Source organism: Nestor notabilis, unplaced genomic scaffold, assembly GCF_000696875.1.
Source record: "Nestor notabilis isolate BGI_N333 unplaced genomic scaffold, ASM69687v1 scaffold28816, whole genome shotgun sequence".
In the NCBI taxonomy this organism is placed as follows: Eukaryota; Metazoa; Chordata; class Aves; order Psittaciformes; family Psittacidae; genus Nestor; species Nestor notabilis.
The window spans coordinates 1-55,957 of record NW_009934674.1 but is presented as its reverse complement, the minus strand read 5'-3'; the positions used below and the strand labels follow the sequence as shown (position 1 = coordinate 55,957).

Sequence of the window (55,957 nt, the reverse complement as noted above, 5' to 3'; positions counted from 1 at the left end):
CCCTGAGATCTGGGTACATCTGTTTGCTGCGTTGTCCCTTAGGGGGCTACAGCCTGCAGGGATGCTCTGGGCCACTGAACAGAAAGAAACAAGCTTTTAGGCCCGATCTAGCTTTCAAAAAGAGAAGGGGAAAGAAGAAGAGAAATCTTTTGTTTGGTGTCTCTTGGCAATCGACTAGCCATGTTGGCCAAATTCTTTTAAGCTGTATCACTGCTCCCAGCTGTGGGACTGCATTCCTATTTTTAGTTTTTACCTAACCTCTTCTCTTCCACCACCCCTTCCCAACCCACCTCCTTTATTTTAAAAAAAAACCCCACAAAATAATAAAGAAAAAAAAAATCAGATTCCTCTGCGGAAGAAGGGGCAGGAGGTGAAGTTTAGTTATATAGCATGGAAAATTAACTCAAAAGTATAGAGAAGAGACTATATCCAGAGTACTAAAATCCTTACTTTTATATTTCTTTAAAAACCCCTGAGTGTTATGGAGTTGCGGTTACTTTGTTGTGTTAACTACAGAAGCTGAGACTGTGCGGATGAATTGCACAGAACAAGAGAGCATAATGGAGGCAATCAACCGTTAGGCTGGTTCACAATGCAATCCAGGCAATTAAAAGCTCACCAGAGTTTAAATGAAATGGTTCTACTTATTTCTGTGCACCACACTGCACAGGCTATTATTTATGTCTCTTTTTTTAATTATGATTTCCCTTAAACTGTCAAATAACACAGAATAGCAGGGTCTCGGAGGCAATAAGAATTTTCCACAGAACAATTTACATGCCAATCTAAAACTAGTTACGACTCCTGATGTGCTACATGCAAGTTCTGAAATGTTTCTTAGCTTCTGAAACCTTAACTTCTTTCTTTTTTTTTTTTTGTCTGTGTGTGTATTATCCTGAACTACTGGAGCTCTGAGTGTTTTTGGGTTGAAGCTACAAAGTGGGAAGGCATCGGGAAAGTATTCTTTATATCTTCTACTAGATCTCTAACTCTCTTGTTGACTGCATATTGTCAGTAAGCTGTCTTTTGAAATTCAGTGCACTGATACTTAATCTGCTCCAAACTGATTTCTTAAATTGTTTTTTGTTTTTGTTTTGTTTTTTAAGTAGAGTCAATACATACTACTGTATGTACTGTATGTATGCTGTACATACTACTGTCCTGGGTAGAACTGTGTGCGTGCCTCTGCAAAGGAGTGTGGGGACAGCGGTCTTTAAAAGTTTCTGAGTGATACAGCACATAATAATATCCACCTCTTTCTCTCTTAACATGCCTTTTGAAGACTGTCTGTTCCACAAACCAGAAACTGAGTTCCATGGGTTTTGTGTGTGCTGCACTCAGCATCGTCAGGGGCCAATTCTGCTTACAGATGCTTCTAAATCACTAACAAAATACAGTTCATTATGTCAAATATTCATTCCCTTTGATTTTTGAGAAGGGTGATGATTGGAGTGAGATGGATTTTTGTTTCTCTGCCTTCCTCCAGGAGCCTAATTTAGCTTTTTCCAGCAATCTTCCTCTTTATCCAGAAATCGTAGTTACAAATCAGTTGATAATGTTTCATCACACGATAATAACAATAACCAGGGATGGGAGTCAGTGGCATTGAACTTATCTGGGGAGACCGAGGGAAATTCAAAAACCTGCAAAGCAGGTTATTAAGTTCTCCTTCAAAAATCCTAAGGGTGGTGAATGGTGATGAAGAAGTCTGATTCCTGAATAGCTCTGCAGTTTATGTGTAGTGTCTTGGGGACTGGGGTGAAGGGAAGGAATGGAGGGAAGGATAGAGAAAGCCCTTGAAAGCATATTGGGGTGAAATAAAAAGAGTTTGTTTGACAGTGACAGACTAGGCACTGGAATCTCTCAGTTCTGAGAACAGATATGCTCTGTGATGCAGAGCATGGGTAGGACTCTGCATGACTGAAGGGAAAACTGGGTTTGATTTTATTTATTTATTTAACAGACTGAGTGTAGCACTTATTGTATGGGGTTTTCTTGGAAGTGCTCCATAAGCTCTGCTTTCCCGGGGGAGAGGAGGGCAGCCAGGCAGCTGAGTAGTGCTGTGCGCCGCTACCTGATATTTCAGCAGTGAGGAGTTTGAATGGTTTTGTGGATGCTGTCAGACTCTAAAATGGTCCTTCCTGAGTCCTAAGAAATAAATGGGTACCTCAACTGCAGCCTGCGAAAAACTGGCTGACAGCAAGATGCAGGTATTCTTACTGCCAAATTAAGAGAGAACTAAAAATACACAAGCAAGTATCTAAAAAGTGGAACTGTGTTGGAGATCTTACTGGAACATTAAAGGGGAGAGAGATGGTCGGTGAGGTGATCTGCGTTAAGGTGGCTCATACAATACAGAAAAAAGTAACAAAATGTTCTGTTTTCAAAATTAAGTTATTTAATCCAGGGCGTGTAAAGAAAAGTGCATGTACAAAGAATTTGGAGATATATAAAACACTTCTTAGAGCCCTGTTTTGTGCTTTGTTTTGTTTAGAACCTTACTACTCTTCAAAAAAAAAGTAACTTTTTCTTTATAAAGAAGCAGTAGTTTGGGGATTTTTTTTGATTTTTTTGGTTTTTGGTTTTTAACTTTCATTAAAATAGAAGCAGCTTCATTGCAAGTAAAGTGCAAAAGATCAGATCTATCAGAGGAAAAAAGCTTTCTTCCAAAAGCTTCTGCAGATTGAATCCATAATCTGAAGATGCTGCTGGTGGGATGTCAGCACTACCTTCTCTCTCAGCCTTAGGAAAATAGATGTGCGGGGTTGTTAACACTACCTTTATAGTGTGTCTGCCTCTTTTCACTTGTCTCTACAAGAAGGTTTGGGCTAACCAGCATGAATGACAGTGCTCTGTCTACTTTTGTCATCAGTAGAAGACGTCTCAAAAGCTGTGCAGCGGTATGTGCAAATTGTGCAAGCTGTGGTCTTATTTCTAATACAATAACCTTATGTTCGCAGCATATACCTCAGGAATTATCAGGCTTGATTATTGCAATTTGTTCAGATGCTCACTTGTTTAGCCATGTTTCTGCGGCATCTTGTTCCCTTCAGATGGCGCAGGACAGTAGATCAGCCTGGATCAGAGGCTGTCAGCCTCCATTCTCTAACCTGCTTCCTTATCAGGCGACAAAATTTTTACATTAAGATTTTTTTCTTTAAAGCCTTTAACTGTGTTAGCTCCTAGTTTATCCTGGTTTCCCTCGAGCTAAAGATTAAAGTCCTAGAACAGCCCTTCTTGCTTCTGAACTTTTTCACTGAGTTCCAAGAATTTGATACAAATTGTGGCCAATTTTATTCATTTGTCCTCTACATGGCCAAAGAGAGGGGCTGGGAATAAGCTTCTTCTTGTCACTTAGAAGATATTTATACTCTACGATGATATGCAGCTTTACAGATTACGGCTTTTTGACCTAGCAAAGCTATTAGAGTTCCAGCAGGACTTCCCTTTACAGTCTTGTGTAGGTCCTTTACCAAAAATCTCTCATATTTTCACTGAATTTAGTAATTTATTTGTAGCCATGTTATTTTGCTGCTTCATGTATGTACCCTGGATTTAAGGGTGATAGTTGGCAACTGAAAATACCGCAAAGGCTCAGCGTTTGTCTCATGGTGCTTGCTCAAGATGAGAAGTGCGTGTTCTTTCCCAGATCTGCCACACACTTACTGCAGAATCCTATGCAGGTTGCTGGACCTCATCCACCCCCCTGTGAACAAGCACATCTTGAGTCTGTACGTGGTGTAGTAGCTATGAGAGTAGCATTGACTGGGGAGGAACAGGAAGGCAGCAGTGTAATTTTTTATACTTACAGATAGAAAAACACAGACCTTACACTTTTGTTATGAGCTTTCGACACTGTGCAGCAGTACTGCTGTGGTACCTCGGCGTGCCCACTAGGAGAACTGTCAGCATGTAACTGTCGGCATATAACTGAACGGCTAATTTAACAGGTAAATATATCACTCCAAAATGCGCAATAGGGCATATTGCAAAACAGGGAGCAAGGCTGTTGTTCTCATATGTCACAATAAGAATTACTATTTCTAATTCAGCGATCAGCTTTGCAGGTGAAGTTTGGGAGTTCATCTTGGTAACCGTGGAAAGTCACTTCACTGGCGCTGTGGTTGCTGTGGTCCACATAAATTCCGTGTGTTCCATGAACGCATATGCACACAGAACCCTGGGATGCCTTAGCCAGTGTAGCATTTAGCTTCTTGTCTTTGTAGTGCCAATATCCGTAAAGACACACTGTTCTATTGCCTTAAAGATTACACTAATTTTTGTGTTTTCCTTATTTGTGTATTTCCTTGCTTTAAAAAACAAACCAACCAAACAAACAAACCCCCAAACTCCAACTTGTTCATATTCTAGTTCCTTGAGCCTGCCTGTCTGTAGTAGTGTGTTACAGCACCAACCGAGATCTGCTGATAGAAGCTGGGACTGTAAAGCGTTCTTACCAGTAGGTATTAGAGCATTCTTAATGAGGAGCTCTTGAATTTCTTTTTCTTTGTTACAAGACTCTGTTTGACCTTTCACAGTCTGAATAATAACAGGGTGCTGTACCCTGAATTTTGGGGTAGGATTTGCTTGTTGGCCACAGCATTCGTTCCCCAGTCTTGGCAAATGTCATCGTAATATCCAAATGCACTTTAATGAGTAACATTTTTTTTCAAGTTACATCTCTGATTGTCTTTCAAACAGCGAGCTAGCCTAACAGTGTGTCAGTTCTCTCTTCCTCTCTGGTGCCTGTTTGATGCCCAACAAAGCATCCACAGGGCTATGATTTTGTTTATTCTAAGGAATGGCTTTCAGAGAATTGGTCTGAGTGTAATGGGATGGCAGTTCATGGGATTAACCTAGAGAGACCAGTCTGTAAGCACTTTGAGGCAGTGACCTTCTCTCCCCATTTACTGTAAAACTGAGGGCAATTGATTTTTGTATGGATCTCTGGAAGCTGGCTGCAGTGCTCCACGTACCAATGCTCAATTGTGTTCCACTTTAACCAGTTCCCTCCCTTAAACTGTGGTTCAGGCATTTGAATTGTTATTTAAATGCTCTCTGCTATTATATCTAAAGGTGTATATATATGCACTTAATGGACACTACTGTACTCCTTGTCCTGAACTAGCTGTTGTCTAAAATAGGGATTGGAAAGTGGGGCAGGGGTTTTTGTATTTTGTCGATATGGAGGGAGTTGGGACTGTGGGGTGGTGGTTTTGGTTTTGTTTGTTGTTTCGTGTTTTTGTATTTGACAAACTGGCAACTCTCTGACCTTGTAGATCTTTCAGAAGGTCCTTGCACTGCAGTTTGTAACTGGAGATGCTGGTATTGAAGTCTCTGGAGTTCTGACTGCTTCATTCATGTGTTCTAACAAGGACTGAAATCTTAAAAAACTTAACATTCCCCCACCAGCACCAAAATGTCTGCATCAAACCTCCCTGAAAGTCTGGTCCTGTGCCTCTAACAGCTTCAGTTTTCTCTTCTTTAGAATCTGGAGTGCTTTCATACTTTATATAGTGCAAATAGGTCCAAATATGTAAATTTCGCTATGTTTGCCATCATATTTATTTAAAATTTTGGTTGCTAAATATTGCGTACTTTGGGTGAAAATGGATGACTTTTCAACTGAACTGTTTTAATTTCTCAATTTTAATTTTTAATCCTATTTCTTTTCAGCAAAGAGACCAGGTAAATGAAGTGTTAAAGAGAAGCTGTGGAACTTAGAGCAGTGGAAGTTTCTGCTCTCAAATGTATCCTAGCATTGTTTTCAGCTTGCTGTGGACTATCTAGGTTATTTCATCTGATCTACACCACTGCCTTTTTAACAAACTGGGTGCGGGGGCAGTGGCAAGGTGGAGGAAGAAAAGGGTGAGACTTGTACTTAAGAGAGTATCTATTTTCACTCTTCTCTTGTTGTATTTCAGGTATACAAATGCTCTCAGTCCAGCCAGACACCAAGCCGAAAGGTTGTGCTGGCTGCAACCGTAAGATTAAAGACCGGTATCTTCTAAAGGCCCTGGACAAATATTGGCATGAAGACTGCCTGAAATGTGCCTGCTGTGACTGTCGCCTGGGGGAGGTGGGCTCTACCTTGTACACCAAAGCCAACCTTATCCTTTGTCGCAGAGACTATCTGAGGTAGGCCATGTCCTTCTTACATTCACTGACAAACTTGGGAAATCTGCTCTGTCCTTTCTATGCAGTTGCTATTGCATAAGCAGTACTTGAGGGCTGTAATGCTGAGTGTATGTGGAGGATGAGAAAACAAATACTGAAATATGGAGACAAGTAATCATGCCATGCAGGTGGTTGCCAGTTTTCTGGTGCTAATACTGGGGTCCTGTGCTCAGCAGAGGAAGATACTAAACCCCATCTGTGCTTTCCACAGCACCACGCTCCTGCGGAGCTGGTGGTCTGCTCCTCCTCCTAACAGCACAGCAGTAGCCATGTACAGTAGCCTGAAACTGCTTGTGGTTTTCACCAGCTTCAGTGCAGGGTTTGGACTCTGTAAGTTAGGGGTGCTTCATTTGTCTTCACTTACCCACTTTCATCCTCTTAGTTTGCCAAGGGATTTAATGTGTGACACTGGAAGCTCTTATGAATGTTACCATTTAGCTGTTAGAAGCTGGACCAAGATGATCAACTCTCCCTGCTAAATAACCATGTAGCTAGTAGGATGAAATTCATTCTGGTCCTGATTTAACTCAGTGGCCTGGGTAGAATGCTGAATAACCTGTTGCCACTTCTCAGAGATAGCAAATAGTCATCTGATTTTCTACCTTCTTCATTGCTACATTCTCAGTTGTATTTGAGGTATAACTTGTAGCAATGTGGTGATGAGCAGCACAAGGCTAGTTTATCTGCAGATTGTATAAATAAATAGGGCTACTTTGCAGCAGCTAAGTTTAATCAGGAACTTTGGTCTCCTCAGCTCTCAACAGTAAATAGAGAGAAAAGCGTTCTCTGGGGTAATTCAGAACACCTATTTCCCATAGTAGCACCTTTCATCTGTTCCCTGTAGAGAGGGCCTAATGAGACTAGCTGCCCCAGGCTAATGTGAACTTCTAGGAATATTTCCTCTGCCCCTGTAATGAAGCCTTTTCCTTTTAAAGGGACATCGAAGGCAGTAATACATTGGGGAAAAATTAAAATTCTCTTTGAATGTGTTAACTTACAAGATCAGTTTAACCACAGGTACCAAATAAGAGATTCCCACACAGTGATCAGTTCCCATGTTGTACAGCACGGGTAGTTCAGAACAAGATTCAAAACTAAACCATTAACAACTAGTGTTACTCTGGCTTTCCATGTTACAGCCTGCTTTTTCTAGAGTGGAACAAAACCCTTCACAAGCGTTTTGTGCGTTTGTTGAGCTGGGGCTGCAAGGCAGATCGGGTTCTTCAGACGTGGGCTTGGACTACTCAGTGGTGAAGTGCTCTGCTACCCATTAAAACTCTGAAATGAATGCAAGGTAGAGTGCTGGGAATTTAGCATAGAGTCTGCATCTTAAAGCCATTGTGTTAAATCTGCCAAAGAAGTAGGTAACAAAACCTTACTTTTTAAAGATTGGCAGGGAACTGTTTGAATTGAAGGGAACTATTGTACGTGAACCTAGGTAACTTTTGATCTTAAAGTGTGTGTCTGTAGGGAGGGATGGGAACAGCTTCTGGGGGAAGGTAACATCCTAATTTTCAAAACCCATTTTAGGGATCTTTCTACAATAAGTGCCTGCAGGAGAGAGAAAACTCTGCTATGGCTGTTTGATCCAAGTTCCAAATTTACTGGGGACTTTGAACTTATCAAATGTCCTGAGTGCTAGTGCAGCAGATCCCATGTTTTAAAATCAAATGTTTAAAATCAAAACCAAAAGTGATCTAGTACTAGAGATATGAGCAAGGCATATTTCCCCGGCACTGATGCGTGTGTGCGTGCGCTCACACACACATGCTGTTCCTCTCTGGTCTTTGAAGGTGTAACAGGAGTAAATGTTTTGCTAACAGACTGTTAAAATTCATACTAAGTGATTCGGAGAAAGGAGAGTCTATTTTTTGTCTGCCGTGACCACATTCAAAACTGGTGTTTCAGATGTTTGTTCATACACAGTATTTATTTTTGCACCAGTGAAACCAGCATACACAAAAAAAATCATATAATCAGTTTTAAATCTCTTTTGTTTGTTTGTTTGTTGGGGTTGTTTTTTTTTTTTTGTCCCTGGGTTTGTCAAGTCTTAATGAAGCTATCTTTTCATGAACCTTTTTTTAGTGATACTTGTGAGCACATAGAGTTAAACTTGGTATTTACACTAAACTTCAAACTGATTCACTTAAGGTAATTGCAGATAGTCATTTGCCTCATTGCGTCTTATCTACTTAGTTATGCAGTGAACCTATAAAAGTGATCTTTTTAATGCTAATGTAAAAACTAGTTAAATGTTCTCTAGCTTTGTAGTCAAATAAGCTTTCATATTTAGCAACCCACTTGATATGAATTTAAAGAACAAATTACTTTGTACTAATGATCAGATTAGGGTTCGATTACAGTTTCAAACTATCCTCCTTTTTTTTTCTTTTTTTAATTTTAGCCATAAAGGGAGTCTTTGCTACATGTAAAACTGTTCTAGCTTCCTATTAATTTATGTGGTGCCCTCTAGAGGATATGTGACTTGAACGATACTATAAAGAGTAAAATTGCTTATTAACTTGTCTCTCTGTGTTCGTTATGTCTTTCAATAAGACAGCCGTTGTACAGATGCTATAAGCAATAATGTACCCAGTTTGGATGCTTTAACATTCATAGTTATATTCACAAACTGTGTGATTGTGTCTTTGGCTATTTGCAAAGATATGTCAAGTATCTTTCATTTAGAGGTGCCGGCTGAAAAACTAAACCCTCCCTGATGCACATTCTTCTGCATTTGAGCCCTGAGGTACACAGTTTATGATTTTTATAAATACTCTAAATCTTCAGAACTTCAAAACTTGCTTTGCTTTAGCTCTCTGCTTTGGCAAAATTAGTTAATTTTATTGTATTAAAACCTTTTTTTCTGGGTTGGGGGGAATTGAGGGGATAGAAGAAATCTTTAATGAGGTAAGGAGCTTGGAAGGTGCTTTGGGTGTGAGAGGCTTTACTCTGGAATCTGATTCATGTAAGTCGCTCCAGTGGTTTCAGAGGTGGCGTGTGACACCAAAGGTATCAGGGTGGCCACCGCAGGAATGAACTCTGTTTTGTTAACGAGTATGAGAACTGACTTGAGTAAAGAAAGGACTCAATGTTAGAAATAACACACTTGGTGAAAATGATATGCAGAGTATAATTCCCCTGCAGGCTTCTGTCTCCTGCTTATACACTCTTGGGTTAGAAAGTGAAGACTTAATTTAAGGAACCTAGGTTTACACCAATATTTCAAGTCCATTTACAGTAAGTGAAATATGCAAGAAGTTGGTTTTTTTTCCCCGTTTCTTTTTCCCTCCAGAGCTGTATGGTGACATCTTAATGTATCAGCCTATCCTGCTCTGTCCGCTCTTCTGACTGGCAGCATGTCCATTTACAAGCACAATACTCCCTTTGAAATCTGTCATTACTGCCATTAATGACCGGTCATTATGTTAACAGCCCTTGGGCTGTTAACATGTCAGACTGGTTGCTCACTGGAATGTTATTACTTATTTAAACTGCAGGTACGAGTTGTGTGAAATGTGCTTTGGATGTGTGTTCTGGGCTGCTTCTGCTCAAAACAATAAGGAAACAGCAGAGCGTTTGTCTTTGGGGTGCGAAGGGGTTTACTTTCTGTTCCATCTCCTCATTTGATTTCTGCATATTTGTGAGGCCCTCCTACCCCTGGGCAGCCTCCTGATTTCAGGTGCAACTATGCACATTCCCATCTCTTAGCCTTGCGTGCAAATGGGCAGCCATGGATATTTCCAGATGCACAGCAACGCCTGCCGCACCATTTGAGATTCATATCTGGCCCCTAAAAGTGTAAAATGAAAGACCGACAATTACATGTAACTCAGTTGTATTAAATAATGAGCTTCCTCGGATGCAGCAAAAATATGAAAGTACAGCTGTGCTAAGCTAGTAGCAATGTAGGTCAATCACCCTTTTCACTTAGGTTTTTAACTACGCAAACCCTGCTGAGCGACCAATGACTACAAAGTGCTGTTTCATTCCTATTTAATTTTGGCAGCATTTTACTGAAGAGCAGGCATTCATGCAGCTAAATTATCTTCACCGTTTCTGGTTTTAACTCCAGCTCCATGACACTAAATGTTGGAGTGCATATCTCTTAGTAAACACGAAGAATATGGTTTCTGATTTTTTATTTTTTTTTCAAACCCATCTCTTAACATGGAAATTGAATTAGAACTTTTATTACTTTTTGCATAATTCCCTAGCCAGGCAAACAGATCATACGAAAAGGATTAACCAAACTAATATATTGGGGTGGAATTTTTGCCCTTAAACACATCTGAAATGTTATCAGAGATGGAGAGGATGGTGGCAAAAAAAGACCACCCCTTCTGCCCAACCTGGTTATTGATTTCACTTGTAAATGTACTGCAGACGTTAAAAGTACCACTGAATAGCTATGAAAATGAGTAGATCACTATTCCTGAAGACAGGGGCTGATCGTGTTGGGATTTTTTCTTCCCGCTTGCTGGTTTGGAGACCTGAGACAAGCCACATATATTGGATGAGATCTTGTAAATAATGAGATGTGATTACAGAAAGTAAAGTGTTCAACCGTAAGCATCTTAAAGATGCTGTCTCTGAAATATTTATCTTGTGAAAGGGTGCAGAATGAAAAGAGTAGACTTTAGGAAGCTGCCTTTTCCTGTATAACTGCTCACACTCTAAAGGCAACGATTAGTTTAAAATTACCACATACGAGTACTTAGACTTAAAACATCTTGTGGCCTGGTACTGACTAGCAGATCCTATTTCTCATGTCATGGAAAAGTGCACATTAAGAATTGCAGACACCAAAGATACCAGCTCTCATCAATGCATTTATTGCATTGACACCTCAGAACCCACAAGTAGTGGGTTATAAGGTGATTTCAGAATGACACCTCAGAATGTTTCCTGCCCAGCTTGATTAAATAAGTGTGGATCTTTAAAGATTTATGCAGCCTGAGTTTGCAGGAATACTGAGGAATTTACAGTAGTGAGGTTAAAGAAAACTCTGCTTTCTTCACTAAAGCTTTGTAGAACTGAAATCCAATTTATACATTAATATCCTTGTTGCAGTGCATTGAAGTATTCAAGGGAGTACTAGTCTGTAGGACTAGGTCCTAAGAATACTTTTAAATGTATACAGAAAAAGTAGGTGTAGTGGTCAGCTTGTTCTGATTTTTTTTACATGAGATGAACATTCTTCTAAATTTATATTAATTGTATAATTTCAAATGTCTTTAAAAAAAAAAAAGGAGAGAAAGGCAGGAGTACTCTACTCTCTCTCTCACTAATTGTCAAATGTTTAGAAAGCCTCCAAACACTTTAACAGTTGTTGAAGGTATAAGGATGTATACAAGCAGTGTAATGCATGTATGCACAGTTAATCCACTGAACTTGCGAAGAATAATGCTTTTGATTTAGTTACACTCTGGCTAGTTTAGCATGTTCTTATTTTAGTTCATCTGTGATAGCATTTAATAAGAAACATTCAATTAAGCTGTTAAAATTGGTGTTTAAGTCATGTTGAAATGCTGTAAAATGTGTGTACTCAAGTTTGACACTCTTCAGTAGTTCCATGTGTTTCCCTGTATCTGCTGGTATTTTTCTTCAGAGCTGCCAAATTTTTAATAATTGTGTTATTTTTAGTGGCTTAAAATACACAGTTTAATTTCCAAGAATGTGAATGTTCCCTCTTATAAGGCTTCTTGAAAACCAGACGCTTCTCATGAGTTGTCAAAATACCTCATTAATCCCCTGGAAATGTTCAAAGAATTTCAGGAGACTTTTCAGATGAAAGTACAGTGCTTCTTAAAGCCTGTCCTACAACTCTTCATTACCTTACTACAGTACGGTGTATTTTGATGGAAAATTATTTTACTACAAAGATTTTGTCAATGCATAGCAGCTCAATAAAGCTTAATAAAAGCAGTGATTTGGGGGCAGCCTAGGTAAATCTGCAATGCCAGGAGATGGGATAACATTTTATTGAAAGAGCAATTCCGTAGGACTGATTTAGTATTTTCTATAACCTCTTTACAAGAAAGGCAACTTTCTTGATTTCTTCCTTGCTGAATTTTTCTTCAGAATTGACTTTGTGACTAGTGCTTTTTATGAAATGTGTTTAATATAATATCCATATTAAAACTTTAAGAGTAAACATTATCAGCTATATTATGACATGTGATTTGACATCCAAGTTTTAATTGGAAACTTTCTGCTTTTTTGACCAGAAGCATATGTGAAAAAATGCATCTATGTGTAATGCAGTAGAAGAATTTTTAGCTCTTACTACCTGGCACAGAGGTGCCTTTAAGAAGTTCTGATTTCTGCTACATATCTGTTCCTTGAAAATAAATAAAAATTATTTAAATTGTTTGAAACTTTAATTGGTTTTGTGGTTTTTTACCCAAAACTGAAAACCAAGTGTACTATGTAACTAAAAAAAAAAAATTCTTACTGAATTTATGTTGTATTTGCTACAGTTTTCAAATGTTCCAGATAATAGATGACATTTCCCTTGATGTGAATATTTGAATAATATGTAAAAATCAAAGGGACAGTATTGTTACAGCCCTCCTGAATTTAGGAATTGCTTTCTCTTAATTTCTCACTGAAGTGAAATATATTCATGGTGGACTTGGAAACCAAAATACACAGTATGTAACGCCCAAATGATTTCTAAATTAAATTGGTCTTAATTGTTGCTGTCCTTAAGCATCCTTATTTTGAGTATACCTTACAAAACGCATTGGTTTTATGATGGCTAAATTCCCAACAGATTCCTCAGTGCGGTAATGATGACCTTTTAAATAAATCTAAGTAATAGTTATAAGCTTGGTGGTTTTTTTCTGGTCAAAATGTTCTTGAATTTTTGTAGTTCTTCTGACACAAACATGTGAAGCAATGAGTTTACACTGTCGAAGAACTTTACAAGTTTTACACCTATTTGCTTGTAATGCAATTCTTGTAATGTTGTTTTACACCTTCCTGAGGTTGCTTCTTGCATATTCTGAATCAGTTAGCCTTTCAACACTTGAGTATTATCGTGCATGATGGGTACTTTTTAAAATGGCTATGGATATCAGTAGATTCATATTAAGAAAAAGTCTGTTTAAGTCATCTCTAGAATGTGCTGCTTTCTTAGATGTATGTCTGAATCTATCATATCACCATCTTCCTGAAAAAGGATGGATGGAAGAGCTAGCTGTACCTCATCAGGCCAAAAAAAAACAAAAGTCTGTAATGGGCTAGAAATAACTAACATCTTGATTAACAGAAACTGCTGGTTCTACTTCTTTCTCATATTTAAAATGGTATTAAAACAAAACCAAACAAAACCCCTGAAACATACCCTGGGCCAGAAAATCACATAACTAGTATCAGATCTAGACCACATATTAGGGAAAATATAAATTGCTTAAACAACAGGTTATGTAGTTCACCCAGACTTGATCTTAAGCAAGCCATGTATCAAAATGGACCAGTATACAGCTACGACACCTTGCAAGCTCTCCATGCTCATGTTCTCTCTGCACATGTGCTTGGTATGATACTTATACATATATTTATGCAGGAATCGTGGTGGAATTCAACACCCCATGTTGTACAGGTTCTTGCCACATGGTGATGGTCCTGTTTTCTCTAAAACCAATTAAGACAGACTTTAAGTGTATGCTAACAGTTAGGTGTCTTGAGAACAATCAGTATGGTTAGTTGCAGGTTTAGTTTAAGCATGTTCTGAAATGTCATGGTGGAGTGAATATAGCGGGTTCACAATTCAGTCTCTCTCCCAGCTTCACATCCAAACTGCAGCTACCAGCAACTAGAGATTATTTAGCACCTATTTTTCAAAGAGCGCAATAGCCCCAATTATTAACTGCAAAATATTTTCCTTTGGGATTAGAGCGAGCCTTGTTTGCTTATTTTACAACAAAGCACAACACAAGGGAACTTTTCACTAGCAGAAAATCTCTACTTTTATAAAACAGAAGAGCGTGTTCAGGAATGATTTTTCTCAGGAAATTCTCCTGCAGATCTTGAGTGAAGTGACGTTCTGCAGTACTGGAATTTAAGCTTTTTGTCTTTCTTTTGCAAAAATGGTAATGTCTTATGTTGGCACATAGTGGATGAAAGTGAGAATTGCACAACATGCAAAGATAAAGTTATTTGGGGTAGTGCAAGAGCAGAGAACATCAGGGGTTTTATTGTTTCTTTTCTACATTTGGAGGAGGTGAGAGTAAGTAAGTGAGAATAAGTCAGGTTATACATTTGGATAAGCTCTAAGTGATGATATATTGGCTTGATTAGGAGTACACTGTACTACACCAGGTTCCAAATGTCCCCTTGCTTTTCTATTGCTGCTTTCATATCTCATCTTTGTTTTGAACCAAGCCTGAACCTTTGGACTTTATGTACAGGAGTTACCACTTTTCTCTCCACATGAAAATGTGCAAAATGTGTGTGAATCAAACATAATTTTGTTCAAGATAAGCTTCCAAGCCATAAATATCAGCATATGCAGAGTCTAAGGTTCTAGCTTATTGAGCAGTATTTATTATATTGTAAACCTGCATTAAACAGTATTATTGTTCCACCACTGGACAAAATAAATTATATTTTGTTAAAATTTCATCATGTGTTTTCTTCACAGATACCTTAAAGAGAAATATTTATTAGAGGAAAGTTGATGAAAATGCAGACTTAATAATTAACTCTCACTTTAAATACGTCTGCTCTAAGAAAGAGAAGAATTTATTCTTGCTGATCAGCTTCTAAAAATGCTTCCAGTAACAATCACTGAACTTGGCCTTTGTCTTTCAGATAAATTTCTTGGAAGGATTTCTAGGTAGTGATAGCTTAAGTGAGTTACAGGCTATGGATTAGGGATAGTAATAACACTTGCAATCACTGTGAATTATTGTCTTAGTTCTCATCTTCTGTCACTATGGTTGTTCCTACAGAAGTCTTTTTCTGAAGTCAGGACTGTTACCCTCAGAGCTACTACTCTTTCTCAAAATTACCATAAGATTTTGTTTGCTTGTTTTTGATTGTAGAAAACTTAAAAATTAATCTTCCCTCAAATAAACCAATTGCATTTCTCCACTTTCTAATTTGTGTTGAATGAATTTTACACAGAATTCAGAAGTTTCTAGGATGTGAGATTTGGGCTTACAAAAAATTCCCCAAACTTTTCAAAGAAATCTTTATAAGCCTAATGTGCCTGCCTCACGCAAAATGTCAAGAAGGGGGAGTGCAGTCTCAATAAGGAGCTGTTCTGCACTAGTTTTTGCTGGCTTCCTTATTTAATCTGTAATCTGATACACTTAAGAACACTTTATACTAAAATAACATTAACCCTAATCCTAGAAATGTTTACTACATGCTTGTTTTGTACTTTGAATAATCCTGTTGATAGCTATAGGGCCTATTAATTTAGAAACCTTAGTAAAGCCAAATATTTAAAATTAGAATGCCTTTGCCTGCAAACCTATCCTGAATTGCTGTGTTCTTGTTTTTCATGTGCTGTGTACTGTACAGCAGTTACCCCTACCCACAGCATGACATCCCTCCCTGGGCCCCTGCTCAAACCCACAACTCTCTGCTCCTGGCCCAGCACCTTGCTGCCATGTCTAGGATGTCATTCAAAGTTTTGACACCTGTAACAACATTGCCCTGTTTCTCTCTGACAGAAAGGATAGTTATTTGTATGCTAATCCTACATACTACCACCCCAAATCAAAATGCTGGTGGATGATTTAAGGGTCTAACTCTACACTTGTCTCTATGACCCATGGACAGCTCATGGGCTCCGCTCACCACAGTTTTCCTGTGAGACAGCAGTAGGAGGTGGGACAAAACTTTATTATTAATGTTTATGAATCTTGAGTTCTCAATTCACTTTCTCTTCATGTTCCAGAATTGTGCTAATGAACGTTTCTCATGTACTTAGCTTCAGGCTTTTAGAAAGATGTTTTCATTTTTACTGAGATATTAAATTCATGCATTTTTATGCTCCATACAGTATTTAAACAAAAAAAAGGTCCAGCATGACATTGAACACTTATAACATGGAGTGCTAAAAAGTGAATTAAAATATATTCTTTCTCCTTAGAATTTCATTTATTAAAACAATCTTGAAGCCTACAGGAAATGCTGCAAACACTGCAGCAAGTGTGCTGGTTTTAATGAGCCTGGGTGTACTCTGAAGTTAGCCAAGAGCACTTCCTCCAGCACCTCCTTACCTAATTCAATCATAATGTGGAGTGAATTGTGAGTAAATAGAGTCAGCAAGCAAACCAAAAAGAAACAACTACTTCACAAGCACGCATCCAACAATGGGTGTCTTCTGTGCTCTTCATTATGATCCCTGATGTGTCCCTGTCAGGGTCCCAATTACTCCTGTCTCCAGGTGGAGCAAGCCTGAGCATTTTCTTGTAATAGCCTTAACAGCATTTTACTATTTCTCCTTATTCCTTATGTCTTTCAAGTAGGTTCTCCTCTGACAGTTATAGGTAAAATATATGTATATATGTTTTATAAGAGCACAGGCAAAATGTGTAGGGTGGGTGCTAGCGCCCATTACAATTTCTTCAACAATTCGTCCATGGAATATTTTGAAGGTGAGCACAAGCACAAACTCTTCCTGCTGTGGTAAGCAGATGATTGCTTTCATCCACTTCTTTTCCCTCCTTATACAAATACACTTCCTCTACTAAAAGATCCTTGATGTTTACTCTGAGTAAAAGCTAGTATGTATTTGCAAAATTTACTGTGATTTGTTAGATTGTCAGTCTTGATCGGAATGTACCGCATCTGGGCAAACAACTCTGGAACCAACTATCTGAAGTAATATTATTAATCACATAGTCTTGCCATGTTGGCAGATAAACAGTTTTCCTGTTGTGACCTGTTGAAAAAGTCATCTTTATCTATTTTATATATGCATGTGTTATTTTAGAAGACGTATAACTGCTCTATATTTTTTTTGTCTGATGCTTTCATTTAACTGCCACAAATCCTTTTCTTCTGAAGTCCAGCTCTTCCTCCTCATAAGCTGATCCCTCTAGTTTTAAGGTGTTTTTTGGAAAAGTTAGTTCTTGCCACCAACTCCTACATGCCTCCTGTTTGGCTTAGTTGTGCAACACTGTCAATATTATGTAAGTAGTACAGTGTTGCTTTTACTAGAGTATAAAAATGTTGCTACAGGGACAAATATTCCTTTCCACTCCAGAAAACAGAAGGGAAAAAAAATTGAATGGGAAGGAAAAAAATTTAGAAAATGGTTTCAAACATATTTGCTTTCGCAGAAAATCTTGCGTAAGTGGAAAGATGTGATTTTTGTCAGTGTAAGCCTGGAAACCACTATCCCTGGAAATCACTTGAGAACCAACTCTCATACCTTCTAATCTTTGAATTACTCTTTTATGCATGCTTTTAAGCACTGCTTCTTTGAATCCTTAAAGTCTTGCTGACCTCTTGTGGAACCAAATCTAACCTAGCCCCAGTGTGCTTCTCTGTTGAGAAAAGACATGGAAAAGCGCAGTTCCATAGCTCATGTGCTATAGGAGCTTCCAGCAATGCCTTGTTTTCCAGATTGGGTGGTGACATCCAAAGACAGCACCATCCTGATAGGAAGAATAGACCACATATTATCACTGTATTTACTGTCTTCCTCTTGGTTTGTTACAGGAAAAAAAAACCAATGACCCAATATACAAGGGCTACTGCTAGTTCAGCCTCACTGCGGTGTTGCTTGTTGAAGGCACTGCTGCTGATGGGTGGAATATGCCCTGCAAAGTTCTTGTGTCTGCCCCTGCTTCAGTGGCATGTGTCTGGTGACCACTGTAATCCCTTCTCCCTTCTGCTGTGTATGAGGGCAGAAGTAGGTATGGCTCTAGTTTTTACATGAAGAAGCTAGAGAAGCAAAAGAGTTAATAGTGGCTCCTTTTTCTCTGCTTCCCCTGAAATTTCAGATGACAGATACATGATGCTGGTGCAGGTGACTGTCCTTCTTCATAAGTAATATATGGGGAAGAAAAATTATTAAATTGTAAATTTAAGAAAACTTGTCAAGAGAAGATAACATCAGCTGTCTTTAGATGGGACCCCTGTTTTCTGTTCCTAAAACTAAATGCAGTTACCAAGACAGCTGCATCTGGGTAGACCACTCTTCCGTAGATTTGCAATCTTGCTGTCAGTTTTCCATCCTCCCTGTGCTCAAAGGGAACACCAGAAAACTGGACAACTCCCTACTTTTTAGTGATTGGGAAAGACTGACAGTCTGTGTACTCCAAACTGAATGGTTTTGCTGCAAGATTAATTCTGGAGATCTGTCATTCTGGATGGGGGTGGTGGTGTGTGAACACAGGCTTTCCATTGCATACAGAAGTTTTGGTAAGGAAGAAATCCCTATTGAGAGTAACCCAACGTTTCTCTATATTCTTCATCCCTGTTGCTGTTGCAACCATTACCATCTCACCTCCTGTCCGCAAAACAAAACAAAATAAACACAAGAAAAAAAGCCCTGTTGCATTCTACTAGTTTCTTCATGATAAGGATATGAAAAATATAACAGGTGCTCCCTAGAAAACAGATGAAAGCAGCACTTGCAACGAGTCAGAAAATGGCTAAATTATGGCAGCAGACATTTGGCTCTGCCAGAGTTAAAAGGTCAACACCAAAATGTAGGCTGGGAAAAAAGTTCCAGTAAAGAGGCAAGAAAGAACAAAGGCTTGAAGTCAAAACATGTTGCTGTATTTGTCCCAACATAAATGATGTCTGGTTGCACACATGATATTTATATCAAATGTTTCTTCTCATGGTCCTAACTACATTGAGTGTGCTGTTGTTTCTTCCTTAATGCAATCTCCAAAGGTCAATCAAGTTAAAGAGTCAGGCTGATGAGATTAGATATTACTTTAAAAAATGACCAAAAAAATTGTGTTTGGAGAGAGGCTTGAACATGTCTCCAATATAATTCTGTCTGGTTTGCTCCAGGTTCTTGTATCTTTTCCTGGAAACACTGTGTGAACTGAACCCATCTACTTCACCTCTGAGTGTACTTTCTTGTTCTCTGGTAATAGCAGAGGTATCTGCATGTTCTTGGAGAAAGCTAAGGGATTCTTATGGGCACAGGACAAAAATAAAATGACACGTTTAAATGCTTCTTTTAATGTTCTGGGGAGATTTTACTATCTGAATTGTGTGCAGTGAGTAGGGATTTTTCATTTCATACATCATTCACAACTTGCTGCAGTGATTCCAAAAATTCACGCAAGCTGAGTTGCTGCTTGCACTAAAGCACAGAATATTTAGTTCGTGAGTTTTAACAGTGGATGTTACAGCTTTATTAAGGTTTCACCCAAAATTTGCAGTGGGGAGGTTTGATGTCAGGTGTTAGAGAAAAGGAATAACGTGTCTGAGGGCACTGGAGGATACACTGTAATGATTATGTTTTTTCCTTCCCCTCCTTGTTTGCTATTAGATTGGTGCACAAGGAAGGTGAGCAGGCACACAGCTTTGTCTTGTATTTAAGTTAGTGGTAGCACAAGCTGAGGACTCTGCTTTACATTAGGCTATTGCACTGATACAGTGCTGTGAGCACCATGTGAAGTTTGTCTCTGTTTTCACCCTTGCATTTATTTAGGATTAGTCAACACCTTTTCCAGCAGTTGTGCAGTGTCTGGGGTGATATAGTAAAGGCCAGGTGATTTAAATCTAGTTTTATGAGTATTTTTCATCTACTTTAGAGCCCTTGTAGCAAATGATGAATCTTTTAATCGCTATAGTAAAGCCCAGTGTGTGTGGGGAAATCATCTTCTACCAATGTCACCTATGAATGCTGAAGTTAGCCTGCCCTTCTGTGTCTGTCAACAGAGTTGAAGTGAATGGGTTCACAAGACTGGATAGATGGGTGAGCATCTTCTTTTACGTAGCTACAAAGCAGTTACTGTCCTTTTGCCCACTGTGGGCTTACTAGCTTTTTCTGTAGTCTTAAGAGATCAAGCAACCTAATTACCTGGCCACCCTTAGGGATTAGCTGTGCTAAAGACAGAGTTGTAACTGATGCCCCAACATTGCATTCTTAGAAATGAAGGGATGCAAATAGGTCAGATTATTACCTTTGTCTTTTTTAATGACGGAGGAGGCTGCATTCCAGTTTTCATAGAATCAGTGGGGTTGGAACAGGCCTTTAAGATCATCAAGTTCAACCATCACCCAGGGCTGCCAAGACCACCACCAAACCATGTCACTGAGGGCCTCATCTACATGGTTTTTGAACACTTCCAGGGACGATGATTCCACCACTGCCCTGGGCAGCCTGTTCCAGTGCCTGATCACCCTCTCTGTGAAGAAATTTTTCCTAATATCCAATCTAAACCTCCCCTGGCACAGCTTGAGGCCGTTTCCTCTTGTCCTATCACTTGTTACTCTGGAGAAGAGACCGACCCCCTCCTCACTACAACCTCTTTTCAGGTAGTTGTAGACTGCAATAGGGTCCCCCCTGAGCCTTCTCTTCTCTGAACACCCGCAGTTCCCTCAGCTGTACTGCATAAGACTTATTCTGCAGACCCTTCATCAGCTCCGTTGCCCTTTTCTGGATCTGCTCTAGCACCTCAATATCCCTCTTGTAGTGAGGGGCCCAGAGCTGAACACAGGATTCCAGGTGTGGTCTCACGAGTGCCAAGTACAGGGGGATGATCAGTGCCCTGGCCCTGTTGGCTATGCTATTGCTGATACAAGCCAGGATGTCGTTGGCCTTCTTGGCTGCCTGGGCACAAGCTGCCTCATGTTCAGCGGCCATCAATCAACATCCCCAGGTCCTTTTCCACCAAGCAGCTTTCCAGCCACTCTTCCCCAAGCCTGTAGCATTGCATGGGGGTGTTGTGGTCCAGGTGCAGGACCCAGCGCTTTCCCTTGTTGAACCTCATACCATTGGCTGCAGCCTCTGATCTTCACCCACAAACATTCAGGTTTCTCACTCACAACGTTGAGTTCAAGGCAGTCGATGCACTCCCTGACATACAACATAACCCCAACACTTCTTTTTCCTTGCCTACCCCTTCTGAAGAGCCTGTGGCCACCCATTGCAGCGCTCCAATCATGAGAATCATTCCACCACATTTCTGTGATGGCAATTATGCCATTTCACTGCTGCACAATGGCTTCCAGCTCCTCCTTTGCAGTGCTTTTTTTCTGATGTCCTTTTGTAGCCCGGTATTGTTCTGCTCTGTGTCCTTTCTGTTCTTTCATAGCTGAGGTTTTCCACTTATATGACTTCTTTCTGTCAGGGTGAGGGAAGCCCTGGTGGGAACCTCCCCGGAGAGGTCCTACTGGAGGCTAGGCAGACTATTCAGGAAACAGTTAAACGGCCAGCAATTGTGATCCCATCCAGTGCCAAAATTTCAACCTAAGGTTCTTGAAGTTATTTTTGTATGCCTACTGCCCTGCACTGCTTCAGCTGCCAAAGGAGCTCAGCATAATGTTGACAGGTCTATCCAGAACATCTGCTGTGAACCCTCCTTTGGTCCTGCCAAAGCAGAGCTTGTAGGATGGGCCCTTGGAAGGGAGTTTATGGTCGTGTTCCCCCATTCTCATGGCAATTCCCACTCAGTTGGATTCAGGGCCTGCAGAGCCCATTTATCTTGTTCCAGCCCCTTCATCTGGCACTCAGCACCTACAGGAGGGCAGGAATCTGAAAACAGGCTTTGTTATGACAGAGATCTCCAGATCTTGTAGCAGATGTTGCTGGTGAGAAGCTATTTTGTTCCAGCCAAACCTTCCTCAGCTCTGCTGAGGAGATGCATAGAGAATCTCATAAGGCTACAGGCTTTGGCAAGGAAACTCGACATTTACCAATGCCAGCTACTCTCTATATTTCTTTTTGAAGGCTAGGTAGAGCAAATGATCTCTTCTCTGTCTCTGTGAAACAGCTGTAAATTTCTCTTCCCCCACCCATTAAACAATCCTGGCAACAGCCAACAGTTATCAGATGCAAAAGGAACTATGTGCCTAGGATAAAGAGCTGTGTATCTGCCTCTCCTGATCGATCCACTGGATGTTTTGTATGCCAGCACTCTAATTTAAAATATTCCTGGGAAGTAGAAATCCCTGGTAATTTCCATAATGGCCTTTTCAGAAGTCTTGTCACCTTTTAAAAAGATATTTGTGTCCCCTTTTCTCTCTTTCCCAGCTCCATCCGTTGTTTTCTATAGTCTTATCCTCTGTATACAGAACAGGCTGCAGCCTTTTCTGCTCTGGGACCAGAAAATCTAACCAAGATATTTTTAGCCTACTTTAAATCAGTGTTTGTGATAATCCCTTTCCAATAATTCCCAGGAGCTAAAAAGCCTTTCCTCATTTTGAGGAAGTTTTGCCTTACATTTGGACCTGGGACTGCATTATTTCTATCTTGCTGCCCAAGGTGTCTGTTCTCTTGAGGCTGAGAAAATGTCCTGTTGTGGGTTTTACAGTAGAGACAACTAAGATCTTGGGAATGATTTGCATGCCACAGAAGGTGTTTTTTGTGAAGCAGTGAATTTACCCAAACCCTCTAAAAAATTAAGTCGGTTCTGCTTGTTTTCTTTTCTGACTGTGATGATTCTATCCCTAAGGGGAAAAAAGAGTCCTATTTCTGTAAAGGAGCAATTAACAAGTAAATAATACATCACTTTTTCATCTGACTAATTTTGCATACTTTCAGTGATTCTATTCTTGTGTAATTCTCTTCATATTACCTACTTATGGTGCTTGTAGTTTAGGGTGCTGGATGAAAGTCATATTTGTGTTTGGCAAAGCTGACCAGTTTTCTGAAAATGCTCCACACTCCTGCAGATTTTTGAAATTGGAGGAGAATTATGACAGTGTTGAACTGTTTATAAATCCCCTCCCAACTTACTAATTCACAAAAAGAGATGCTGACCCCGGGTACAGATGATTCACATGAGGTAGTATACACCCATATAATGTATGGCAAAGATGTCACAGAAAGAGGGGGATTCTAAAGGGTGGTCCCTCACAGCTAAAGAGCACTTTATGTGCATCAGCACCGAACAATTTGTTTTCCAAGTAACTGTAAGCGTAATAGTCGGATTGACTATTGAACTGCAGCCCCTATGTAAATTCACTATGAATTTTGGTACTGCTGCCATTGCGGTGCTTGTACTGTAAAATTGCAGGGTTGAGTGCATTACACACAGAAAAAAATGCCATTTTTCTTTTCTTCTTGCCAGAACCCTAATATTTTAAGTGCAAAGCATCTTTATTTTATCAGTTTCTTGTTCCTGCTTGTTTTGGGGAGAGGGAGCTAGTTTTAAGGGGGAAAAAAAAAGTTTACAAGATGATTGTGAGTAAAGCATCTCAGTGAAAGTCTTGTTATTTTGTTCTTACTATTAAAATATCCCCTAATCCACCTTGCTGGTTTTTTACCATTCTTGTAATATTCAATCGAGCCCTTGTTTTGTGAGAAATGTGACAATGCATTGTTGGCACTTTACAAACCTACAGCCCTCGGCAATAGATAATGAGAGGCAGGGTTTTTTCCCCGTGCAGGACACAATGAAATTTTAGACAGATGAATGCTAAGAGAACCCTATGTACCAAAGGCAATGTTTACTGCATGTAATACATATCATTGTTTGTCTCCTGTAGTGAAAAATACTTGTGTCATGCTGTTAAAATGTACTCCTGACAGAACAGAGGTTGCTATTATAGGGTCCATTGCTTAAAAAAATGATATACTGACAGAAATACAATTTAAGAAAATTTAACACCAAGGGTAGTCGACCATGTAGGCTACTATTAAGGGGCCAAAACTCAAGGCCATGGTTTTATTAAAAAAGAGAGATAGTTTATTTGCTAGTTGTAGGTAAAGTTTAAAAAAAAAATAGGAGAGAAGAGAAAATCAAAAAACCCAGACTTGCATCCCTTGGCTTCCAGTGTGTAAAAAAATTAATAAAAGCAACAGTTCAGTAAGATTTTATTGCAGAAATGTTTAAGTGAAACATTTTAGGAATGCTTCAGATTTTTAAACAGTTACTTAGGCTGTGTAGCGCTGCAGCACTACAGTGCATAACAAATTGTTGCTTTTGGATGCAAGGCACGCCCAGCGCTTTTCATAAAATGAATAGTGAGACCTGGTTAATTTGAATCACTTTGTGCATTCCTCCATATTTTTCTTTGGTTTTAGAAGCTTATTGATATTAACAGTTTACTGATGTGAGCAAATACTGTGTTGTATTTGGCTGGCTAACCTTCTACTGTAAAATCATCAGATGTTTTCTTTAAGTTAATAGTGGTCAAATTATCAGTCACTAATTGTGATCTAGAATTTATTTGTTCCCTCCCATTTCTTCAGTGCAAATTTCCAACTGCAAATTGCTAATTTAAGATGTGCATCAGTCTGTGGGGCACCAACAAACCTTTTTTTTGGTATCTACTGAATGCAATTAATTACGAAACTCACAACTTCTGTTCCTTGGTGAAGGAGCTTAAACTTCTCAGACACTAAAAGGTAAATGGAAAATACTTGGCATGTACAGAAGATAAACAGTATGATAGATTCAGTAAAGCGTACAAATGTGTATGTCTGAGCCCTTGGAGCTTGAAAGAGAGCTCCCCAGCAGGGTTTGGGTTCTGCGTGGTAATGCTGGAGTATACGAATGGTCTAGTAAAGGCAGCACCAGGGTGGGTATCCTGGCCATATAAATGTGGGTTTCGGACTATGTAAACACTACTGATGCACACAGACCTTTCAGATTTAACAGGCAAGGTGATCTAGGGCCAGCTCCTTATTTGGAGACTTTTGGAAAATCTGGCCAGCTCTCTTGAAGATACGGCTGCTTGTTTTTACACTTCAGATAGGAAATACAGACTTTTTCAGGGCTGCTCCTTATTCCTACAGAATGTCATGCTATTTCTATGTTCATCAAATCTTCCCCAGGAATGAGAGGAATTGAAGAGTTTAAATGAAAGAGTGATTGAACATGTATGTTGCCAGTTTTAAAAGTGAACACTTATCCAGATACTTCTTATTTTAAATGAAAAAACGTGAGGAAAATTCTCTGATCTCACCTAGGAAAATACTGTACTTTTTATTAGCTGTGCCTGATCATCAGTTAAAGGTAAATTGCAAACAATAAATAGTCAGTGCAGGAAGAAAGTCACTTTTTTCCCATCAATGAGAGTGTTTTATTTTGTTCTTGTCTCTCGCTTGTCCCCTTCCCCTTGCAACAGCCTCATTTAATCTACTAAAAGAGTATTTTACCATGCTGATGGTAAGACCAATATATTCACTACAATGCAAATAATAACTGAAGTAATTATCCAGTAACACAGTCATATTCCTATAGATTGTGAATAATGTAACACATAGTGTTGGTAGGTATTAATTGTTTCTCTCCTCCAACTCCCAGCATGAAAATGTCTCGAGCCCATATGTACCCTTTCAGGCACACATAGAAGTTGTTCTTCGAAGATTTCTGAATTCTGGACTCTGAACCTGCAGATAGTTCTACATATCTAATTGTACTACATAGGCAGACATCACTCATTTTTGCAGTATAAAGGCCTAAATACTTGTTAAGCCTTCAAGTTAATAAATTATTGTTAAAGTTAAATACTCATTTTACATGAGGTTTCAATGGGGTTTGAAAGAGGTGGTGCTAAATTTAAGATGTACTGTACATTGTAAAGAAATATTTCTGTTGCAAGTGATTTGTTTATTACAAACACAAGTCTCAAATCCTGTTTTCTTTTGGTATTAATAATTTTCCTCTTTGCTTTTTTACATTTCTCACCAACTAGGGTGATACAAATCAACAAAGCCAATTCTGCTTTTGTAGTAAGTTTTACTTGCAGGTTCTGAATTCTGCAATGTGTGGGTGTTCCACTCTGCATTATAATTACTCAATATTTCAATATAATTTTTAACTGTAGGTTGGGGTTTTTTTTATTCTTTGCCTCACATGCACTGTGCAAACAGTGAATTTTTAGGTTTTTACAAAACCTTTTATTTAAAATATATATATGTATACACATTTTTTGATGAATAGTCCCTTTACGAAGAGCTTCCTTTTATAGTAGTAATCACTGGAGGTGAAATACTGGTTCAAGTATAATTGCAAAATACCAGTGTTTTTGAACAAAACTTCAAACAAATTAAAATTAGATAAACTATTGGTTTGAACATGCATAATGTTCTTTTAAAGTGTAAAAGGGACAGGTTTTTAGCTCAGCTGAGAATAATATATCACACTTTTGTGATACAGGTAAAATACCTAAATTACATAAAACCCATTGTATTGTTCCATTAGGTTGGCCTCCTTTCTTCCCCCAGTGACCAGTTTCAGAATGAACTTGCTCTAAGCTGAAACCATCTTTAAAACAACAGATGACAGACTGACTGCCACCTCCTCTTTCTTGAGCTGGGAAGGCCACTTGTCTGACTTAAAATAGTTTCCCCTTCCCTAAAAGTATCAATTAAACTTTTTATCAGTCTCACATCTGGCCAGCTGTTGAAACGCTCTACCATGGGGAAAAGTTGCCAATGAACACTGGAAAATGGCCCAGCCAGGTACAGAGGGGAAAAAAGATAGCAAATGCATTCACTGTGAAACTGGACATGCACTTGAAACCAGCAGCTGAGGAGAACATGTGAACGTACATTCCTTGCATACTTCAACTTCTTTAATTTCCAGAGACTGAGATTCTGTTGAGGGCAAAAATGCAGAGGATGGTTAAGAACCACCATGGAAGATAGCTGTAGAACCCCCTTTTCACCTTACACATGATTAAACTGCTAGTGTGTTGTGCACAGTGCTTACCACACCAAATACAAGAATTCTTTATTTTTAATCACTTTCTTGTGCTTTTTCCATTTTTGTTGATTTCACCTGTGATTGTCCTGTCCCTTGATTTCAAATTCTCAGCAATGGTGCTATGCCTGAATAGTGCCAGGCGTGTTACTGAGACCTGTGTGGGTCCCTCACCATGTCTCCACAGGAGATTGTAGGAAGTGATGGTAGTGTCTGAAGTAGTGCAGGAATTGCAGAAAGCTACACAACTGGTTCTGTCAGAAGGTACAGTAATGCCAGACAAGTTACTAGAGAAGACCCACGGTTACAATAATAAGAACAGAACTTGTGTAAAATTATGATCTGTTGTGCAGTCACAAAAAAACCTTTAGATGATTTTATTTTTTGTCTTTCGTATAATGCAGATATACTCCTCTTCTACACACATGTGCAAATGATAAAGAGAGAAAGAGGATTATGACTATTGTTCATTTGGTTCCAGTCCTGCAAATCTGCCTAGTACAAGTGAACCTACTGGGCTCAATAAGAGTATTTGCTTGATTAAAAATTTATACAACTTACTGGAGAAATGCTTATGATGTAGTGATGAGATATAGCAATATGAGCTTTTTCCCCTGTAAAACAGGGAGCTCTTACTGTGAATATATTTGATATACCAGATAGTACTTGTGTGGAGGTGATATTGCTGAGGCTGGTGTGTTTCCATCAGTGCTATAATTGTGGCTCCCTGGGAAACTCTTCCACCAACACGTTTTAGTGCACGAGGCCTGTGTAACACTTCTGCATGGTCACTCCTTTACAGCTTCATAAAAGAAAGGACTCACAGAATGACTTGTGTCTGCTTAGTATTGCAAGTGATCTCTTAGAGGGTTATTGCCACACCTTGTTCTCTACTGGAGGAACGCTTTCTTCCTCTTCCTAAACCTGTCTAAAAGAATTAGTTCGGGGATAGAGGCTGGGCAGAGAGAACCAGACCCAGCCTAACTTTAAATGCTATACTCTCTCACTGAAACTTTGTGATGTTGCAGATGCTGTGCTGGGAAAAAAAATTCTCGTAGGAAGAAAATTGTTTTTTTCCTAATGCCATCGGTGGGTTTTAGATCACCTTCTGTAAAAGCAATACATACACTAATCATAAACTTGATCTGCGATTCTTCATCTTCCCTTTCTTTTTACAGTGTTCTTTGTAGATTACAAATTTGACAGAAAACTCAGATATGTTCCAGTTCCTGTTCTATATACCATGAGTTGATTAAATGTGAGAAATCACAAAATTTTAAATTGAATTCTTTTGCCCAACATAAAATGATACTTTGTAATTTTTTTTTCTTTTTTAATCAAGACAATCTGATAGTGGTGCCTACAGTTTTCCATGCATAAGCTTATGCATGGCAAATGCATAATGTTATGTTATCATTCTAACAATAGTGTATAATATTTAATTTTGACTAATATCTGTGCCAGGAAGCATTTCAGTTGGGCTTTCTGGAAATATGCAGTGATTATGAAACAGCCATTTACACCATTGAAACAGATTCAGCTGCAAATGTGAATTTCTATCCTGCACCTTCTGAAGCATTCACTGATTCTTGAATTTTAGGTCTGCTTGTAGATGCCATGTAAATAAATGAAAACATTACTCGGTGTCATATGACATCTTTGTTTATTGGACAACCATTTGGAATCAAAACAAGCTGAAGAGCAGCATCTGGTTTGGAAATAAATAGAAAATATGGAAGATTATGGAACTGTAGAGCAATGATCTACAGGAAGTATCTGTAACTGCAATATACTGCATATTCTTATTCCAGACTATGGGTTGGGGTTTTTTTTCCCCCTACTTTTTATAATCTATGTATTGAGATATCTTAGATAATTAAAATAACCTTTAATTATTTTTTAGAGTAGAGGAATTTAATAGGCCTGTGGAAACACTCTAAATAAAAATAAAAAATGCCAAGTAAAGCCTAGTTAAGAAGCAGGCTTTTTCATTAGGAAAAAACACTTCTCCTTGGTATCAGACATTTGCTACATTTTTGCATAGTTTGTTTTTTTTCTAGACAGTCTCTTACAGTGTTGTAACACATGGTCCCATCCAGGAAATCAATGTGGATATGATTCATCCCTCTGAAATCTGCAATCTTTTCTTCATAAAAATAAGGAATATTCAACACTATGAAAACTTGAATGTCTAGGAATATTGACATACAATATTGGCAAAATACTCCTAATAGGAATATGCCACAACAGTATAATGAAAGTCTCCCATGAGCAGAAGACCCATATTTGTACAAACATGGATTGTAGAAGTATTACTCTCTTTATCCTAGCAGCTTGTTTGGTCAATTCAGTCAGAAATAACACTTCTTACCCTTACGGGTTTGCTAGCAGATACGTGCGGTATACACTGCAGAATTTGTGGCTGTTATCTGTACAAGTATTCCCTCAATAATTTCAGGTCAGTTTAATACTTGTAGGTATCTATCTGTACTCTGCTAGTAGACTGCTAGGTCTAGCAGAGTAGACCAGGCCAGTGTGTGCTAGTGCTGTGGCATTCACTTGCACAGCTTGCTGGCTGTCCTGCCGTGCAGAGCTGGCCTTGGGTGTACTTCACATCTGGTGCTGTAACTGATTGTTCTGAAACATCTCCCTGCTCTCTGATTAATACTTCTCCAGCTTCAATTAAAATGTAGCATGAAGGGCTTTGGCCTTATTATTTTCTCCTTTATGTGCATGTCTGTAAGGAGGATAAATTTTTTTTAATCAAAATCAACTCAAGTTACCCTCATGTACTAAAATGGACCACATCAAACTGAAGAGCTCGGGGCTAGATTTCCAGAGAATTTGGACATAGGAAACTTCCAAGAATTTTGGCTTCTTGTTTGTCAAAATCCTGATAATACCTCAAAAGTCCTAAGGTCAACTTATATGACATTTTTTTATTCAAAAGTAGAGGAATAACAAGTGCTGTGTGGGAGTAAACACTACTGCAGCTCATGCCTTCTCTAGCTGGTTGTGTACTGTCTCAGTCTAGGAAAGGGTAGCCAGCTACAACAGTAAATATAAACAGTAGTATTCATAGTAATCATTCTTAACTGCATTCATAAGTAAGCTTTTGGTGGGTAGCTTTCTAAGGGTTCCTGTCCTCATCCCCTCCATTACAGTCCTTGCAACAAGAAGACAGCTATAAAGAAAGGGGAAGACTCCTCCATTGCTTTGTATACCATTGCATCATCCTTACTAGGGTCTTTAAACTCACCTCTTAAGGTACCAAGAAGCTACTATGATGGCAGCATAATTTCCTGTTGTCTTGCTGTAGGTAACAGATGGAGGGAGAAAGCTTGGTTGTCAACTTAGTTTCTAATGAGAGGTTGCACATTCTTCCCTGCTAGCCCTGCCCAGAGGCGTGTGTGTGACTCTCTCTGTAATGGCATGATAATCACACCAGCAGTCTGGCTGTCTTGTCCAGAGCATGGGGACATTTAGTCTTGACTGAAGTGCAATTTACATTTGTGCGGAAAATCTTCCCATCTAAATTAATGAGTGATGGGAAAGATAGGGCAGATTGTGTATCAGTGGAAGATGCCCTAAATTCACCATGGTGCACATGCTAGACATTTCATTAAATGCTTAGTAATGGTGATAACTAGATGACTGGAAGCATTGGAAACCCCTCACTCCAGTTTACAAAAAGTTTCATTTCTGGAATGTAGCTAGAGTTAAAAGAAAAATGAACTCCAGTGGAAGATAAAACTTGAAACCTGGGTGGAATGGTGAATCAGGTCAGGGTTTACACAAAAATATATCGAGGGAGAGTGAGTAAGGATGTACAGTAAGGAACAGGATTTCCTGGAATAAATGGAAAAGCCTGAGGTAGTAGTGAAAGGTAACAATAAAAGAAATAGCAATAAGAATGAGGGGAAAATTAATAGAATGAGGTAGAAACAGTGGAAGACAAAGGGATGAACAGTTGTAAGGAGCAAGAAACAAAAGATCTGTAATCCAGGAGTGGCCTATAGTTTGCTGATAAAAACAAAATGGAAAAGGCTGAGGTGGGCAACTCTTATTTTTACTACTTCCTCTTTTTCTAGTTGCTTTATTTTGGAACTCATAGTTTACAGTATTAGAGCAGGGATACAGAAGATGTGACCTTCTGCTTAACTGTGCTTTGGTCAAGTTCCAGCACTTACACGGAGCAGTAGCAGTTCCTTTGTGGTTTGGCAAAAAAATCATCTCTGCACCAACAGAAAGGCCTCCAAAAGGTGCAGGAAACAGGATGGCAACACTGCGGGAGTATTCTCTTGCTTTAAGGTTATGGGTGGGTGGGGAAGTGTGGAAGTGCATGTCAAATATTTTCAGATACCTTTTGGAGCAGGAGCAGCTGGTACAGGTGCTGACGCAGCTCTGACAGGCCTCTGCTGATCCTGAAGCAGAGGATGTTTCTCCAGGGAGGGGGAGATGCACTCACAAATTCAGAATGACCTCAGTTTTGGAGGAAGGGCATGAAAATGCCCACAGGCAGGAGTGTGTCTCCTCCCAAGAATGCCTTCTCCCACATTGCTCCCTTGTTGATTTATATTCCAGCAGCACTTTTAGTTTTGTAAAAAAAATCGGAGGTGTATGCTCTAGCCGTGAGTATGCAGTGCAACAGGGTGCTTTGCTGGGCAGTGTACGCTGAATACTGTGACCGATTCAGAACTGCGTCTTCCCCCTCCCTCAAACTGCTGCAGTAACACACGTCCTTAACTTCATCAGCCCCTTGTTACCTTGCATCACCCTTAAAGCAAGGCAGCCCCGGAGTATCACAGAAAAAGTCCAGAGCAGGATAAATTTACCTGCTCCCAAGCCTAGGTGGAACAGGATCACTTCATTCACACTTTTCCTCTCTCTTATCAGTCCCCATCACTTAAGCTTGTCTGTGCTTGCAGCAGTGCCTGCCGTGCTGTCTGCTGCTGACCGCCGTCGCAACAGACAGGCAAGGGATAAGCTGTAGTATCAGCTCATCTTCAGTGGCTCAGAGTTGTAACGGCAGTAGAAACCAAACAAAAATTCCCATTTCCTCTTCTCCAGAGTGATGCCTGGGAACGCTGGATTTGCCATACTGTTTTAATCTGACATATCTGGTATCTGGCAACAGGTATGGGGGAAGCAGTTTCAGAGGGAGGATGGCAAAACAGAGCAAACCAACTTTTGCCGAGCTCTTCAAGATTTGCTGGCATTAGGGATGTTACAGATAGAGGAGGATTCATCCTGATCTCTGTGGTTATCTGTTGTCATGCCAAAAATGTAACTTGATGGCCCTCATTTAAAAATATGTGATAGTCAGTGCGTAATACAATATATATGTGACCTACAGCTATGTGTCATTTCTCGTGTAATAATTTTTACTGATGCTTTTGAGATATTTTTTGCTACTATTCTCTCTTCATATGTTTTTCAAAAAAGCCATAGGCAGATTTTTTCACAGATGGTTCCTTAAGTTTCAGGGGAAAAAAGGCGCTTATGCAAGAAGTGGCAAATGTGGGGTTTGGTGTGTTTTGGTTTTATTTTCTTTCTGAAAAACAAAAGCTATCTCAGGTTTTCAGAGAAATTTCAAAGTAAACATGGATTCTACATATAATGCCTTGAAGTTTCTCTCCAATGTTTTCTTCCTGTTATCATGCTACACCCTGACTTTATGCAGTCCATTTTTAGATCTAAATAAGTAGTATGCAAAGAGAAAGAAAGTCTGGACTTGACAGTCTTGCTATGGAGCATGTTTTTGTATCATAATATAACAACGTATGCTGTTTACTAAAAATTTTCTCAAGCTTTTAAAATGTCCCCCTAAGTATTTGACTGAGACAATCTCCACTGAATTTTAGAGGCTGACTGTTTCCATCCTGCTGTATTTTCTGCCTAGTTTAAATTTTACCTCGATACAGTTCAAGAGGCCCCCTGGTCTACATAAATAACAGATAAATTGACAGGACAACCTTGACCACATTGTGGCCGCATCTCCTGACAGTACAGGAAAATAAAAACTTCCCTCTTTTAAAGCAGATGCGGGCTGAGGACCATGGGGCAGGAACTGTTGAATTTTAATCCTAGATGGGATTAAATTCTGCACTCTCTGTGTCACCTTGATCAAACTGCTGATGAGAGGGGGATTTTCATGGGTGCAAAAGACAGGCACCCCTTTGTGACTGAAAAGACTGGGAGTTTACCATTTTATGGCCCCGTGCTCTGAGTCCCCCTGCCTCGGTGTGTCTCAGTCTCTAGCAAAGGCTCCCGCAGGATGGTTGGCAGTGCTGCAGAGCTAATGGCTGGAGACTGAGACACCACTAAAGCTCCCTCTGTTAGGACTGCTTTCAACAATGGCACATAGCCCCCACAAATGCCCTCCTTTTCAGAGCAGTTTTGTGCATGCCCGTTCACCACGGAACAAAGAATTAATTCTTCTAATTGCTTCCCTTGAACTGAGAGAGCCCACCTGATTTTTTGGAGGGGAGAACAAGGTGGGCTGTGCAACGGGAGCTGGCACTGCATTCCTCCAACACCCAGGCGCATTTGCTACTTTTAGGAAAGCTGGGGAGCTGCAATTAACTGGCACAGGCAGCGCTCTTAAGGGGCGCAGCCTCCACTCCTGTAATACATCCCTTTCTTAATGTGACTTGATGTAGATAGAGCGGGGGCCTATCAGGTGTGAAAAGCCCTGCTGCTCCCGGCTTGGAGTGGCCTCCAGACAGCGATTTGGCAGCGTCAATCTAGTCATGCTTGATTTGGACACTTAACGCGGTAAAGCAGGATCCCTCTCCCCCCGATCAACTTCTCAATTAGCAAGCTGCCTCCTGTAACGGCCTTGTTTCACAATCCCTCCGGGCCGCTTCAGGGGTCATTAGGGTGAGAAAACTCTACTACGAGCTCCGGCTCTGGCGAAGGCGAGGGGAGCCAAGAGATTTCCTAAATACATATAACCCTTTTTCAAGTTGTTTGCTTTCATGGGATTGATTCGTGGCACATTAAGAAGCTTAAGGCTTCGGTATCGTCTTTAAACTGCCCACCTTATCGCCTTTACAGCTGACAGTTTCCTGACAGCCGGAGTGTAAGCAGAGATAACTAGTAGGTTAGTACACACACATATATATATATTATATACGAATATTACATACACGGCTTGGTATTTTCTGCTTAAAAAGGGGACGGGGGGAGCTTTTCATTTGTAGTCTCTGTGGTTTTGGTTAAAGAGCAGCCACTGTGAGCAGTCACTGGTTTTAACGGCAGATCTGGAGGGGTGTACAAGGGGTGCCGATACCCAGCTGCAGTCAGCGTAAAATAATAAATTGGCAAATTTATGTCCTCGTCTCCCAAATTTCTTTCCTTTCTTTATTAGGGAGCAAACTATTGTTACATTAAATATTCAAACTACACAAAATCTCAAGGGCTTTCCTTTCCCACAATGTGTTATCAGTATTCATGCATATGAAGAACAGTAACCCATATACAAACGGCACCTTTTTTAATGAGCAATATATGTCAACATGACACCTTCTTATGAAATGCAGCTTTTTAGGTTCTGCCTTTGTGGATGTAATAATTGAGATGTTTCTAATATATGCAGTTACATTACCTGCTCATTGTTTGTGATTTTGTTCCTCTCCTAACTTTATACTGTTTATAATGCTTCTAGCATTTGCCTCAATTCATGCTCAGTTTTATTTAATTAGAAATATAATTTTCTGCTACATTAATTATAAATTTGAGTGAGACGTTCGCACAGAATTTCCTCAAGCATTCTTTTAAAAAGAGGAACAAAAATCATAGGGAACGGGGAAGAAGCTATAAAACCTTGTGCAGGTGTAAAAATATCAATACCTTAGAACATAAACAATTTAATAAATACATAAGAAAAAAAATCAATTATTTGTAATTAATGCGTCTTCCTATTTTACTGTAATATTTATCGGAACAACTGGTTTAATGCCAGAAAGATATCATTACAATTTGTCTCAGAATCTGACATATTTTGAAAGCATACTTCAAGAACCAGCCCTAAATATGCTGAAATCTGAGTTTTAAAAACTATATTATTTTTAAATCATCATTTTAATGTTTATATTTTGCTTGAAATATTTTTACCAAAGCTGTAATGTTTTTGTGAATGTGTTCATGATATATTGATATCAGCAATGCATATGCATGCAGAATGTGATGTATATAGTGTATATGCTTCTTCAAAGTACCCTGATGCTTTGATTTGTAACTGTTTAAGGTTTTACTTAAGATTCTGAACACTGCACAGAGCATAGCCATTTCAATGGAATACTTCAAATAGTAAGTCCTAAAGGTGGCACAACAAAGAAAATACCTTAGATACTGCAGCTTTTATTTATAAAGGAAATGCTCACATAGTCCAATGAAGGAAAACTTTACCTGTTTCCATTTCTATAGGAAGAGCAGTTCTATTAAACTGTCGCTTTGTTGCATGAATTCGCAAGCGCATCGTATGATTTGTATGAGCAGAATGAAATATTTGCATGCCACCTAATGGATTGACGCACATCTTTTTTCCTAATTTCGAAGCATTTTGCTTATTGCAAACATTCTAAGAAAAATCTTCTTACCCTGCAGCACTCATCTTAACAGAGTCTTTTCTGAAGGAGAAATTCCAAATACAGGACAAGACATTACTGTGTATAGTGGGGAAAATGTGGGGAAAACATGACGTTTTTCCTTAGTGTTCTCTCCTATGGATTATTTTGCTATTTTCATTTTACATACATGCTTACACACACACACACATATGTAGTTTAGTTCTGTGAGCAGTTTTCCAGCAAATGGGTTTCTGGTAGTCTGAGCACCACATACCTGAATGTCATTCTTGGGCAAATGCTTATGTCAGTGAGGAGTACTATAAATACATTTATATTTTTCATAGTAGCTATCATTCAGGGCTCTTAAAGGACTTCTGCACACCAAGCTTCCTGTTGTCCTTTGATGCAAAGTAAAAACGGGAAAATTGAGGTGAAAAGGGGGGATATTTGCACAAGGCCACTTGTGCAAGGTAGCATAAGGAACAGGGATGGAGACCTCTCAATGCGAAAAAAAAATGACCACAACTTGGTATTCCTAGTAGCCCTTTTGATAACCACTGGCCACAGCACACCTCCTCAGCTTCTCAGAAGCAGACTGGCACAATGGACCAAGGCTCTGCAGAGGAACAGTGGTACACCTGCTCAGGAAACATTGCCAATTTGAGGCTCACAGTGCCATGTATCATCTTCTGTCTGTTATATATATGCTTTCTTACAGCTCACACCATAGTTCTCATTCTCTGCCAAAATCTCCAGGGTGATTCCCACAAGCAAGTGGTGTGGTTTCTGGGCTGGGGATCACCACCTCAGAAAAAGCAATTCTTCCCGCATGTTTTCTGTGTTCCTGGATACATATCTCCCAGCAAAACAAGACATGGAAGCATGATGAGAACCTTGTAGCTGTACTTCCTACCTAAGCACGTCTTTGCCTACAGCATCATGGCATGAAAGAGCCTGCTAATGATTCTTAAATGTTCATTACTGTAGATCTTCTCCCAGAATATACTTCTCACCTTGAATGACCCATGTGTTGAATTTTAACTAAGGGAACCCATGATAGTAAGTCTGTCATGATGCTGGCTTTCTTTTTTCCACTCCAACTCTTAAAAGCTTTTTATTATAGGACTGCTTAAGGCAATCTTCAATTAGCATGTGCTGTATTGTGGCTGGAACAGCTGTTTACCATTTAATAAAGCACAGCATAATTTATTTTCAGAGTCTAGCAACCGTCTTTGCTATTACACCAGGGGAGAAACACAGTAACTGCATTGTTCGCAGCACTGATGAAAGAACTATAGACTTTATTATATGACCTCATAGAACTATTAACTTACCCCCCACTTCTATTTCAATATGTATTTACCTGACAGTCTGTGCATTGATTTCTTACCCAGAGGTTCTACATTCTCAGTCACCTCTGGGGCAAAATGAAAAATGCCTATGTTTTATGTCCCTCACATTAGGCAGCTAATTATATATTTGTACCTTAATTTCCTTCCCTTCCCCCATCTCCAGGGGCAAACTCCATATGCACTACTTAGACCTTTCCTCCTTAGTCAATGGAGAAACAATAGAGTTGTTGCGAAATGGTAGGAGCTTGGCCACTGCTAATCAGGTGGCTTTCTGTTCATTTGGTTCCTCTTCTTCCTAGGATCCTTCCTTCCCTGTTTAGTTCTTTGTGCGGAAGATGGATCTGAAATGTGTATTAGAAGCATCTCTCTTGGATTCTACTTCCTCTGCAGGAATGTGGAGCTATATGTAGTTGTAGTGAAAGTGACAAACTCCCCAAATCCATGTTGCAGGTGGCACTGGTTCCCTCCTAGTTGGGACTGTGGGTCATCTGCACCAGCTGATGATGCAGTTGCATGGTGTTACCACAAGGACAGATGGATGCTGCATGGAGAAGCATCCATGTGGCAGGCAAGCATGACTCTTCCATAAGCACCACAGTGAAGGTCATCCCTGACTGTCTCTCGCCTACAGCCCGTTCCCAGCAATCTTGTCAAGTTATCACTGAACTATCTTTGAGATCATTCATTTAGGTAGAAGAAAGGAGGACAAGTGACAAACAGCTCAGCAATGCATTTTCACAGCGAAAAAGTACAGGTAGAGCCTTGAGTGATCCCCATATCGTGCAGTACATGGCACAAAGCCCTAAACTAGCTTCCACATTTGGAAACAGTGTAGATGCATCTAACTGGCAATGAAATCAGCTAGGTAACCAGGACATGAACCTAATTAGTGCCGGTGGAGTGCTGCACAGCCACAGCACTTTGCCAACCCTGAGCTGTACCACTATGCTGTGCCAGTTAGACCTGCCCCCAGGCTGGGAACCAGGTTAGGATATCGCATTCTTATTCCTGTTTGAGTTGGGGCATTAAATTTGTTTTTAAGTTACTTGAATTTTACAATAAAAATGCATCAGCTGAATATCTGCAAATTTTTAGATTCAGCCTGTGCATGTAGATGGATTTATATGCACGATTTAAAGTAAAGCGTGTGTAGAAAGATGAAGTTTATATGGTTGCTTTGTAGAAATGGATGTAATATTGATGTTGACTTTACTGGTAGAACTTTAAGGATGTTACGATGCATGAGTGGTGGTGCAAAGCAGAGCCCTGAATGCACTGGGAGGTCGTTTTTAACTTGAATTTATTTCCACAATATCCTGCATAGATCATTGTGCAATGTGCACAATCACCCTTGCTTTTCATCTGCGTCAGAGTGGTTAAAGAAAATTTAAAATGAAACAAAATTGTAAAACTTGATTAAAAGCAGATAGTAAATAAGGCCAGAATACTCCTTAAAATGACATTTTAGCTTTAAACTGAAAGTTTGATGATCTGACTGCATGACTGAAGGGACAGGGTAGCAGACTGTGACATAAACGATGTAGCTATATTTGCTCCTAAGATGAAGGAGGGTTTTTTAAAGTTGTGTGATTTAGGCTTCAGAGTTAACACTCCATTGACCAAACAACAAAACTCCCACTTCCCAGAGCTTTTTCAAACCATAGATTTAGAAAAGTGGTATTACATCAATAATGTCTGATCATACTTAAAATTTTTCGAGCCAAAATTAAGGCTGGTAATACTTACTTGAGATGAAAGCTTAGATTGTTTCACAGAACACAAATAACCCAATTAGGGAAGGATATAGAAGTAAATCTATATTTTGTTTTGAATGTCTGGTTTGGAGGTGTTTGAAAATGGAATTCATCCATGTTAACTTTACATAAAGAATTCTTTCATGCAGTCTGCAGAGGAAAAAAAAGGCTCAGTTTCATGAACTTCAGCAGACATGGGACAGAGTTTGGCAAATAGTTTGCTGCACACAGATGGAACAAACTGGAAGTCTTTGCTGAGGAGAACAGCTCTGCTACATTAAATTACAGTCCACAGTGATGAGGGCAGAAAAAGACCAAAAAAATACCCTTGCGTTAACTACTGGACTTCAGCTTACATACAATTATTTTCTTCTCTGATAGTGTATACAGTAGAACAGTGTAAGCAATAGCTTCGCCTGAGAGACGTTTGCACCTCCTGTCTTCGTTGTGCAGATCATGCTGCAGATACACAAGTGCTAAATGTCATGCACAGCCCTGCCAGAGCCAGATGGGGTTACTCACATACCCAGGTTAGCTAAACATGAAAGGAAAACCCACTCAGACAAATAGTGTGTAACTGCACTGTGAGGGTACAGCCAATCTCTACCGTCACATTTCCATCTGCTCTCGATCCAGCTACCAACTTAAAGTTTTAGTAGAAAAGACCCAAGAGGTGTACCACAGCTCGCCCCCAGCAGAGCAGAGCTGTTTCCAGGTGGCACATGCTTGGTGTCCTTGCAAAAATTAAGAATATCAGCACGCTTCCAATGTCAAGTTAATTCTTCTGTGTCTTGGTTTGTTTTTAAAATAAAATGAAGGGTCCTGAGGTGAAAAGGTTTCTCTGCTCTAGTTTGGCAAAACTGACCTTCTTTTCACAGCATTACCGGAGAAGGCAAACACTGAATCAGCCTTTCATTTTAGCAGACATTTGAGCACACTTCAGCAATTGTGTTTGAATGCCTTCCTTAAAATGCTTAAACTAACTGAGAAGTTTTGTTTGACTTTTCTTTTTCTTCATCATCTTTGCAGTATCTAATATTTGGGACAAGGTTTTAAGCTAATTTGGATAGGCATCTAAACCGTGTTATCTAACTGCTCCCATGCTATGACACTTGAGATTTTACATTTTCTAGAATAATTCAGTGCTCAAAGAGCTGAAATTTTCTGTAAATCTGGCCTCCTCACCTGCAGCTGGGGAGTGCTGGAAATCTAGCTAAAGGCTCTGCTCTTTGATCTGTTTTGCATCCTGGTCTTCATAGCATTGTCCACTTTTGACACCCCGGTTTCATCAAGAAAAAGATTTTAAGAGAGGGACTTGGAGACAGACACATAAGCAGCAATGAGGATAGAATCCAAAACTGGTTCAAAGTGTCCATTTTCTCCTGTGTTCAGTTTTCCTCCCATCTTTCTCCTTTCTTTCTAAGGTGTTGCTGGTTTACTGGTCCCTGCTTATTAGTGAACCAGAGTTAATTCAAGAAGAGTAATCAAAAGTCTTTTACCGGATAGCAGTGTGTGCAGTCAGGAGGTCTGTGGATGACTAGGGTAAACAGGAACTCTCTGCTCTCATTTCCCTTGCACTTGGGCATGTTTTAATTTTGGTAGGCAAAGTGGGGCAACTTCTCCTCTTTCCTTCACTGAAAGTATGTTTTGTTTTCAATGGGTGTTTAGAAAGCTGTTCCAGGGAATGGAGGATGGGTGGGAGTGAAACAAGTTTTCCAGGCATTCATAAAAATGTATGTGGGACAAATACCTGCTTCTTTTTCTCTACAATTTGACAGGGAGAATTTTCAAAAATATCTTGTGGGAAGTAAGAGAACACAGACTATTTAAAGCCAGTAGTACTTGTGCCCCTAAGTCACGTAGAAACATCTAAGAAATCTCCATCTAATAATCTAAATAATACCCAGCATGTAAAAATTACATGTTCTCTAAACCTATGTTTTTCAATGTGCTTTGTAATCTAGATCCTTAGATAATTTTTTCTCTCTCTCATTGACTTTTAGATTCTTTTATGTGGTTTATACTTCTCCAAATAGCATCTTATGCTGTCTGAAATATTTGCTAAGGGCCAAATTCTGCTTTTCAGTATATACAGCTTCAACCAAAATCCTGAATAATATACAATCCTACTAGGGAAGAAAAAAAAGCTTATTGTCTATTTCAGTAAATGTCTGATTACATTTAAAACTCTCTCTGTGTGTGCAATTTTGATCCCTCATGCACTGTGAAGAACAGAGTTTTGAAAGTAGCACTTCAATTTTTCATAGAAACAGTATCTAGCAGGGATATTACAGTGTGAAGATTAGGTCTCACCTCCTTGTAACGAATAAATTGAGACCCAAATTAAGTGAGTTGCCAGGGTCACCCACTCAGTTAGTGGCAAATGCAGGTTTAGAACTCAGCTCCCATATATATTTTTTCCCTAACGAACCTAGTTAACCCAGTAGTGAGAATGAGGACAAAAAATAATTTGAAACCATGTGAAACTATCAGTAATTACTTCGCCACAGGAGAAATTCCATTTAATTCTGTTCTGTCATTCCTGAATCTCAAGATGTTTTTTCTCCTTCGTTTTCTGTTGTGCAAACAGACATTTTGTACTCCTACTGGAAACCCAGACATCTTATCCAAATCACACAGCATTTTAATGTAAAATTAAAGTAGGCAAAAGAGTGCTGTTGGTAGCAAATCAATGGATCTTACACAGGACAGTTGTCAAACGAGAACAGCGAAAAGGAGGAAGGTTGTGGGAGCAGCTGCAACCAACAACAGTAGATACTAAATCTTGTGAAAGTCCCACATAATTTGACAGGGAATTATGGCCCAAATCAGTTTCACCTCAGCATGTATTCAGTTCTGCCTAACGGTGCAGTTGTGTGATGGGGCATTTCTAAGGTAATGATAAGACCCATGTCCCCCCTCCTTATTTGGGGCCTCACCCAAAGTCTGTAGGTGTGGATGTAAATTGGTTTCAGTGTAGTTAAATTGTGTCCCACTAGAAAGCATCTGCCTCACAAGTATAGTGTAGTTTAGTCAAATTCTCAGCTCTTCTGTATATCTGTCCACTTTTCTTTTCCTCTCTTTTTCTTGTCTTTCCCCTCCCAACTTTTTCCCTTTTCTCATCTCTCAGTACCTAACCTTCACGTTTCTGTTTAGTAAACCTACCAAAGCAGAATCAATAGCCCTGTGCTTAATCACACTTTTTGCTGCTCAAAATGTCAAGTTTGGGTTTGTTTGTGGAAAGGCTTCTGCATGTCTTTCATTTTTTAGCTCTGTGCAGGATGTTCCATACCCGTCAAATCCATTAAGAATGAAAGCTCTTGCCATAGCTGATTGTTCTAATCTCTGCTGTGGTATATATGATAAATATAAAATTTCAGGTGTCAGTTCAGAATATCAGGAGAAGAGATCTGTTGTGGTACTTTTAAATTTTCTCATCGTTTCTTCCTAGTGGAGTCAGTTAAGTATCAGTTTTCTGATCTGCTGAGATAGCTAGGGCACAGTCTAGCTATATGTAAGTAGATGTAAATGAGTTTAAGCATTCTCTTACTACAGAGAAAATGGTAAATAAAACACAAAATGGTATGAGGCAGCTGTGACTATTAGTAGAAATTAAACCCTTGATGCCTTGATGCTTTTTTGGTAAAATAGACAAAGCAAGAGACTGTAGCTCAGTGCATCGGCTTCAACTAAGAGCCTGTCAAGAAACTATTTCTTCTCTCCAGTAGTAAAATTTGTATGTTTTAGAAACTTGTTTGTGTAACAGGTTTGAAGAGGAGAGGAAAACAAAACGGCATATGGAGGCTCAAGTGCACATTATCCTGTGCAAAGTACATACTCCTGTGCAAAGTACGTGACTGATCTCTTGATCCTTGGACAAAACTGAGGAGAAAGTCTAACAAATGCATCGTTTTGCAGTAAATTAGATCAGATTTCCGCATCTCCGCACTCAGTCTGTGAGCTGACAGTTCAGTAAAATGTTCCCTTGTAAGGTTCACCCTCTTAGGAAAAGGGGCAATAATTCATCATTAGAATTTCAGAGTCCAGGTGTAGATGAAAACTGATGGAGCCTCCAGCGAGGCAGGGAAAGTGCACAGAAGAAGAAAATTTTATCTGAAGCCTAATTCCCTGGTTACAGCAGAGAATAATTAAGATAATATTGCTTCAAGAGTTCTTTAATGATTAAAAATCACATATGCAGAATCCATAAATTGGAGGGCAACAAATTGGAAGGATACAACGTCGGAGATCTGTTTTGTGCACGTTGTAGCAGGAAGCACACTGGTGGCACAACAGCAGCCCGGGCAGCCACAGGAGACCAGGCCCATTCCAAGGACTTTGTTTAGATGCAACAAATCATTTGTCTGTTATTAACCCAGAGCTTGTAATTATGCAGATTGCCATAGATTTTCCTGGGCCTGGAAGTGAGATTGAGGGTTGTTCACACTATAGCAGGCAGCTCAGGGCTGGCCATGCATTACTGAACTTGCCACATTTATCATGTTGACTGATGGCAGCAGAAGCAGGTCTCAGGTCCCAGTGGTTAATGTAGTGGGTAATTAACTGTCATTTGCCTAGTAATAGGCTGATGATCAATGGTTTGTGTGGAAACAAATTCTAATCAGGTAGCTGATAAATGCTCAGGGAGCGAGAGCAATTGAAATTGGGGGAAACTATGTCCAGAATTTCAAAATGGCATTGTGGGGTTTTTATTATTATTATTAATGGGAGAAAACTATGTTCTTCATATAAACAGCTTTATCCAAAATTAACAATAGCTAATATAAATCTCATATGTTTGTTTTGCATGTGGTGGGGAAGAAGTAACAGCCAGGAGAGCCTCCTTCCCTTTACGTAATCGAAAAATTTTAATGTGTCTCGTGCCCAGCTGAAGCAGCTTCTGTGGGGGTCTCTTATTTCAGGACTGTAGGAATCTGCACATAGTGGACTCTGGTGCAGTAAATCTCCATCCTCCGCAGTGCTGAGTGACAATCCCAAATTGTTTCACTGCTCTGTAACACGCAAACTGCAGTGCTAGCTGTAATGGATTTCCACTTTCTCACGCACACAGACACACCCCTGCAAAGAGGATGCTGCTGTGGAAGGTGACAGAGCCTGCACCTAACACCTTCTCCAGCAAGGGCCTTGAGCTGTGTCTCATTTTGCACCTAAACTGCCTGATTTTTGGTATGAAACAACCCCCATTGGGGTGCTGCCTGATTCCTCCACACTGAGCACAGAGGCACTGGGACCATTCTCACATTTGCTTTTAAATGTTGCTGTTGTAGAGCTTTAAAGTCTAACTTTCCTTTTACTGTAACCATATAGACTAACAGTACTATGTACTTACAGTCCTTACTCAGTACCTTTTGCAGCCTGATCTGCTTTCCTAGTACAACTAAACTACCATCAAATTCCACTTAGATGTGAAGAGAAAAAGAGTTGGGGCTTTGGTCCCAGGGTATCATTTCTAATCCAAAGCCAGTGGAAGACAACTAAGTCTTGTGTCCTTCTTGCATATAAGGAATGAAAGTCTGAGTGGGATTTAGATAATCTTGGTGAAATTAAGTTCTATCTCCATGATGGAGATAGAACTGGAACAGAATATTTCATAAAGGAAATATTTATAATCTGTTGAAATAATCTATAATTTTAGTTATGAGACTTAACAGAACTAGAAGTTGACTTGAGTCATTCAAACAAGAGTTGATGAAGATGGCCTTGTCCCAGGACTTCTTCCAGTGAGCATGGCAACCAGCCTTTCAAGACAGGAGAAAAATGGTCACAAATTTAGAAAGAAACAAGCAGGTTTTTTCTAGGTAGCACACCTTCAGTAGAAGCAGAAGGTAAAAGGAATTAGAATTAAGTAGGCTTGTTGGTAACCCATAGAATTCAGTAAAATGGAGGGATGTGATTAAAAAACTGTGTTCATTTTTATGTTACCAAACTGAATTTTCTACAGAGCACCTTTGAATTCATTAGTTTAGAACTGCTTTTAATTTGGAGTTTCCCTTGAGAGCCATTATATTTTTCTGCTGTCAGCCTGATGTTGAGGAAAAAAAGAAAACTGGCAGATGTGGCGTTTTTATCTAGTGTGCTTCATAGTTAAAAACAGCATTAAGTGCTATGCGCAAGCAGAGCATTACTTTTAATAATCCATCACAACTATTAAGTAGTTTAAATAAACTTCATTTCAAAGATTGCTGCCATGTAGAGCTAACGTGTTTTTTCTTGTTCGTTATAATCTTCCTATGTCACAAAAGGATGCATATGTATGTTGGGGTTATTTTATTTATTTAATTTTTTTTTGTAATACACCCACTTGAAAAGTATTGAAAAATCTTTAACAAAGAGAATTAAAGAAAAAAAAATATAGATGTTTGGCAAAAAAAGCATTTCGTATTGTTCTTACAGTATTTTATACTTCTACTGCTGATGTGACTATATATAGTTTACAGCCTCATTTACTTTAATGTGCTACCTGAATAACATAATCATAGCAATAACTATGGTATAGGGTTGTAAGGTGCATGAACCGCTAATGCTTTCTGACGATTTAAATGACTTGTTCATAAAATGTTCTTTTAATAATAGTGGTAAAGCTTTTAGCACTAGATGTCAAAAATGCGAAGAATATTGGCTTTTTCAAGTGTTATTTCTTTGCTAGCTAAAGTGTGTTTTAATAATAAATAGCACCAAAAGCCAAGGTTATGTGGCTCTCGTCTGTATGGGAGGATCCAAGCACAGCTTGACCTCTGTCTGCACAGTTATGTAACATCCCTAATGCATATACTATTTCTTTGCTTAGTTTAATAAGATGTTTCTTTTATCAAGAAAGGTCTGTATGACCTGCAGAAAAAAACAACATCACAATAGGTGCAATATTAGGCTGTTGCTGCTCCATAAAGCCCTTTCTGGCAAAAAGGACTATGCCTTTGTGCTGTAAATTGCGTAGACTTGTCCCACCAAAGACCAGCCTTTCCAAAGGGAAGTGTGCTGCGAAGTCAAAGACCAGGCGACTACAAGGGGAGGGGGAAAGGTGTATGCGTATAAAAAAAGAAAGTGTGGTTTTCTTTTCAGTTAACCATCTTCAGAAATATATTTCTTTCTGTATCTCCAGGTTATTTGGCGTAACAGGAAACTGTGCTGCCTGCAGCAAGCTCATACCTGCTTTTGAAATGGTGATGAGAGCAAAGGACAATGTTTATCACCTGGACTGTTTTGCATGTCAACTTTGTAATCAGAGGTAAGAGAATTTCTTGGGTCTGTTCCATAAGCTAAGTGCTAATTCGGCACTGATGCAGGCACACATTCAAGTGAGGAGGAAACATCTATCAGTAATGGAAACCCAAGATTGAGAGTAAGACCTGAATACTTTTCCTGGGACTGACACAGAACATCTTTCGTGACCTTGGCCAGAAAACTTTTTGTGCCTAAATCCCGCATCAGTAAAAAAGAATGATGTTAATTCCTTTCCTTCAAAAGGCTGTCTGTCAAGTTTAATTAATTAATATTTATAAAGGATATTGAGATCCTTTTATGCAGAAAAGCATAGCAGAACCGTTTGTCATTAATTTCACTTTAATTCCTCATTTTTATCACATGTATTTCTTCTAAAGAACATGTTGTTTCTTCCTGTTGCCAGAGTTGTAATCATTTACGTTTTAAAGATGTTGTTCCTACCATTTTCTCTGTAGCAGCATTGGATTTCTTATGCCATATTTTTATTTCCATATCCTAACAGCAAGTTAGAACAATCCCAAGTACCTAAATTCGACTCTTTATTCAGAAGAATCACCCATATGCTACAGCTGCAGAATGAACACAAAAAATGGTAAAATTGTAACAATTTAGTTTTTCAGAGCTGAATATAGCTGAACTTGAAAGAACTACATTCAGCGTGGTGGCCAAACCCTGCCAGAGATTTAACCGAGAGCTCCATTTCTGCCTCCACAAGAGCTGCTAGCAGTTTTACCAGTGACTTGTATAAGGTCTAGGAAGTGAGAGAACCAATTATGTCTGCTCCTTAATGTGCCTATTATTTTCAGTTATTTTTCAGTTATTACATGATCCTATTTAGATCATGTAATGTTGTATAGCATTCATATTTTTTCATTTTCAAGTGGGAAGAATCACAAGATTTACATTAACAAAAAATTAGGAAGATAATAGTCTTAACATGACAAAGTTAGACACAGCTCTAAATAAGCTTTGCTAACTCACCTTGTCCTACAGTGTATTATTTTGTAACACTGCAGTCATTTAAAAATCAAACATCCCTAAAGGACCATAAAATGTACAGCTGCTAATAAGTGTAGCACAGTACAATTATGCTCTTTAAAAAAAGCCAAATTGACCTTTTTCATCATGTTGCATGGGAAATTAAAATACGAGGCAAGTAATAACCAGTGCTTAAACTATATAATAATGCAAAGTAATTATAGGTTCTAATGCTATTTAAAGTCTTATATCAATTTTGTCTTGCCACAGAACTAAGAGACTGTATTCTGAGCAGGGCAGGCAAAGCCTCCTGTAGTACCCACTGAAGTAAAACATACGCACACTCCCAGGTCTCGTTCCTTAAACCTTTCACATCCCTTTATTTTTTCAAACCACGGTTCTAGTATCATTATTAAAGTGCCTAATATATTTCTGTTGTTCGCTTCATTTATTACATGCCATAATGAGGCTGCATATCTTTAGTGCTGGTTATGCACAATTAGCACTTAGTTATTGTCTTGTCACTTCAACCCATACAAGACAAACTTCTTTAATGTAAGAAGTCAGCTAATCTTCATCAGTCAAGCAAAGCAGACAGTGTTTGTTACCCAGAGTGCAAAAGATTTTCATCATAGTCAGCACTCTTGGATCTGCGGAAGTGGACTTTCTTTTTCTCCTCCCACACCACCAGAAAGCGAAGCTGTTGTGATTATTTTTTATATTCCTCTTTTACCATTACAAGTGTGAACTAATGTACAATTTCACTTTGCAGCTAATATACAGTCACCCTAAGGACACTGATCCCCCTGGAAAAGTGCTGTTAGATGCTTCTGAAACAGAGCTTTCCTGGGATATTTAATAATTCTTACGCTTGTCATTCCTGATCCTCCAATCTAGTCTTTTATTTGATTTTTACTTTGCATGTAGTTTGGGCAAAGGGTTGCTGAAATAGTCTTACAGGAGTCTTATGCTGGGAACAAAAGAATTGATTTACCTGAAATACAATCTAGTTCATCTGGTCAAAATAGGGAACATTTCCAGAAGTTTCAAAGAATTTCGGAGATTCTCAAAAGTGGCGCTAATCCTGATTATATTGCAGTAGCTCTCGTGGACCCTAATAAAACAGTCTGCCAGTAGGGTATCTTTCTTCCTCACAATCTGCAGATAGTGGCACTCTGAAGAATTAATTCTGTTGTTTTTTATAATAAACCCTATTTCATGGATGCTCCAACATAGCTCTTCTGTGGTTCCTATGGCAAAGCATCCCACTGACTACATTCTTTCATTAATAAGTAGCTTTAAATGTTTGGGTTTTCATTACTTGTGTAAAAATAAAACCCAGAAATGCTAGACACCTGACCCACCACCAGTTTTGGAGTTTTCTAATATCTGCTATGCAACCTCTTTCTCTTTTCTTTTAAACCGAATGCTGTTGTCAGTCACCATGCCATTAATAATTTCTCTTGCCCTTCTCAGGATCCTTTTTTTTTCCTCTAGTTAAGCTAATCAAAACCAAACGGCAGATTCTGAGTAAGGGTGAGTTTATAAGATAGCAGTTTACCTTTACTTATTTATTACATTCTTCTGCTTTGTACGCAAAATAATGTTATTGAGGGGGTTTAGGTCTGCTCTTTCACTCCAGCCACTGTTCCTAATGCAGAACGTACTGAAGAGAATAGTTTTATTTACAAACACATCAGCGATACCCAAAAATCACCAGTGGAGGTAGCAAGGCTCATTAGCTAGTGCAAGACCTGTATGTTTAACCTTATTCCCCACATTCACATTCTCTTTCCCCATTAAATTTTAAATGCTTTGGGTCATTCTGTATACCAATAAAAGTAGAACATATCTGGAGTATTGCCACAAAGTACATAATGCTTTCTTTTTGGTTCCATATTTCAGATTTTCAGTTATCATCTACCTATCATTTAGGTTTTTTCCTGGCAGAATATATGCAGTATTCATGAGTAGACTAAATCTTTTCTTTATTTTGCATTACTTTGTCTTTTCCAACACTGAATTTCTTCTGACATTCTGTGCCTGCTTGCTTCTTCCAGTCCCTTCTGCCTTCCAGGCCAGCTAATAAGTATATTAACTCACATCTCACCAAACCTTGAGGGGGGCCGTTCTTCAGGCTTGCTATGGTATGATTCACATATTCCTTACCCTTTAAATAGCTGGTCCTGGCCCAGTGAGAGAGAGGCCTGCCTAGTTTTGCCTAGTGCTTTTTGTGAAAGATTTGGTGATTTTTCTGCTTTTATGTACACCTTTACTGTTCGCTTTATTATTTTTGAGTATTTGCAACTCGCCGTGCAGCTCAAGTCTCAGTGTGGATGGTAGTTAGACCCTGTTGATTTCAGTGATCTTCTGTTCAGGCCATGAACAACCTCTGAACTACCTCATAATGTGCCTGTCCCCTTTTATGGTCCTCCTGAAGGCTGTATTTTCAAAGTGAGATGAAAAATGCATTGTCTCACATATGATATCCTAGGAAGACGGGCTGTAGACGGGACTGTAGACATAAACAGGACTGAAGGAGATCTCCTGAGCCACCAAGCCTGGTCCCCTGATATCAAATAGGCACTGTCTCATTTTCACTTTGTTAAAACTATTCAGCTCTAGGATCCAGTTGTTCCTCCAGCCAGTTTTGACATACTTTCCCCATTTTTTATTGATACTGATATTTAAAGCTGTAGGGATTTTGTGAACATTAAGCTCTGCTCCTAGCCTAAAGGTTTTAGAATCCCCTTATCTTTCATGTTTCTGTCCAGCTTACTCCTAATTTGAAGTTCTTCCATCTCCTAAATACCCACAGAGCTCAGTGACAGTCATCTCAATGGCATGAGTGCTCCTTTTTTTCCTTTGTAAACATATTGAACTTCTCCTCAGAAGCACTTCACCTTACGTTGGCAGTAACCTCAATACAGTTAATTTCTGCATCAAATTTAAAGCGGGGTGGAATGGAAACAGCTGGAAAAATAAGCTTGTAAACAGACGCTGTCTTTCACACTTTGTCAAGTTGCATGTGTGTGACTAGCAAAATGGAGTGGAAAATCTTGCAAGTGGGCTCAGCTGTGTCTTTGCTTGACGCTTTTGACTACAGTGATGATGTCAGTCTGCCTTCGGCTTTCCCACTTTCTGGAGTTTTCATGTCCTTCCTTTCACTCTCTGTTGGCCGCTTTAGCAGCTTGTTCCATACTTCTGAGATATTTTCTTTCTGACGTTTGAAGTCAACACAGGGTATGGCTTAAAAGCCCCATCTGCTATCACGGAGGGGTGTTTAAATCAACTGTTCTTTCTTTCTATCCAAAATAGCCTTTATTTTAATGGGAACTGGACTGAAAATAGTTATACACTCATTCAAATCTCTGTCCTGATGTAGCTGTAAACACTTACCTCCAGTATAAACTGTAAAATGCCCACACAATGCTACCTTTGTCCTCTGTCAGGCAGGAGGGAGGGAATGCAATGCCAGGAACACCCTTATTTCAAATGCCAACACTGGATTTTTGCATTAGTGGTCATTTTAGAAATTCTGAAGACCTGAATACTGCTTATTTTCATTCAATGTCTCTCAATTTAAAATAAAAATTAATACATTTTCAATACCTACTTTAAAAAAATACTAAATTAATAGGATGCCAAGTTGAGGTTAGTCTTACGTTGAAGTAGATTTCTGTATGAATCCTGGTGTAATGGTGAAAATATACAAATCCAGGCACAGCTCCTACTTTCCAGTCTTTGACAATAAATGGACATTTTGGCAGAATCTTAGGATTAGTAAACTATAGGTGTGGACTGATGAACTGTGATGTAAAAGAGAGGCTTTGTTCTCTTAGTGGTGCATTTCGATTAACATTAATTTGAGTCATGCTGGAAACTCAAAGGAGTTTTACAAAAAAAGATGAGGGGAAGAAAAGTAGAGGACAAGTTACATCACTAATTGCACAAAGCAGAGGGGAAAGCTATGGGTGTGGCAAGTCTGAGCTTTCTTTATTCTAGCAGAAATCAATTAAATATTTCCAGATTCTGTTTCTTTCTGCAACAGCAAAGATCTAACATTACCAGAGGTGACACTTCACACTCAGCCATCTTCATTCACAGAAATATTTCTCTTGCTTTCTTAAGAAGTCTTTGGCACCTTGACACACGTGGCACACCCGAAAAGATGACAAACAGCAATGAGATCTCCTTAAATACATGTTCTGAACAGTAATTAGCTATTTCTCAAAATGCAAGTTTTATACTTCTTATGATCAGTCTAGGCACACCTTCTCCTTCCAAATAAGGTGATAACAGAGGTCATTTTGTAATACAAATGGCCTTCCTTTTTCCATTGTAAAATATGACAGGAGTTCTAGGATGTAAGTTAATTATAATGGCCATTCTACTAATGTCACAGTCATGTTAAAAGTACTATTATCAATTTATGGTGGTAAGTCCAATCTGGCAAGTTAATGCAGCCTATTGTATATTTTTACCCGTTCATCTTGCCTGCTAGAAGAGTAGTAGTCTTGCCTCATTTTATACTCCTAACCCAATGGCATCTTAATATGCTTCTAGACTCCATTTGATACACGAGCCCAAATTGTGATTTAAATACTATACCAACTCCGTAAAAAAAGCCAGAAACAAAACCCAAAAACCAACAACAAACAAAACACACATACCACTTGCCAGAGGTCAAAGGCTAGGCTTGAATTTATTTTTCCATGTTAAAGTTGAGCTCGGTTTAAATCCTTGAGTGTTCAAAACCAACCTGAAATAGTTGTAAGATGTAAATCTTTGATTTTGGAAGAGGCTAAATCTGCTTTTGAGAGTCAAATAAGTCAGTTCTGTGGATGGACAGAATTTGTCATAATTCATCTGTCCACTTCCCTTATCTCATTGTACTTGGGAGCTAGCATGCCACGTTTATATGTTTTTCACCTGATGCTTACTTCTTTGTCACCTAATGAGTGTGTAATTCACACATTTAATACCCAGGGGCACGCACAAGGTTCAGCATCAGTCTCTGCCAATGTGCTTTGGTCGCTGAGCTTGCACAATATGAAAATGGTTTCAGAATTTGGACTGTAAGTACTGCAAGTAACAGGTTTTCCCCAGGGCACAGAGGATCAACCCAGTGTGCAAACGCAGCCCCATATGAACCCAGAGGGCGTCTTACCATGCAGACAGACCCCCACCCCACAGGTTATCACACAGCCAAGTGTGTCTAGACAGGCCACTGGCAGCCTCTCTGCAAGACAGCTGTACACTTGGAAGGTAAATGATTTGTGGAACTGTGTATGTTTAAAGCCACTCATGCATAAAGCTGTCAAATGCCATGTAGACATAGGTAGAGCATTTCTAGCTAGACATATTAACATAGCAAAAGCAAAAGGCATTGACACTTTTTATTGGGAAAGGCATCCTGACTCCCTTGTGTAGCTGCTGCAGTTTAATTCAAACCATGGCACTTTGAGGGCTAAGAAACAAAACCCTTCAGCCAGCGCTTTGATGCAAGCAATATCAACTATCAAGTATTACTGTGCAAGCGAATTGCATTACAGCAGCATATTATTCATTTACTAAATATTTTAAACAAATTAGTCTGCTAAGCTCTGTATTATGCTGGGACACAACAGAATATGTAGCTATATAACATTCATAGTTAGTGTTTTCTGCTGGGCGATCAGAGGACCTGACCCACAAGGGGAGATGCCCTGCTGTGTAATATCCCTCTGATGTTGTGGGCACGGTTGGACAGATATCTCACACTCAGTCCCTATCAGTAATCCGTGGACAAACTGTAATGGATGAGGTGTCACAATACACAACTTCCCCTGCTTTCGTCTGTGTTAATCTGTATGTTCATCTAAGAAGGACTTCTTTCTTGTCTTCTTTTTTTTTTTTTTTATTTTTAATGTGACTTCTTTGGGAAAAACACTTTTACATATTAGCACTAGTTAAGACTCCCTTACCTAATTTGGAAAGATGTACCAAAGACTTCTTGTCAGCATTGTTGTGGATGAACAAAAATATTAAAGATGGAAACCAGAGAAACTGCCAAAGAACTTCTTTGCTTCAAGAATTCTGCATTTCAATATACCTACTCAAAATACTTTTGTGTTGTTAGTATCCTAATATACCAGGACTGGGGTGGGAAGGATAGCAGGAATCTGTAAATTCTATAAAAGAGTCTTGACCATAAATAACTTAAAGATTTTGGGATCATTCCATAATCTCTATTTTCAATCATCATCAGCAGCAGGCAGTAATCCTACAGAAAAAAAAAAGTCCACAAATAAACAAACCAATTTTCCTTTAAGAGCAGAGCTAATTCATTTCAATCCACTTTTTTATTACACTATTTTCCCTCTATCTATTTAGCTAACATAAGGATAAATTTCCAAAGCTACCCAGTTGGAAAATAAATGGGTTCACTGTTTGTCTAGCATTCCAATCTTCACAAATGTAAATCAGTCCAACTGCTACTCATTTAAACCTCCACCTTCACAAAACATTAAAGGACTGCTTTCCATACACAATTTAATCTGTGACAGTTCACCAAGAATTCTGCTTGAACATCATTAGAAATTGACTATCTGATAAAGACAGACCACTATCAGAGGTCAGGTGGGTCAACTTGTGTCATTTACGTAGTTTTACCGGGTCAACTACAGCAGGCACCACTATTTGAAGGTTAAATTGTTACAATTAAATACATATACAGCTATTCCCATAGCTACTCTGCTGTTAAATCTACCGTAAACAACACAAGCATTTATATCTGACCCTAATTGTGTCCAAGATGTCACCATTTGGAAATTATACAAAAAAGGACATTATAATCCATTACATATTAAACAATACTTTATGCAGTGAGATCCATAATTAGCTGCTAGAAACTGGTTTCATTTATTCACATCAGTGTTAAGGGGTTCATTTAGGTTACTTTCTTTCATTTTAATTGGAATAATGTGAACAGTGCCTCCCAATATATTTTATAGCTGCAGAGTTCACTATAAACAAAGGCACGTAACCCTGCCAAGGCAGTCACTAGGGAAACTCTTTTCTATGCATTGGCTCTATTCACTTGCTCCCTAAGTATCTTCAAGAAGATCAGCTTTGTTGGGGGGAAGGGTTGAGGAGGGTGTCAGTGAAGAGCCTTCTTATACTCAAGCATACTGCTTGGCTGGGAAATCCTACTGTACTCAAAGTTTGAAGCCAGCAGCCAGACAGAAGCATTAATGTTACATGGTTTTCCTACTCATCAGAGAAAATAAAATGAAATACATCGGTAGCGTTTTCTAGCAATCAGGTCATTCTGATGCACATAGTAGTATAACAAGGTAGGTGTATTGATACCTCAAGAGAGAGAGCAGTTAGCTTAGTCACTAAATTTACAATCAGCTCCTACAGGAAAAAAGAAAACGGTTTCTCTGCCTACCTGCCTGTATGTGTCTAGTTTGTACCACAATATACATAAAGTTGTGTGTATGCTATAAACAGTTCTTAGAACCATTGGTTTAAATCAATTCTAGTAAAATATCCAACTGGAATATACCAAGAAATTCTTACCCTATGCCTGCACAATTGTAACATATCTCAGATGAGCACACGATCACTTTGTTTTCCTTCTGATTTGTGTGAAAGCAGGATATTTACTTTTCACTCAACTCAGTAGCCTGGGATATTAATTCTGTTTTATCTGTGTGCTCCTGACCGGATCCAAGACTCCCACAGTCTTTGGTAGGCTCTGAATGAAGCCATTGGCTGGGGAAGCAAAAGCGCTTGAATGCACCAGATTTTGTTGAAAACACAGGATTAATTCTGATACCAGATTGATTCCTCTGCTGGGCTTTCATGTATGTGAAAGACACACATGTGCCTGTGTGCGCTGTGACAGACAGCAGAGGTGTGAGCCGCGCGGTCACTGCAACGAAACCGTGAACACTTGTGCAGTCCTTATGTGTAAGATCATATCACATCACTCATCCTGAAACTATTTTCTTTTTTTTATTATTATTTTTTTCCCTTTATTATTGTAATTTCAGATTTTGCGTTGGAGACAAGTTTTTCCTGAAGAACAACATGATTCTGTGCCAGACAGACTACGAGGAGGGTTTAATGAAAGAAGGTTATGCACCCCAGGTTCGCTGATCAGATGCCACACATCATTAAGAATACAAAGCACTATGTTCTTTTATCTTTTTTGCTCAACTTGTATATAAGAAATGACACAGGAACCTACTGAATAGCATAGATATAGGGAGACAGAATGGCTGCGTGAAATAAAAGGCGGACTGCATCTGTATGTAGTGAAAATTGCTCCAGTTCAGAGTTGAATGTTAATTAAAAAGGTACTGTACATACAGCTGGATTCTTTTTGCTTGCTCTTGGGGTTTTTGGTTTGTTTGGGGTTTTTTGTTTCTTTTTGTGTCATTTGGCATGAGATGTTTATTTTGGACTATTGTATATAATGTATTGTAATATTTGAAGCACAAATGTAATACAGTTTTATTGTGTTACCATTTGTGTTCCTGTTTGCTTCTTTGTATTGTTGCATTTAGTACAATCAGTGTCTAAACTTACTGTATATTTATGCTTTCTGTATCTACCAGCTATTTTAAATGAGCTGTATCTTTCTAGTAAAAAGCATTAAAGAGCAAATCCCAACCATTATGCTACACTTAGAGCTTAAGAATACTGTTTACATTAAAACTATTTAGAAAACTAGTAACTCTAGCAGCACCTGCTGCTAATGATGCTATGGTTAAGGGTCTATCAGCACTTCTTTTATAAGCCTCTATTTTTCAGGGGTTAAGCATCTGCTGTTTAATTGAATAGATTTTCCTTAAAGAGCACTTTTATTTTACTACAAAATTTTGAAAAACAAATCTGACCGGTTTGGGATATATTATAAAAGGTGCAAAAGTTAATGATTTTGGGTGCTGCTTTTGTGCCCCTTAGGCATTCAAAATGCCTGCATTTGATTATTAATTTAGCTGGAAATTAAGCCCTAATGCAAACCAGTGCCTCTGGGTATCTCATTTTATATATATATTAAAAAATATATATGT

At 39.1% G+C, this 55,957-nt stretch overlaps 1 protein-coding gene across 1 annotated transcript; it reads left to right on the top strand.

Annotated features, from left to right (window-relative positions):
• The first annotated feature begins 5,928 nt into the window (after window positions 1–5,928).
• On the top strand, window positions 5,929–55,617 carry LMO3 (LIM domain only 3 (rhombotin-like 2)). The gene is made up of 3 exons (XM_010017473.1): window positions 5,929–6,138; window positions 45,790–45,915; window positions 54,932–55,617. The coding sequence occupies exons 1-3, from the start codon at window positions 5,933–5,935 to the stop codon at window positions 55,035–55,037; spliced, it is 438 nt and encodes a 145-aa protein (XP_010015775.1). The 5' UTR covers window positions 5,929–5,932; the 3' UTR covers window positions 55,038–55,617.
• The last annotated feature ends 340 nt before the right edge of the window (window positions 55,618–55,957 follow it).

What these genes read in the sequence shown, in the direction of transcription:
- LMO3 (XM_010017473.1), top strand. Translation starts at nt 5,933, where the DNA reads ATGCTCTCAGTCCAGCCAGACACCAAGCCGAAAGGTTGTGCTGGCTGC. An exon ending in TGTCGCAGAGACTATCTGAG is followed by an intron (nt 6,139 to 45,789) that starts GTAGGCCATGTC and finishes CTGTATCTCCAG; the next exon opens with GTTATTTGGCGTAACAGGAA. An exon ending in TGTCAACTTTGTAATCAGAG is followed by an intron (nt 45,916 to 54,931) that starts GTAAGAGAATTT and finishes TTGTAATTTCAG; the next exon opens with ATTTTGCGTTGGAGACAAGT.